Source organism: Lygodium microphyllum, chromosome 7 (assembly GCF_053477565.2).
Source record: "Lygodium microphyllum isolate KBCC chromosome 7, Lygodium_microphyllum_v1.1.10, whole genome shotgun sequence".
NCBI classification, from domain to species: Eukaryota; Viridiplantae; Streptophyta; class Polypodiopsida; order Schizaeales; family Lygodiaceae; genus Lygodium; species Lygodium microphyllum.
In genome coordinates, this window is record NC_141141.1 from 32,077,953 (window position 1) to 32,150,041 (window position 72,089).

At 43.2% G+C, this 72,089-nt stretch overlaps 1 protein-coding gene across 1 annotated transcript; it reads left to right on the forward strand.

Annotated features, from left to right (window-relative positions):
• Positions 1 to 9,411: 9,411 nt before the first annotated feature.
• On the forward strand, positions 9,412 to 55,484 carry PBRP (plant-specific TFIIB-related protein). Its single transcript, XM_087681233.1, has 4 exons — positions 9,412 to 10,539; positions 53,396 to 53,554; positions 53,635 to 53,793; positions 53,868 to 55,484. Exons 1-4 carry the CDS (start codon positions 9,895 to 9,897, stop codon positions 55,320 to 55,322), a joined length of 2,418 nt encoding a protein of 805 aa, XP_087537359.1. The 5' UTR covers positions 9,412 to 9,894; the 3' UTR covers positions 55,323 to 55,484.
• The last annotated feature ends 16,605 nt before the right edge of the window (positions 55,485 to 72,089 follow it).

The following is a 72,089-nucleotide window of genomic DNA, read 5'->3' on the forward strand; positions in this document are numbered from 1 at the left end:
AATGGCACCCACAACAAACCTTTTCGATTGATGACTCTAAAGTGACAATAGATGAAACCTTTGGCACGTGTTCATAAGCATGTTCGTAATGATGACTCTCGTAAAGTTATGCAAGAATATTAGATAGGTGGCATCATGGTTTAGCCAAGCTCATAAAAGATATTTGCAAAGTAAATTATGTTTTTGTAAAAATCTAAGTACATTCTATTTGCTTGATAAGTTTTGACATATTGTAGTTAGTTTTCATTAAAGCTATTTTAACTTTACAATTCATAGCTATGGATAGAATAAAGTTATTGAACAATAAACCTATTTGTCCATTTACATATTGTAAATTATGGATAATTTTTATGCATAATGTGGAGCTCGATGGATTCTCAAGAGAGCACTCCCATGGAGGAGTTTCAACAGTTCATGTCTCAAATGAGCCAGGATGCAATATGCAATATGCAATAAAGACTTTATGTACTTTTCGAGCCAAATTTTGGGTGTTCCAAGCCACCTTCCAAGCCATAGTGTGGTTGGCAGTATTCCGGTAAATGTGTTTCCAAACTACCCTCCTTTGATCGATCCTCGTCCTCCTCATTTCGCACTGTTCCAACGACCAAGACATTCAGGTGTAGAGGGACCCACAACAATACACAATCATGTAATTCGTCGTCCAATCGCACATAGTCCTCAACATGGCCCCTCGGCACCACCACAACAAGAACCACAAGCAATAAGTTCAAGTGATGCAATCCAGGACACATGTGACGAGGTTGACTTGGTTCAGACTCAAGAACCAATGGCGCCATCTTCCGAGAATGCCAACAAGCAGCGTTGACAGCAAACCTCATCTGAGTTTGATGCGCCAAAACCTCCTAAAGCAAAGAGGGTGCGAAAAGGAAAGAATCAGGATGACGACCGGACCTGAGACACAAGATCATTCAACAACCACAAAAAAACCGTTTTGCGCAGTGGAAGGACGCATGGACAGTACAACTCATTCACATTCGAGGATCCATGAGTGCGGAGTTCTCAAAGCCATCGAAGCAAGGAGTGGATATATGGTCGGAGGTAGCCACACAGCTAGCATCACTATTTCCAAAGTTCGACAAAGATGGTGAGGCATGCAGAAAATGCTGGGGACGCGTTTATGAGTCATATAGAAAGGATAAGGCCCACAATGCCATATCAGGTAATGATCGCAAGATCATTTGTCAATGGTATGATCTTGTGGATGAATATACGTGGAATCATGCAAATGTTATTAGCGATGCACATGCCTCATCTGTTGGTGGTTTGTCTTCTCCAGAAGCCAACACTACATCTATCTCCAATGATCCATGTGACCACACCCAAGAGTCTTCGAAGATTGGGCAAGATCAAGCAACTAGCCAAGGAGCATGCAATAAGAAGGGTAGAAAGATAGAGGAGTCTCTTAGTAACATAGCTAGCACCGCTCGATCTATGTTAGCCAACCAGAAATCAAACCTAGAGGAAAAGAAAGCATTTGAAGAGCGTAAGCTCATTATCATGGATACACTTGCCTCCTCTGTATCTGGTTTGTTAGATGTAATCAAAAGTCTTAAAAAGGAATGATGGTTTGAACTTTAGATGAATTTGGAACTTTTAAAAAAAATGTTTTTTACTCTACCTAAACATCTCTATTCAATTCTCATAGAGTTTCATCAAATCTTTTGACAGGTGAATGGATGATGAAAGTCTTTGATAATGTGTGTCATCAGTGTTACAGTTGTTGTCATAGCAAAGTTTCAGCTATTGTTAAGTGATTTGGATGAGGGGACGATGATAGTATGCAATTGCATACTTTGATGGAGTGCATGGCTCATGGTTATGTTGTATGTTGAGCTAGGATAGGTCAGTGAAGGCACGATCGACAATCATGCTTGGCCTATCCAAGACCACAAACTTCTATGGAGTAGGGGCTTTTGGGGAGTTATTCAAACCGAATGTTCAAAAGCAGGTTACAAGTTAGCAGGAGTACATTTGAATATCTTGTCGCAAAGTTAGTACCACAAATGCGACGCAAGAACACGAACTATCGAAGAGCAATACCTGTGGAGAAGCGGGTTTGTGTGGCTCTACATCGCTTGGCGAGTGGCTCAAATTTGGGACTCATAGCTGATGTGTACAGAGTCTCAACTTCTTTTACACAAATGGCTTTTCTGGACTTTTGCAATGCACTGGCCGCATGTGGATTGCATGGTATGTACATAAAGTGGCCACCATCACAACAAATGCAAAAAACTGCAGATGCATTTCAGGTCCTTTGAGGTATACCCTATGTTGTTGGTGCAGTAGATGGAAGTCATATTCCCATCATTGCCCCAAGAGAGAACCATGAAGATTATTTTAATAGGAAGGGCTTCCACTCAGTTATTCTACAGATAAGTGTGGCAGCCAATTGTGTTGTTTGGGACTTTGACGTTGGCTGGGCAGGTTCTATGCACGACTAGAATGTTTTTTAACATTCAGACCTAGAAAAACGATGCTTAAACAAAGCTTTGGGACTATACTGTCTACTAGGTGATTGTGCTTATCCTGCACGCTTTTGGATGCTTTTTCCTTTCAAGGGTGGTGTAACATGTCCACCTGTTCACTTGTAGGATACGTCTTAGCAGCCCATCAGGAAGAGAGTCTAGAAAGCGTCGCCCGACACTCCCACGGAATGTCACAGGGTTTGCGATCTAGGTCTTCCCGAGCCTGCCAACAAAGCGGAAGCATTTCGGCCGTTCCCACTTAGGACCGACTTGAATCAGGGTTTTCCTAGTGGTCAAATTCCTAGAACGGTAGCTAGTGTCGAACCTCGGGCGAACTACTTTACGCAGAAATGTCAGGATCGAAGCGGATTCATGCTACACTTGGTTCAAGGAGAATGGGAAATGAGAGGGATGCAAAGCTCGACCTCTATGCCCGTAAGGCATAGTCCCATTCCGTTTCCCTGAAACAACATAAATTGCGATTCTAGTATCCTAGATTCTAAGTCATCGTTACCTTGTTGTCAACTTCTTTGAGAAAAGTTCCCGACCAACCGGGACCACCATCCGTAGGACGGGCCCATGGCCACATCCTCCGCACTTTCCTCGGGGTTGCTTTAGTTGTCTAATTACCTACTACATTTAGTTTGACACGCAAAAACCAGCTTCTTTAATTAGCCAATTAATCACCAGTTCCTTCATGTAATCTTAGCATTGACATAGAAAAACTATGTCAAACAAGTTCATTTTCAACATTTGATCTTATTTATCAGTCTTTGGAATACATCATAATAATCTAGCCCGAAGGCTATCCATAATCCGCCCGAATGCAATCCAACAAACCTCAGGGATTGCTAATTCAAGTTTCCGCCCGTAGACTAGTATGTGGGCCTCGAGATCCAATCCCGAGTCACGTCGGCCTCTTGTGCAGAACGCGGAGGCAAGGGATTTACGGCCAGAGCCCCCCTTGGCACCCAAGCGTCCTCCTACTTCAAGTAGCACCCACAGAGAGACCTCTCGCGGTGGGTTCGGTCCACGTACCCGGCGTGGCTAAGAACCCCCTTGGAAAGGGTCAGGTAGACAGTCGGGGGTAACTGATGCTACCTCTCCCTCCAGGCCTTCAACCTGAAGCATTAATTATTTTTCAATCTTTAGTTTATTGAGTAAAGCAATACAAACAGTGCTCCTAAACTGTACAAACACAATCAATCCAGTGGTCGTTTGTTTGGCTAGCTGCTTAAGGTGTGAATCCTTTCTCCAAATGCATCCAGCATCATTCGATTCAGGATCAATTGCGACTTGGCAAGATCCCCAAGGGTTTGTGTTATTTACCCTTTTATCCTTGGGTTAGGGTTTATACCCTGTCAACCCAAATTAGCAAACACCTTAGGTTTCTTAAGTTAAGACAGTACACAACTCTATAGAAACTGAATTTGTATCCTTTTTCATTAATTTGTCTATATAATGATTTATTAAATTTATTTCCTTTGTACTAATTAGATATAAAGAAAAGTTCATTGGAGCTGGCCACTGATGAGTGGTCACAGATTATGGTGGACCCACACGGTGGGTTAGAGAAAAGATAGTTCACACTTCCACCTATATGGCCCGATTGGGCGCCTGTGACTAGAACTCACGCATATCAGGGTTAGACTTGCACACAAAAAGGATTGATGCCTTGAAGTGTGGGCTAGATCCACCATAACAGACAGTTACAATCAACAAGATGGCATGATCATGAAATGCTTGTATAATGTGCATGTGTGGGCTGAAAGCTTGAAATGCACATTTCTTTGCATAGGAAAGTCACATGAAGATTCGGATACCATTTTTGCGATGTACACGAAAAAAGCTTTCATATGACACCCATATTGGGGGGTCCCTAAATTTTAGGAGTCACAACTCTATAGAAACATAATTTGTATTCTTTTTCATTAATTTGTCTATATAATTATTAATTAAATTTATTTCCTTTGTACTAATTAGATATAAAGAAAACTGCATTGGAACTGGCCACTGATGAGTGGTCACAGGTTATGGTGGACCCACGCGGTGGATTAGAGAAAAGATAGTTCACACTTCCACCTATATGGCCCGATTGGGCGCCTGTGACTAGAACTCACACATATCAGGGTTAGACTCGCACACAGAAAGGATTGATGCCTTGAAGTGTGGGCTAGATCCACCAGAACAGACTGTTACAATCAACAAGATGGCATGATCATGAAATGCTTGTATAATGTGCATGTGTGGGCTGAAAGCTTGAAATGCACATTTCTTTGCATAGGAAAGTCACATGAAGATTCGGATACCATTTTTGCGATGTACACGAAAAAAGCTTTCATATGACACCCATATTGGGGGGTCCCTAAATTTTAGGAGATCCCTAAAATTTGGGAGGTCCCTAAATTTTAGGAGCCTCGAATTAGCCTAAAAATGCTAGTCCTAAAAAATAGGGATGTCATTCTAAAAATAGTAAGTTCTGTACTCTGGCTGTGCTTACTAAATTTGGTTGTTTCTATTCTTGACAGTATTCAACCCAAAAAGGAAGGCCATAGAGAAGAGACAAGTGTCAAGACACTTGTCACACAAGTTTCCAAGTGTCCCACCACTTGTCACATCTCATGACATGTGGCTGGACACTTGTCTTGTGCTACTCCACTTTTCCCTTTTGTACTAGCTCTCCTCTCTCCTATAAATAAGAGCTCGTTTTTCTTCATTCAACATCATTTTTCTTTGCTGTAAACTCATGTACAGCACCCACAGATAGCCAGAAACTGGTCCCATCCATCCCCATCATCATCCCCCACTTCTCCATTATCAAATTCCTCCATATTCCCTCTTCTATCATTGCTGTTTTACAGGACAGAAAGCCTATAAATTCATTACAACACCTCCTTCTCGAGCTCTATCTTCCATTTTAGCAACAAGAAGCAAGCCCTATCCATGTACTGCTGATCAACGATGGAGAAAGGCTGATTTTCCCTTTTTCTTCTCTCATACTGTAAAGAAATCAGTTCTTATCATTGCATAATAGATAATGCATGTGTGTTTGTACATCTTTGCATGATCTTATGAGAGTGAGAATTACTTCTTCTCACTCTCAGGTTGATTGTAACTGAGCTCTTCCCTAAGGGACTTGGGTTGAGCAGAAATACATTCCTGAGAGGGGGGGGGGGGGGGGGGGGGTTTGCCCATCTTCAACCCTCAATCTTGTCTCCATTACTTTTACATTTTCATGGCTATAATTTTGTGAGTAATTTTCATTTTCAGCTTTAAGTGTTCATTCTCTTTTATATTAAATCTCGAAAACAAGCGAATATCATAAATGTTAAGCATACTACGTTGTTCGGGGCGTTTACACAGTAAATCATGGCAACCTCGTCGCTCTAACTTGATTTGTCAATTGCTTGCTAGGCAATTCATAGTTACCCTAACTTGGCAACTTAGCCTTACAGAAGGGTAATGTAACAGGATGACTACTCATCCTTTCACAAATTATACTTGTACTTAGAACCTGCAAACCTTGTTCCAAGGAGTGGCAAATCTATCTTGTGATTTAAGCACAAAGCCATGCGACGTTGCAACTTGTTGCATGAGACAAGTGTCGCATCTAACTTGTGAGATGTTTCTTCCATCAAACGATGTTCCTTGGTTAAGAAGTACGTTTGGTCAAGATGTAGGGTTTGGGAGTCCTCTTGACCCAACCCAACCCTAACCTTACTAGGCCGACACCGTTTGGCTTTAGGGTTTCTAAACTCAATCGGAAGTCTAGTCTTAGGCCAATTTATCCTAGGGTAAAAACCCTAGATCGTTATTGTACGGGCGTCCAATTAACCAAAACATTGCATGAATGTGGGTAGGACCTTTGGGATCGAAAGTCTTGACTTGGCATCCCATGTGTGATACTAGGCAGAATTTTTAACATGACTAAACCCTAGCTAGCACTTTGAGGTATTTGTTGTACTAACTACTTATGCTTTTAAGAATCCCATGTGGGTTATGTCATTACAAGTGATTTAGCTAAATCGGTCTACTTGTCTTGCCATAAGAAACGATATTTTCTTAGAGACGCTAATATTTGTCCTAAAAGGTGTAAATAGTTGCAAGACATCTCATTACGTGCAAATATGCGATTCATTGACTTTTTCCTTCTATGCAACTATAAAACGTAAAATGGGCATCTCTTTTCCTTGCCTGATCTATAATGATAGATAATTCATGGCTAACTCATATAAAAGCCTACGTTGAATTGCATCAAGAACTGTACCTATAAACCCTTTGTCCGATGCATTGAATTCATGATTTAATATGAAATGCATCTTTTTCTAAAACAACTTCGATAAAGAAGTTCATGAATATCACGAGACCATTAATGATTTTAATTTGTCATTCGACACTTAACGAACCTAGGATGCACTTAACATCACATACAATATGCATGGTACATAAATCCCTTCCATGTAATGCAATTACTTGGACAACATTTTTATGGACATTGACGATTATTTCCTACGAATCACATCTAGGGAATCATTGCCTAAATGCATTAAGTGCTTGTTCTTTCTTGCAACCAATCAAGGATGTATTTAAACAATTCCATCTTTTTTAAACCTATGCAATATGCGCTTAGGATTTGCAACTTGGAAATGCAAGCAAACCCAAATGCACGGCATGCACTAAAACTTGTAAGACGAATGAATAATTGCAGTCATAACTTCCTCATGAAATTTAAACGTGCCTAATGCATTCCTTTTATGTGGAATGAAACTTCTAAGAACCTGGGTATGAAGACTCGCAGCGATGTCCACGTGTAAACTTGGGTTGGAGGCTCCCACGTGTGCACCTTGCATCTTTTGTTTAGGGGCCATTGATGACGTAGACTCTTGACTCCGCAACTTGTCCTTGCCTTTATCCGATCTACGAACTTCCTCCAGCCTTTGGCAAATCAGTCTCGAAATTTGCCTACTCGCTCCCTTGCGTAGAAATTAACCTTACAAGGCGTGGTTATAAAAACCCGAGGATAAGCCGTGTGTACAAGGCTTATGGAAGCTTTGTCTTTAGAAGCTTCTAAAGAAGCTTCCAGGAAGCTTCTGTGTGAAACAGAATGACTTGGAGGGGAAATGATTAGGGAGGAGGGATGAAGGCGATGATTGAGGGAGATGGAGATGATGATAACGATGATGGCGATGGAGATAACGCAAGCAGCAGCAGGCCAGCGTGGTGTAGCGTGGCGGCTGATGGCGACGGCCTGGCAGCAGGGCGGCTTCACGTCTGTCCTCTCTCTCTCCTTTCCTTCCTCCCCCCAAGCTTAAGGGAGAGGTTATATAGCCTTTAAGGGGGGGAAATAGCCACCCCCGTGGCATACTTTGCATGCCTTCTCTCTCCCCCATGCTCTCCACCTCACAAGGAGTTCTCACACTCCCTCTCACACTCCTCTCCCCTGCCATGCATCAGTTGAGGGGAGGGGGTAAATAATAAAAAAAATTGCCTTAATTTTTACCATTATCCATTTGCCCCTTTTTCCGAGAAGGGTGCTCTTGTGCGGCTTGCGGGTTTTAGCCTCGGCCTTATTTGCACAACGCGGTTGGGGTTTATTATCACGCGTGCGGGGTAAGGTATTTGCCACTAATATTATTCCGTTACGGGAGATGACTTAGCATAGCTTTTGCGCAGGGCATATAGTGATCAAAGTGCTTTAATATTTCGTGCGGAAATATTATAGGTGGTAAGAATAGACTATCTTCAAAACTCTATCATTGTAATTACATACAATCGAGTACTCATATGCCAGTTGAAAGGGCATTTGGCATCCTTAAAGCACGATTTCGTCGTATTTTGTTGAAGAGATGTGATATGCTTTTACAAAATGTCCCAAAGATGGTGGCAGCATACCTTGTTCTACATAATATATGCATTGTGTATGGAGATAGTTTTGATGATGCATGGATACGTGAAGCGATAGTGGAACTTGAGAGAGAAAGTAATGCACCTCGTCAAGATATGGACTAGCAAAATAGTTTGAGGAATGGATTAGTAGAGGTTGCTACGGTAACTAACATAGGTACCACGCAAAGCAATACAAAGAGCTCAAGCAGCGGAGCCAACACTAAAGGCAAGCCATCCTGGGGGGCATCTCGAAGAGACAACATTGCTCGAGCCATGTTTCGAGAGACGGAGAACGCAAATGTGAGAACAATCTTTTGTGATTCTGACTCTGCGAAGGAAATCGATAACGAAGACAACGGTGAATAAACTTTAGTAGCGTCTACAGTGCAGGTGGAAAAGTGGAAAGAGGAGTGGTGTGCTAAAAAAATTTCCCTCTTTCCACCTTTCCACAGAGAGCTGGGTAGAGCTATGCCTCAATAGCATGGTGAAGGGGTTCAACTTCCTTGCTCTCTTTTTCATTACTAATTTGCGTTAGTGTTATAAACCGTTTTTAAAAAGTTTGTAAAGCTTTTAATTCTATTAGTCACTTTTTATAGTTTTGTAACACTTTTAGTTTTATGAATCACTTTTTTTCAAATTTAATAGTCATTTTTAAAAATCTAGCATCAATGATTGTGTTTAAATAGGTATTCAAATAGTAGTTATTATATCAATAACTATCAACATCCATAGCATTCTTTCATTCACACGTGTCGAGAAGTGTCCGGTGCATAGGTGGTGGCCGGTGTGTAAACAATTAGGGACAGATACTTAATGACCACGAGAAGTGTCCGCTGCCTAATGTTTAAGCAGATGACAGTGACCGCCCACGTCAACTTTTCCTGTGCCCACCAACTGAGCGCAGATTGGGCAGGCAATGGCGGTGTATAACAGGCCTTAGCTTGGGCGCGGATGTGTGGAAAAGTCGCAGCTGACACATAGGATGACGTGGGACGTGAGGAACGGCTTGGCCAAAACCCAAAGATCTTCGCGTTCACGGGAAATTTCTTGTCTGCCATGGGTAGACCGTACCATAGCTTTATAAGTTACAGCCATGGCTATTAGTGCTCGCACTGGCTTCCCCTTCGTCTTCAAGGAGCTCTTTGCTTCGGCGTTCGGATCCGATGGTTCATCCTATACTCATAAAGCTGCGGTGCCTAGACTCTACAACATCATTTCAAGCCTTCTTGTTATTGAATCCCTCTAGGGTTTCATCCTCAGTCGTTTTACAGAAGTTGCTGCGCGCTGTGACGAAACGTTCCGGACTCTCGTTTGTCTCTAGCTGCAGCTAATTATTAGGTTTTTGGCTGTGGATGCTCCTCGAGACATTTTTTCCTTGCGTCTATGATGCTTACAATCTTGTCTTATCAGCTTCGATGTGTCTATTGTGGAGGCACTCTATGGCGTCGTAATGGAGCATTGGATTGGGAACGTTGGCTATAGAGAGCTTTGCCCTATGACGCAGACGTAAGCCTTTACAATCATGTCTCATCAGCTTCGATGTGTCTATTGTGGAGGCACAGATGGACGCCGATGCACTACCACCTCACCGTCGGCCGCTGGGCGGTATGTAACAGAGTGCAAATCGTGTGGTCGCATCTTGGAGGAGCACCATTGTGATGTGCAGGAGCTATTTGTGGAGAGAGCACAGGATATCCCCTTTTGTGTGGTCACCCCCGATTTCAGTGACAATAACGAGCATTATCGCACTCCCCCACTTGAGGACGATCCATTTGAGAGCATAGGCTTTATTACAGCCTTCAGCACCTGGTCCTTGGAGCTCTCCCCTCTCTTTGCGACCACCACTTCAAGCTTCTCTGGCTATCTTGCAGAGCTTGAGCGTGCTCTCTTGGATCCACTGTACACAACATCAGACCCTGTGGCCGCTACAAGCACTGAGCCTCCCCAAGGTGGGAGTGCAAGTTTGGTAGACAACTTGAGGGCCTATTTTCAAATTGTCGAAGTGGCTTCCTTGCTTGGACTTGATCGTGATATCATTGACCATGCTGTGCAACTCTTCCGGGACTGTTCATCAGTTGCTTACATGAGAAACAGGAACATTGAAGCACTTGCAACTGCCACACTGGTGCAGGCCAGTCGTGAAGTGAAAGAGGTTCGGACCTTGCAGGTTAGTGCAGGAAATTTGGGTGCTTTTCTAAAATCTATTCTCCAGTTGGTCTTTCTTTTTGTTTCCTGAAGTGGCATGCTACAATATGTTCTGGATCAGTTATGGCCACTGCAAGATTCTCATATTCACCCTTGGTGCTAATAAATGCCTTGCAAACATTCAGCAGATGATGAATGATCTAATGAAGATTTCAGAGGATTGCATCACCTATCTGAAAATGTTGGGAAACTTGGAACAATGGCAGTTGTATAAGAATATCAATTGATGTATTTTACTTGTTAGAGCTCATGGAATTTGGAACATGAAATTTCTATGAATAGTACAAGTACTGATTGAGAGTGTTGTGCTACAGTGTAGTAAATTCAATGTTTCTTGGGGCTTATTGGCTTCCTTCAAAATCCGACAAAGAATTTTGGCACTCATCATACTTGTGATAAATCTTTTGAAGGCATGGGGTATTTTGGCACTCACTATTTTGTAAAATTACATGGGACTTTGAATAGAATTTGAGCAAAGAATAGAGAGTATGCACTAAATCAGAGAAGATCCGAGATATCTTTATTTGCAAACAAATTGATACCATGATGGCTGTGTTTCTTTAGTGAAGCTTAGATGGTGATCTAGATAAATTCTAGGTGAAGAGTATAAAGCTTGTTGAATGAACTTTGGTTGGGGAAATGGATGGATTATAGTTTTAAGAGTGTTTTCTTTTTTGAGCCCGCGAAGGAGGTAGGTCAACATGACCGACATACCATATTATTAACATTCTTTAATCAGTTAAGGAATATTTCCTTTACCATTTGGTTAGGGGCATTGCTTTCGAACCTTGCCAAGGGGACTGCTAGCCCCCAAGTATCCCATCTAGGGTTGTAGAGATGGTCCTTGGGAAACAAAATACCTTTGGTTGGGGGCATCGTTTTCAAACCTTGCCAAGGGGATTGCCGACCTTTTTGAAACCCCCTACAGAGGTGGTCCTTCGGACTCAAAACGGGGTTCTGTGATGACTCCCATACCTTGCAATTCAATGCACTATGCCTCGAGTTACTGCCAACTTAACTACTGCATCTAACACGTAAGATGAATCTACACATGTTATCTTTTTTACCATTTGGTCTCATAGATTTAATTCAACAAACAATTGAAGACTCGATCAATGATCATCTCACACACAGCTTCTTCTCATAATGGGGGCCTTACAAAATATTGCACCACTTGAGGATTGTGATGTTTGCTTGGTATGTCTTGGTGTCATCGTGTGCATGTAGTCATTGACTCCTATGACAAAGTAATCACCATTCAACACAAGGACAAGGCTGATACTCTTATGTAAAGCTTAAAGGGGAATCCATCTTAGTTATATTTGCCTTTGATGTTTCAAAAATAATGAAAAATCTTCTTTCAATGTACACTGTCTTTGTTAAGTATAAAGATGATATGACTGAAGGAAATGTGTCCAAGTTGGAGGATCACATAATATTTTTGGAAATGTATGCTGATTGCTTTTCTTAGTCACTTTTGAGGTAGCTACTACCTGAAAGGCTAGAGGGTCATGGCATAGATTTGATCCTTGGCAGCAGTTCTCCAAATAAGCCACCATATAGAGTGAGTATAGCCTAGCAAGAAGAGATAATGAACAAGTTAGTGAGCTGTCTAAAAAAAGGGATGATTTACTCTAGCTCATCTTTTTTTTGTTGTTGCTCTCTCAATGCTTTTAGTGCAAAAAAAGATGGTTCATGGTGTATGCGCATTGATTATCATGCTTTGAATAAAATCGCAAGAAAAAACCGGTATTTGTTCCCACGAATCGATAATGTTTTGGATAGATTATAGGGAAAAACTATGTTTAGCTACATTGATTTAAAAGGTGGGAAACATTAGATATGTTCTAGATGTACCTAAGTCAGCTTTCAAGATATCTTTTAGATGTATAGTTCTTGTTATACCATTTGGGCTTATGAATGCTCCTACCATGTTTAATCGGATAATGGATGGCCTCTTTAGACAACATGAGCATTTGTGGGAATGTTCTTTTATGACATGGTTGTCTTTTAAAGAGGCAGAGCATAGGAAACACTTGGTGATAGTGTTTAATAAGTGTATAAGCATGAATTGGTCATTAGTGGTAAGAAAAGTGAGTTTTTTTTGCATGAAATCTACTTTTTGAGGCACATTGTGTTAGCTAATGGGGTATGAATCAATTGCGAAATGTTGAGACAATACCTTATGGACATATCTTAAAAATGTGCATGAGATCCATAGTTTCATGGGTCTATGTTTCTATTACAAGAAGTACGTGTGTAGCTTTATTGAACTTGTATCTTCATGTATGCTTTGCACAAGAAGGTTGTGTCATTTAAGTAGAAGTATTGGAAGTTTCAGCTTTTGATAAGTTAAAAGAAAAGATAAGTTTAGATCTTGTGCTTGTATTCCTCGATCTAAGGAAGCCATTTGTTGCTCAATGTGATGTATGTGGATATAACAGTGGAGCTGTTGTAATACAAGATGGTTGAGTGGTAGTATATGAGAGTCATGTTCTCCATGCTATAGGGTGAATTTTGTCTCTATGTTTCACTTTCAAATTGTACACATAGATGGGAAAAATAATGTAGTGGCTAATGAATTGACTTATAAGCCTAAGATATTAGCTATCAATATTGTTTATCACATTGAGTAGGATGCCATGATTTTGCTAATGTTTTTGATAAGCTCAGCAGTGGCCAAAGGCATGAGCACTATGTGCTTAGAGATGGCTTTTTGATGATGCATGGGCGATTGTGTGTCACTAAAACTAATTAAGGCCAAAGGTGATAATTGAGAGTCATGCTTTTCCTTATGTAGGGTATAGGGGTATAGATGCTATATTACAGTGGAGCACTTTTTTTATTGGTATTTTTTAAGACACGATGTTGAGTAGTTTGTTCGTGCATGCATTGTATATCAGAAGGTTAAGTATAATAGACAAAAGATGCTAGGTTTATTCTAGCCTTTGCTTGTACTTGATAGGCATTAGAAGAGTACCGCAATAGATTTTATCTTCGATCTTCTTAGGACACCTACCGAGAATGATGGAATATGGAATATCATTTGCAGGTTCGGTAATCAGGCCCATTTCGTTCTGGTGAGGAAGAGGATAAATGCTGATCATATGGTATGATTATTTTTATAATATGTGTCATGGTATTGCTAGAGTTGATTATTAGTGATTAAGATTCTCGGATCACTAATATATTTTAGAACGGACTATTTGAAAACATGGGTACCACATTGAAATTTTCTTTGTTCTTCCATCTGTAGAGAGATGGTCAGTTCAAAGAGGCAAACTCCACAGTTTTAGATCATCTTGAGGTGCTATATATCCTCACATAAGACATAGTGAGAGTAGAACTTACATTTGGTAGAGTTCGCATACAATAATATAGTGCATAGTTCCATTGGTAAGGCTCCATTTGCAGTTATGGAGGGAAGAAAGTGCCTTCTATTTTGCACATCAAGGATAAGATTGTTGAGGCTGATCGTTATGTAGAGAACATGTATGTAGGCTATCAGAAGGTTAAGTATGCACTATAGAGATTGCAATAAAAGCAAAAGAGGGCAGCTGATTGCCATAGATATGGTTTGCAATTTGCAAAAGTTGTTTATGTATTGTTATGTTTTGAAAAGGCAAGGTTGATAAAGATGAATGGCAAAGAGTGATCGTATCCAAAGCTGAGTATGTGTTAGTATGGGCCCTTCCTGCCTCGAGGTTTTGGAGAAGTTCGGTGATGTTGCATATAGGCTGGAATTGCCTTTGTTGAGCCTAAAATTCATTACTAATTGATTAGCTCTTTAAAACAGCCCCAAAACAGTAAATTACCAAAAGTTCATTAAACGGGAGTAGTTCTAGAGAGTTCTGTTCATATACAAAACTTTAATTTGGGAGGATCATGCCTCCCACTATTCAGCTCCACAAGGAATGGCTATTTTCTAGCTTCTTGTTCCAATCCCATCCCGTCCCCACCACAGTCTTGTCCCCATCTTAGAGCCCTCTCTCATGGTAATAAGGGATGGCAATTTGTGCTCTCATCCCCATTCTTGTTCATGTCCCCAAAACCCTCCCATGTTCCCATGAGCCTCATCCTTGTGTGTAGGTTTCTATGGCAACAAGGGATGGCAATTCTTGCCTCCGTTCCCGTTCTTGTTCGTGTGCCCAAAACCCTCCCATGTTCCTATGAATCCCATCCTTGTGTGCAGGTTTCTCGTGTCTGTAAAATATTACACGGCGCAGCGAACAGAATCTGAGAAAGAGATAGAGAGTACACAACAGATAAGAGGAGAATCAGTAAATTCTTTAACTCCAAACAACTGATACAAAGATGGCTCTGTCCACCCGTGCGCTTCCACTGTGTGAAGCTTAGATGGCGATCTAGACAGAAGATAGGTGAAGAGCTTAAGGCTAGTTGGAACAACTCTGACTGGGTGAAAGATGAGTGTGTGATGGCTGTGAAGGGGTTTAGCTTTTATAGCCTGCGAAGGTCGTTAGGTCGGCCTGCTGACCGACCTACCATATGAGCCTCCACTAGTCGGCTAGGGAATATTCCCTTTACCATCGGGCCGGGGGCGCTGCCCCTAGACCCCCGCCAGGGGGGCCGCTGGCCCCCCTGGGACCCCCCAGCCAGGGGCTGCTTCCGCGGCCCCCGGACCCCACAATAGGGGCCCCTTTTAACTCCCTTACACCGCAACTCAATGCAATGTGCCTCGAGTTGCTACCAGCTTAACCACTCCTGCAATGTGCCTCGAGTTGCTACCAGCTTAACCACTCCGTCTAACCCAAAGATTAGACCCACAACAGTCACCTTTTTGCCATCCGGTCACATAGACCTCATCTGATATACAAGTCAGGACTCAACCAATGTCCGGGCTCACATTTGGCTTCTTCTCATAATGGGGGCCTTACAACTTTGAGCACCATGGATCATTGGTAGCACCTAATGAGGGTGGGGCATTGATCATATCTAACACCCCCCCTCAATGTCCACCCATAGGTGAACTATCTCCTCGGCCCAATGCCGAGTCTCTGAAGATGAACTTGAAGCAGATCCTTCGTAAGTGCTTTGGTGAAGATGTCTGCTCCATTTTCCTCTGTTGGACAGTAGACCAGTTCCACTATCCCATCCTCCATCAAATCACGCACATAGTGATACTGGATCTCTATATGTTTGGTGCGTGCATGAAACACTGGATTTTTGGCAATGGCGATGCAACTTTGATTGTCACATCTCAGCACAATTGGTTTTTCATCCTGCACTCCCATATGCCATAGAATTCTTCTCAACCATACGGCCTCACATGCAGCAAAACAAGCTGCCTTGTACTCTGCTTTGGTAGAAGACAATGCCACTGTTGGTTGCTTCTTACTAATCCAAGAGAAAATTCCTGAACCCAAAGAGAAACAATAACCAGAAACTGACTTCCTGGAATCAATGTCTCCTGCCCAATCTGAGTCACAGTTTCCCACAAGAGAAGTTCTGAAACTGTATGTGATACCATAGTCAAGAGTTTTCTTCAAGTATCTGAGCACCCGCATCCCAGCCTTCCAATGACTCTCATGAGGTTTGTTTGAGAACCTGCTCAAAACACCAACAGCAAAACTGATATTTGGTCTGGTGTTACACAAGTAGATCAGACTGCCGACCAATCTCCTATACCTCCCAATGTCTGCTAGTGCTGATGTATCCTCGACGGATAACTTTGCATTTACCTCCATAGGTGTAGCTATCTCCTTGCACTCGGTCATGCCAAATGCCTTCAAGATCTCCCATGCATACTTCTTCTGAGAGATGAAGATCTTTCCTGGCTCTTGCCAGACTTCAATCCCCAAATAGTAGTGCAGCAAGCCCAAGTCTGTCATTTTAAACTCAGAACTCAAAGCCTTTCGAGTTTGGTTGATCATATCTTCATAGTCACCTGTAATAAGAAGGTCGTTCACATATAGGACAATCACTACAGACTTTTTACCATCCCTGTAAACATACAAGTTAGCATCTGAGGCACATCTTTTGAAGTTTAGGTTTAAAAAGAACCTATCTATCCGCTGGTACCATGCTCTGGGGGCTTGTTTCAGCCCATACAATGCCTTCTTCAGTTTACACACTTTGTTCTCAGAATGGGGGGCCTCAAACCCTGGTGGCTGAGCCACGTACACCTCCTCCTTGAGGTCACCATTTAAGAACGCTGACTTAACATCCATTTGGTACACTGGCCACTTCTTGTGGGCAGCCACTGCAAGTACTGTGCGAATAGTGGTCATTCTGGCAGTTGGGGCAAATGACTCTTGAAAATCAAACCCTTCAACTTGTGAAAATCCTTGGGCAACCAGTCTAGCTTTGTACTTTTCTAAGGTACCATCAGCCTTGTACTTTACCTTCCAGATCCACTTGGTGCCAATAACCTTCCGCTTTGCTGGTCGATCCACTAGCTCCCAAGTGTCATTCTTCATTATGCTGTCATACTCCGCTTGCATAGCAGCCTTCCATGATGGATCTGCAAGTGCTTCTTCTAAGTCAGTTGGCTCCTTTACTTCTCTCATAATCTCAACTATCAAGGCCATATTGACTATGTGAGCAGAAGCCCTCCTTTGCTCCTCTATTCTCTGAGACCTCCTTGGTCTGTCTGCCTTCTCCTCAACAGATGCAGGCATAGGATTATTGTGGTCATAGAGCTGCTTCACCCAGCGCGGCAATGGCTTTTCCGGTGGGGTGATGTCAGGTTGGTGAACTTTTTCCTCATCATCTGAAGATGATGCTTCCTCCTCCTTAAGGATAGGGATAGCTCTCGGGACAGGTTCATAGTGGACTACTTCTTCGCTTGATGATAAAGTGAAAGAACTTGTCTTCTCCTCCTCCACTGTATGCGGCTCCTCCTTGAACACCACATCACGGCTCGCGATGATCTTCTTTGCCTCTTGGTCATATAATTTGTAAGCCTTCTGCTCATCACTATAACCCAAGAAGATACATTTTGTGCTTTTTGGTTGTAACTTGTTTCTCTTCTCATCTGGAACATGTGCATAACATTCACATCCAAAAATTCTGAAATGTGAGACAGATGGTTTCTTACCAGTGTAAGCCTCATGAGGTGTTTTTCCCTTGAGAGCCTTTGTATAGCTCCGATTTAGAATGTAGACTGCAGTATTAACAGCTTCAGCCCAAAAATGGTTAGGCAATCCCTTGCCCTTTAGCATGCATCTTGCCATCTCCACAATGGTGCGATTCTTGCGTTCCACAACACCGTTCTGCTGAGGTGTGTGAGGCGTCGTCAATTGACGCTTGATACCTTTGCTCTTGCAAAAGCCTTCAAACTCCTTTGAGTTGAACTCACTACCACCATCTGTTCTAAATTTCTTCACACTTTTCCCTGTTTCATTCTCAACAAGTATTAGCCATTCTTTAAACTTACCAAAAGCTTGAGCCTTATCACGAAGGAAGTACACCCACATCTTCCTATTGTAGTCGTCGACAATCAACATAAAATAAGAAGATTCCCCCAAGGCCTGTGTAGGCATCTTACCACACAAGTCAGCATGCACCAACTCTAGAGGAGCCTGTGCTCTATTCTTGCTTTCTTGTGGAAATGCCTTTCTCTGTTGCTTGCCCATCATACAAGCTTCACATGGTTCCTTCAATTCAGTTATTGTAGGCAGGTGAGCAACCATACCTTGCTTTTGCATCTCCTTCAATACTGCAAATCCGATGTGTCCAAACCTTTCATGCCAAAGCTTACTTGTGCCCACTCCAGCGGTGGCTGTAAGAGCACTTAGCTCATACAGGTTGTTCCTTCTTTCTCCTTTGCCAACAATTGTGCCAGCACTATCAATAATTTTTGCACCTGTCTTCTTGAACCTCACTTCATGACCAAGATCAGTTATAGCAGCAACTGATAAGAGATTTCTCCTGATTTCGGAAATATACAACACATTTGAAAGCTTTTTGACTTCACCATTTGCAGCAACAAAAGAGATAGTACCTGTGCCCGCAGCAGGGCATTTAGCATCATTTCCAACCGTCACAGTGATGGATTCTTGTAGAGGCTGCATAGAATTGTATAGACCTTTCTTGTTGGTCATGTGACGGGAGGCCCCACTATCCAACACCCATGAGTCAGTGGTAGATTCTTCTTGCGCTGAGGAGCACACTTCCTCAATGGTCGCCGTGAATAATTCCAACTCTGCTTTAGTCGTATTGGCTATCTCTTTCCCTTTACTTTTAAGGGTACCATTCTTTTCATCAGCCTTCTTGACACGACAATTTGCAATTGCATGTCCTTTTTTCTTACAGTAGAAGCACTCTCCTTGAAACTTCTTCTTGCCGCCCTTCTTCTTTTTGTCACCATCATTTTTGGTGGAGGAAACACCTTTGCCTTTTGCATTGGCAGAGAATGCAGCATCTCCATTGTTGCTTCCTTCTCGGGCTTTCAGCCTCAACTCCTCCTCCATTAATAATGCACAAAACTCCTCAAAAGTCAAAGCTTGAGGTCTCACCTGAGTATTAAGGGCAGTTACTAGTCCATCAAACTTTTGTGGACAAATCCGAAGACACCTCCGAGCTAGTCTTTTGTATCCCAGCACCAGCCATCTGGTCGCGCAGATTCTTAATCCGAGTGATGAATGCTTCAACCGTCTCTCCTTCAGCAAACTTCTCCGCTGCTAGTTGATTCTCCAAGTTTTGAATCCTTGTTTGGTTTCGTGTTTGATACTGAGTCCTTAGTACATTCCAAGCTTCTGACGCTTTGGTTGTATGCTGAATCAAAGTCAAAACACTGTCAGAACAGCTTGTAACTAAGGCACACAATGCATCTGCATTCCTTCGTTTTCAAGCTCGTAGAAGATCTGCATTCGGAGGAATCATCACACTAGGATTTGATGGGTTGGGGATAGGCTGTGGTTCTGCGTCAGTCCCCAGCACAGTCTCCAAAAGCTCATAAGAATCAAGGATAGTTGTAATTTTGAACTTCCACAAGGTGTATTTTGTACCATCTAACTTGCCTTCGCTGAAGGTTGGTGGACGAATCCTCAGTGTTTGAATAGCTGGTACAGTAGCACCACTTCCTGCACCGCTTCCTGATGTGCCAGAACCGCTTCCCGGAGTCGACATAGTTTCTCTTTGCTGTTGAAGCCTTTGCCTCTTGCACACTCTCCGATCTCTAGAGCCCCCTGGGCTCTGATACCATGTAAAATATTACACGGCGCAGCGAACAGAATCTGAGAAAGAGATAGAGAGTACACAACAGATAAGAGGAGAATCAGTAAATTCTTTAACTCCAAACAACTGATACAAAGATGGCTCTGTCCACCCGTGCGCTTCCACTGTGTGAAGCTTAGATGGCGATCTAGACAGAAGATAGGTGAAGAGCTTAAGGCTAGCTAGAACAACAACTCTGACTGGGTGAAAGATGAGTGTGTGATGGCTGCGAAGGGGTTTAGCTTTTATAGCCTGCGAAGGTCGTTAGGTCGGCCTGCTGACCGACCTACCATATGAGCCTCCACTAGTCGGCCAGGGAATATTTCCTTTACCATCGGGCCGGGGGCGCTGCCCCCAGACCCCCGCCAGGGGGGCCGCTGGCCCCCCTGGGACCCCACAGCCAGGGGCTGCTTCCGCGGCCCCCGGACCCCACAATAGGGGCCCCTTTTAACTCCCTTACACCGCAACTCAATGCAATGTGCCTGGAGTTGCTACCAGCTTAACCACTCCTGCAATGTGCCTCGAGTTGCTACCAGCTTAACCACTCCGTCTAACCCAAAGGTTAGACCCACAACAGTCACCTTTTTGCCATCCGGTCACATAGACCTCATCTGATATACAAGGCAGGACTCAACCAATGTCCGGGCTCACATTTGGCTTCTCCTCATAATGGGGGCCTTACAACTTTGAGCACCATGGATCATTGGTAGCACCTAATGAGGGTGGGGCATTGATCATATCTAACAGTGTCTACATGCAGATTTCGGTCATCAATCTCCTTTTCATGGCTGTCCAGCCCCTCCAGACTATTGCCACGCCATCATTCTCCCTTGGTGACCTATCCGCTGCTACCTCCCATTACTCTAGTTGCTAGCAGCACCATTCAGTCCCTCTAGACTGTTGCATTTTGCTGATCAAAGAGAGCCACCTTTCTGTCTAGGCATTTGCTTGGCATCAAACAGACCGCTTTTGTAGTGGAGGCCTCGATATACTATTTGACACTCCAACAAATGTTTCTTTTTGTAAGTTTGCTGTTTCCTTTGTCATTCGACACCTCCTCTTAATGTTGCTTGGCTTTGTACAACTACAACCCCTTCGTGTCATATGAATCAAAATCCTTTCTTGTTTCTTTTTTTGGTGTGTAGGATCTAGATGATTTTTAGTATGTAAACTTCAATAGAGGGGGCTCTCGAAGTAGACATCCTTCATTAGGTATACGTATATCTATAAAGGACAAATGTAAGGGTGCATTCACACCTAAACACCGTAAAAGGCATGGTGAGCCTTTATTCCCATCAACCTCCCACCTAAAGGCGACGCGCTTGAAGGTAGAGGAAAGAATCAACTAAGTCTATGTATGTACAAAGTTGAAATATATGTATACTATCCAACCCCCATCATTTGGTAGCAATGAGCAAACCGCTCTGTTGGAAGACCCTTCGTAAGGTTTGTAGGATTATTATCTGTATGGATCTTGACAAGCTCAATGCTCTTGTTGTCAAGTAAATTCCTAATAAAATGATACCTCACTTGTATGTGCTTTGTCTTTGTGTGAAAGACAAGATTCCGTGCTAGCATGATAGCACTCTTATTGCCACAATTGAGGATAGGAACCTTTGTAATACCAAGCTCTCTTATCAGACGTGAATGCCATAAAGCTTCTTTGTGTGCCTTAGTGGCAGCCACATGCTCTGTCTCTGTAGTAGACAATGCAACACACTTGTAACTTGGATATCCAAGAGATTGCTCCCCTTGTGAACTTGAACACATATCTTGAAGTAGACTTCTTGTAGTCAGGATGACCACATAGTCTGTATCCGTGAAGCCAACAACAGATGACTTTTGCTTACCAAAGCAGATACACAAATTCTTTGTGCCCTTAAGGTATCTCTTGATACCCTTTGTTGCTTTCCAATGCTTTTTGCTAGGATATGCCATGCACCTGCTAACCACTCCCACCGCAAATGCAATGTCAAGACGTGTAGTAACCATAGCATACATTAAGCTACCAATAATTGAAGCGTAAGGAATCTTGGCCATCTCAGTCTTTTCATAATCCGATATAGGGCTGTCATCTGCACTAAGTTTCAAATATGGAGGCAACGATACACAAATGGCTTTCCCCCCTCCATATTGAAACATTGCAAAACCTTAATAACATACTCTTGCTGTGATAGATAGAGAAGACCCTTTGATTTGTTGCTGAGTATACACATGCCAAGAATATGATTGGCCTCACCAAGATCCTTCATATCAAAGCTATTGTATAAGCTTTGCTTCATGGAGTCCAAGACGTGAACATCCCTGCTTGCAATCAGCATGTTATCCATATATAAAACCAAAAGAATAAGGTTGCCATCTGTTGCCTTCTTGGTGTACAAGCAATGATCAACTTGAGAGCGATGGAATCCCTGAGATTGCATGAATGTATGAAATTTATGATACCATTTGCGAGGTGCTTGTTTCAGCCCATACAAACTCTTGTTAAGTTTACGTACCATGTGCTCTTTTACCTTTGCAACAAAACCCTTAGGCTGCTGCATATAGATCTTCTCATGCAGATCACTGTGTAAGAAGGTTGTCTTGACATCCATCTGTTTGAGTGTCATGTTTTTAGATGCAACCAAGCCCAAAAGGGTTCGCAAAGTAGTCAATTTGACTACAGGAGAAAAGATTTCATCAAAACCAATTCCATGTTCTTGCTTGTACCCTTTAGCAACTAGCCGTGCCTTGTACTTTGGCAAAGAACCAGAAGTGACTTTCATTTTGTAAAACCATTTGCATGGTAGCACTTTCTGCCCTTTAGGCAAATGCACCGAATCCCAAGTGCCATTTTTCATGAGAGATTCCATTTTTGATAGCATAGCCTTGTGTCATTTCTTGTTGTCTTTTATATCCATTGCTTCCTGGAAGTGTGGCAACTCACCACAATCTGTCAACATGATGTAATCAGCCACATAATTTACACCAGGAACAAACCTGCTTGGCTGTCTTTGCACTTTCGTTGACCTATGGACCCAATGGTCAAGATTTGCTATTTGTCGGAACACAACCCTTTTGACCTTCTCTGTCTTTTTGGGCTATTTGTGTATGCGATCTTCCTGGAAGATAACATCATTGCTATGTACTACTTTTCTTTTCTTGGGATTCCATAATCGATATTCCATTTCACCTTCATCACCATATTTTAGGAAAATACATTTACAAGACCTTGGCTTGAGTTTGTTGCGTTCTTTCTTATGAATGTGCTCAAATGTCTCGCAGCCAAACACTCTCAAGTAAGCATACAAAGATGGCTTGCCTCCTCTCATCTCCCCCCCCCCAAAGACTTGTTTGGTGATCGATTAATCAAGTGTACGGCTGTCATAACAGTCTCTACCCAAAATCCATGAGGTAAAGCAGCATGTGACAGCATTGTACGGACCTTGTCTTGAATGGTCTTGTTCATACACTCCGAAATATAATTTTGGGGTGGATTGTGAGGGGCGGTGAGCTCCCTTTATCCTTTGTTGTCACAAAAGTCTTGAAAGGCTTTGGATACATATTCCCCACCATTGTCAGAGCAAAGACACTTTAATGTCTTGTTGGTTTGATTTTCAATAAGTTCCAAGAAATTTTTAAATTTATCCAAGCCCTCATCTTCTCGACGGATTGGATAAACCCATACTTTGCGTGCGGCATCATCAACAAAGGTAATGAAATACTTCTTTCCCCCTAGAGATAACCCTGGCATTTGACATACATTTGAATGTACGGCTTACCATAAATACGATGATCACACTGTTTAAAATCAGCATATCTCAAAGACGATAAATAACTCAAGCGAGAAAGCACTTTCATTCGAGTTTGACTCATGTGTCTTAACCAGCTATGCTACAAAGAAACACTTGGTTGCTCGGTTATGGCGACTATATGGTCATGCACGCTAGATATATGCAAAGGATACAAAGTAACACTTTTGGAGCCCTTGGCAACAATGTGAGAGCCCTTACAAATTTTTCATCTGCTATCCCCAAAGGTGGTGTGATAGCCTTCATCATCTAGCTGCTCTGCGCTTATCAAGCTCTTCTTGAGTTGAGGTACATGCCTCACATTATGCAAAACAAACATGAAGCCATGCTGAAATTCCAATTTTGCACTGCCAATGCCTGCAATTTTACATTCATAATTATCCCTCAAGTGGACAACACCACCATGTGTACCACCATTGTAGTAAAAAAACCACTCATGATGTGGTGTAACATAAGAAGACGCACTTGAATCAAGTATCCAAGTGTGCATGTCATCCTCAAAATCTGCAATTAATGCATATGTATTCAAAGAAGAAGCAAGAAGTATATCACCGTCATTGTGATTTTCATGAGTGACTACATTTAGCTCTTCTATCTTCCCATTACTCTTCTTTGTAGGGTGGCTGTCCTTTTTCTTAGCCTTGTTGTCTTTAGTGTTTTTTGTTTTTGCCTTTCTCTTTCTTCAATTGAAAACAGTCCCGTTTGTAGTGCCCTTTCTTGCCACAATGATGACACTCAACATTTTTACCATGAGACTTGTTGCATGCTCTATTCTCAGAACTGCTCTTTTGCTGAAATCTACCCCTAGTGTGCAATGCATTAGAAGACTTGTTTGTTGAATTATTTTACCTGTTGAGTTCTTCCATCAGCAAAGAACTCTCCACATCAGAATATAGCAGCTAAGCATTTGAGTTACTCAAGGCTGTCCTAAAAGTATCCCAACTTTCAGGCAAAGTGCATAGCAAGAAAGTAGGTTTGAACTCATCATCAATATGGAAATCCAAAGCAATCAGCTGACTAAAAATTGAGTTGAACTCATTCAAATGTATAGACATGACTGCACCTTCCTTCATGCGAAAGTCCATAAACTTTTTCAGCTAATAAACCTTGCTAGTTGCACTTTTTTGAGCATACAATTCTTCAAGTCTTTGCCACATTCCATATGTTGAATTTAGCTTCTCAATGTTAAAGAGCAAGTTGTCTGACATTGAGAGCTCAATGGTAGAGTGTGCAAGCTCATCCAAATCATCCCACTCTTCTTGTTCCATACTTGTTGGTTTTATTTCCTTTGCTTTGATGGGATTCACCTATTTCTTCTGCACCAAGACATTGTAGCACTGTTTTTGCCATATTGCAAAATTATGTGCACCCTCAAGCTTCTTGATGTGCAAAAGATTGTTGCTATCACTGTTTCCAGCCATAATTTGCAGCACTAAATTGACTCAAAAGTCACCAAATGTAAGCCCAAATGTCACACAAGTGACCACGGTACATTGCAATTACCAACCAGTTGTAAAAATAAAAAAATTGCAGAAATTTCAGATCTGCAAATAGATTTTCAGAATTAGAGAGTGTTTGCTATTGCACTCCACAAGCAATTACAGCCACATTCAAAAGCTAAGGCACCAATTACATGTGAAATCCCCAAATTTCGATTGCAAATTTTGCACCAAAAGCATTCATGGACACAAATTTGACAATTTGGAGTCAAAAGCCCTAAATTTTCAAAAGGAGATCCATCCAGATTGCATCAATACATGTACTCAAGTGCATATACCAGACAATTCTTGTACATTTTGATTAAAATTCTGCAAAAGCCCCAATTTTCTTGGATTTGGTGTGTACAAATTTCAGTTAAATTAAAGAGAGTTCACTAAAATGTAAAAAGCCCTAGAATTTCCCGGGTAAATGTGCATCGATTTTGCAATTTCTGAGTTAGATTATCCTGTTCTGCATCACAATCCCCAAATTTGGGGAAAGCCCCAATTTGTTGGGCCAAGATTGCATGTTCCGCATGGGCATGCGAACGCCCATCAGTGGGAGGGATCAAATTGCAAAAAATAATTAAAAAAAAGACAAAAAAGTGGTTGCCGAATTTGAATGCTAGATGCTTTTGACCTATCGCTTGCTCTCATATTTGTTAGGCCATCGCATGTGGTGGCTTGTCACGCATGTAGCCCGCTTGCTAGTAGTCAGTGATCTCATGCCGTCCACTTGTCAGGGCCGTTGTCTGCTGGTAGTTGGAGTAGCCCGTCACCTTACTGCTGATTGGTGTCGATGAGATGTGTACACTCTAACTAGCCCGTTAGCTGGATCTGCACCTGCTTAGCTCTGCTAGCTCTTCTCTTGACAGTCGCCTATCTCTCTCGCCTCGCTGGTTTAGTCGCCGCTTGACCTGCCTTGAGTAGCATGCACTCTTTGTGCTTTGATTCCAATTTGATGGCAGATGTGCGAGGATCGAGACGGTGTAGATCAGATTGAGTGCAAAGTTCAAAGTAGAGAGAGTGATTAGAAAGAGTGAGAGCACGACACACAATGTTTGGTACAATGACTATATACATATAAAGTACAAGTGTAAGGGTGCGTGCACACCCGAACACCGTAAAAGGCACAGCAAGCTCTTATTCCCAACACTCCTCACATGATCTCGTAGGATTGAGTCCCTTGTAGGTAACATAAAATGTGCAAGGCAGCTCGCCAGTGAGCCTAAGTAGGAGTCTTCATGAAAGAAGACAATAAAGCCACCACAAAGAGATGTCCGACCCGGTATGGATCAGCCAGATCTAAGAGGGAACGAGGCACCTGTAACGGGTGGCATCACAAAGGGGATCTCTTGCTACCAAAAGCTTGGACTTTGGGTCCATGGGTTATGAAATAAGCTGACAATTGACCATACCAAACTCCAAAAGAAGCTTGGAGATGTACTTGTGCTATGAGATAAAAATGCCTTGTGCTATTTGATAGATCTCCAATTCAAGGAAGAAGTGTGCAATCCCAAGATGCTATTTGCGGATATGTCAGCTCATGTGTGAGTTTGAGCCGGAGAGGCTTGGGCACATTATTTAGGCTATTCAGGTGTTTTTTTTTTTGTGTCATTTTATGGTCATATTGGGCATTTATTGCTGGCCGACCTGACATATTTTATGGCATTATTCATGTCTATTTATTATGGGCTCCTCCTAAGTTGGTTAGTTTACCACTTGAAGTTCCGTGGAGAGAGGAGCCGGTGCTAGTGCCCACGCAGCCAATGACTCACTGTTGTATGCGACAGTCTCGTGTTTGATATATGGATTCCATTTCCCAAGTATACATTTGAGTTCTCATCTGTATCATGCCCTTTCTTTCTCTTTCTCTTTTGTCTTGTGTTTTAGTAGTTTATTATAGCTTATGTTTACGCTTCCATTGCTGCACCACTTTTGAAATGGTATGAGATTTCAGGATTTGTGTTCTTACTGTGTTTTCTTGTTGATTTCAGGACTGTTTTCACCCTTGCTGATTAGATGACTGTTGCTCCATACAGGCGACCTGTTTTACCTGCGTTTTCTGCAGATTTGCCATTGCTTAACCCCTTTGCTGCTTGTGTTTTCAGTTTTCAGGCTGCTGTGACAGTTTTTCAGCCTATTTGTGGCAATACTCAGCCTGTGTTTTGGTGTTCTTGACTCCTTGGTTGGGCCACTGTACTTTCAAGCCGTTTTTGCTGGTTTTTGGCAGTTTTTGATTGATTTTTTGACTTTTTGCAGCAGCTTTTGTCTTCTTTTAGTCAGATTTTGGGTTATACTGTATGTGAACTCTTGTTTTTTGCAGTGTGTGCTCGTGTTTTGGCTGTGTTCCCTCTCCAAATACCTTATTTTCTCTACTTCTCTTCTAAATCCCCTACAAATGGCTGCTCCATGCACATCCATTGATGACAAGCTCCATGGACCTGATTATTACATGTGGAGTGTGGTGATGAAGGCTTGGTTTATCTAGAAGTGGTTATGGTACGTGGTTGGCGGAGCGCTGCATGCCCTCAACAGCCTTTTTCTGTTCCAGCTGATTTTGATGAAGACAACCATGAGGAAGTAATACTTACATGGGATTTGGATGATGCTCGTGCTTACTCGGCCTTACTTTGGTGTATTTCCAAAGAAGTCCTACCGGCGGTTACCTCCTGCAGGACAGCTTCAGACGTATGATCGAAGTTGCAATTGATGTATGAGGCTCCTTCCACCATGAGGGCCGTTACTTTCTATGGCTAGCTCCAACAACTGAAGTTTGAAACCAAAGATACGATTCAATCCTTCCTACTTCGAGTTACCCAAATCGAGGACTAGCTTTGCACTATGCAGTTTGCCTTATCAGAGGCACATCTTGTTGGTACGGTCCTCTACAAGCTTCTTCAGGAGTTTAATGGAGTGGCGAATGCTTTACGGGCGTAGACATCTATGACTCCTGTTAGTTTTCTTTATATGTTCTTGATGCTGCTTAAGCATGAGGCGACTTTGCGACTACAGGGGCGGCTTCCGTCACATTATGGAGGCTCAGGTGAGGCTCTTGCAACTTCAGAGGGGGGTTAGAAGATGAAGAAATCGAAGGTCTAGTGTTACCATTGTGGCAAGAAGGGCCATTTACAGAAGGACTGCAAAGAGTTAGCAGCTTCCAGGAAGAAAAAGGAGCAGAAGACGAAGCGGGATGCAGACTTCTTTGATGAGTCATCATCTGCCTTAGATTTCGTCTTTGATTCTCCGACCAAGGCGAAGTCCAAGGTGTGGAAGGGATTCTTTTCTTCGGATCATAGGAAGGGCTTGGTAGTCCCTTCCTCAGTGCTTTCTAGTGGTGGTGATGAGGTCATTCCTCACGACTCTCTCGTGCCAGAGAGAGTGTGAGCGGGTGGTGAGATGGGGCAGTCGTGCCTTATCTATATCTCTATACAGATTCACAGGATTCAGAGAGGGACATCCCTGACGCATCGACCAAAGTCTGGTAGGTATAAATCTTGGAGCTAGGATTGATATCCAGGTTCATGATGAGGTGGTTATTTGATAGAGAGTGGGTGGCTTTTGTCTAGAGCTCACATGAGGGGACACTTCGGTAGTCTAGCCAAAGGCAGGGAATTCATAGTTACGTATGTTCTCGAGGTATTTTTGACAAGATGGTCATGTATGCTACTGAGAGACATTGGGACAGACAGAGAGATATTCTATGATCTTTTCTATTTTGAGGAGCTAGTACGATTGACATCGACATCGACATCAGGTTCTCTTCGAGGCACCTTGGTAGTTGCTTAATCATCTATTGCTTGGGTATTCATGGTTCTACTTGGTGGTTCTATGTTGTATGGTTTCTAGTTCATTCTTATCGTACCATTGTATTGTATCAGATCACCCATTATTTGAGAGAGGGTGATTGCAGATATATCAGCTCATGTGTGAGTTTGAGCCGGAGAGGCTTGGGCATATTATTTAGGCTATTTAGGTATTTTTTATTGTGTCATTTTATGGTCATATTGGGCATTAATTGTTGGCCGACCTGACATATTTTGTGGCATTATTCATGTCTATTTATTTTGGGTTCCTCCTCCGCAATTGGTTAGTTTACCACTTGGAGTTCCGTGGAGAGAGGAGCCAGTGCCAGTGCGCACACAGCCAATGACTCACTGTTGTATGGGACAGTCTTGTGTCTGATATATGGATTCCATTTCCCAAGCATACATTTAAGTTCTCATCTGTATCATGCTCTTTCTTTCCCTTTCCCTTTTGTCTTGTGTTTTAGCAGTTTATTATAGCTTATGTTTACGCTTCCATTGCTGCACCACTTCAGACGGATCCATCATGTTGAACTCTTGGCCCAATATCTATCGAGTATGATCAACCTTCTACGTGTCGCTTCTTGTAATAATGAGATCATCAATACACAATATGACTAAGATGCAACTATCCTGTGCAATCTTGTAAATAAGATTGGGTCATTGTTTGATTGATGGAAGCATTGTCCAAGAATAATCAATTCATCAGTTGTACTAAGTCTTAGGAGTTTGCTTCAGGCCATAAAGGGCCTTCCACAACTTGTAAACATGGTCCTTCTTTCCTTGCACAAGAAAACCACAAGGTTGTGAGACATAAATCTCCTCCTCCAAGACACCATTTAGAAAGGCCCGCTTCATGTCCACTTGATAAATGGGCCAACGGTGATGGGCAGCCAAAGCTAGAATAGCTTGAATAGTGGATATCTGAGGTGTTGGTACAAAAGTCTCACTTGTAGTTGAAGCACTATCAATCGGATCCTTGGAGGTCGCAGTCTCATCAAAGATCATATCTCTACTCACCTTGATTTTATGAGTTGATGGGTCATAGAGCCTATAGCCCTTCATGGTTGTACTGTAACCAACAAAGACAAGCTTCTTTGACTTGGAATCAAGTCTGCTCTGCCTTTTCTTCTTGTCCACATGGACATATGCCTCGCATTCAAAGATGCGAAAGTGGAAAACCGAAGGCTTCTTTCCAAAGAAAGTTTGGTAGGGAGTCATATCTTGCAATGCCAAAGTAGGTGACTGATTGTGGATATGAACCGCAGTAGCCATAGTGAGGCCCCATAAGAAATGGGGAAGACCTTGCGCTCCAACATCAAGTGGGTCATCTTAAGTATGGTCGGATTGGCACACTCCACCAGACCATTTTCAGATGGTGTGTTTAGATGGGAATATTTCACCCAAATACCTTGATCCTTGCAAAACTCACAAAATAGGTTAGAACAAAACTTGTTGCCGTGATTAGCTCGTATAACGTGAACTTTGAAGGAGGTTTACTTTTTTGCAAACACCTTCCATTCGCAAAAATAGGAGTACGCCTCGCTCATGTACTTCAAGAAATAGGGCCGTACAACTAAAGTTGTCAACAATCAACATAAGGTACTTGGCCTTCCCAAGGGAGGCCATTGGGATTAAAAAGAATAATTTACATATGCTTTGAGCAATGGAGTTTACTTTATTTTTTTGATTCAATGGTTACTTATTATATTTGTTTCGTTGAAAAAGTTGAATCAACTGATTATAGATATAATTTAGTTTTTAAAAATAAAAATCCTAATATAATCCTAAATGCGAGTGAGTATTTGGATCTCATATTGCATGAGTATGTTGACATCTTGTAGTTTAGGCTACTTGAGGACTTTTGTCTTCTCATGGAGCCTTAGACCATAGGATTGAAACTTTACCCTGTGGCCATCTCGTCTCTTGGCAACCTTATAAGCTTAGCTCGAAAGAGGAGGATGAGATAGCTATGCAACTCTAGGTCTATTTGGCTAAATGTTATATTGAGCCGAGTAAATCCCAGGGCCGCACCTGTACTTCTCATTAAAAAAAGGATGGCATGATGCACTTCTGTATTAATTACAAAGGTCTCAATAAGGTGACCATCAAGAATAAATATTGGTTATCGAGGATGGATTACTTTATAGATCAGCTTTGTGGTGCATGCTATTTCATCAAAATCGATCTAAGGTCTAGATACTATCAGATATTGATAGCTTTGGAGGATGTTTCGAAACTTGTATTTTGAACGTAGTATCAATATTATCAGCTTTTGGTTCTACCTTTTGGATTGGTCAATGCTGCAACTTTCCAGCAAATAATAAATGATTTATTTCGTCCGCATCTTGGAAAGTGGGCAGTTGTTTTCCTTGAGAATATCCTTATTTATGGTAAGTTGTTGGAGGAGTATGTGAATAACTTGTGCATCTTCTTATATCTTTTAAGACGAGAGCACTTGTTTGCCAAACTATCCAAGTTCGAATTCTTTTACACGGAGTTGTTATACTTGCTATGTCATCTCGATTGATGGCATTTAGATTGATGTCGAAAATGTATAAGAACCACAAGGCAAGTACAATCTTTTTTAGGTTTTATAGGTTTTTTTCGAAAATTCATTAAGGACTATATTCATATTGTTAAACCCTTGACATGTTTGCTTAAGGGTATATGAAGCAAGAAGAAACATGTTAGTCCATTGATTGTTTGGACTAGTGAGCTCGATCAATGTTTCCAAACATTGAAACGGTTTGTTATCACTACTTTGATGTTGTAGATTATTGATCCAAATAAACCTTTTGAGGTTCATACGGATGTGAGTAATTATGCTTTAGGTGCTATCCTTTATCGGGATGACCAACTGATTGCATTTGAGAGTAGTAAGCACGTTGATGCCTGAATGCATTTGCGGTCATCCATGCACTAAAAGTATGGCGTCATTATTTATACGGCCCCCAGTTTATCATTTGGATGGGCCACCTCTCATTGAAGTATCTATGTGATTAGTCTGATCTCCGTGGTTACAAGGTGAGATGGACGGAGTTTTTGCAAGAGCTTGACTTCAAAATTCGTTATAAGAAGGATGCAACTAATATGGTCGCAGATGCTATTAGTGGAATTCTTGAAGTCATGCCTTGTTCTTCGAAATTTTGATTGCTTTGTATCGTTCTCTCAAAGGGTGTTGCTAAAATGATTATCACTTTGGTAAGATCTCGCAACAAGTTTAAGAGGGATCTAGTAGCCTAGGAAGCTTAGGCGGTTTGGATGCCTAAAAGCTGGCTATTGAGAGAAAGATGACGGAAAAGTATTTCATTCGGATTGGATTCCTTTTTAAATAAGACAAAACATGTATGCCCGATGATCAGTATATCCATAAGAAAATTTGATATGAGAGTTATGATGCACTGAGCACAAGACACCTTGATAGACATCAAACTTTGGCCTTGGTCACTCGTTATTTTATTGGCCACATATTAAGACTGTGGTTGAGTCTTATGTGCGTGAGTGTACACAATGTTAGCTTTATTAAGCTGAATGACACAGATAGGTGGGAAAGTTGCATCCTTTACAAATCCTTGATAGGAAATGGAGTAGCATTTCTATGGATTTTGTAGTAGGATTGCCTTTCATGGATCGAGGTCATGGCTCAACTTGGATTGTGGTAGATTGATTGGCAAAAATGGCTTGATTCATTTCTACAAAGGCGATTGTGAAAAGCCATGAGTTGGCTGGTCTCTTTGTCAAACACCTTCATAGACTTTATGATTTACCCAATGAAATAGTTAGTGATCGGGTTCCTAAGTTTATTGGCCATTTTTGCTAATGGTTTTCTAGTATGGCTTTGGTACCATTGTCAGATTAGGGTTCAACAGCATGTGCACACTTACACACACTCACAGTGAACAACTGAACAACAAGAGAGGAGAGTATTGGAAGGTCATATCCATTATGTGAGAATGAATATGAAAGCACAATCCCTAAGGGGAAAACCCTTCTCTTACTAGAAGGTAAAAAGCGCCTATGGATAAGGGAGCATTCACATTAGAACTTAGGAGGAACACAATAAGTATAAGAAGAGAGTGGGGGTAGGTTGTGTATGCGCTAGAGAGAGAGAGAGAGAGAGAGAGAGAGAGAGAGAGAGAGAGAGCTTAACATCTACAAAAGGCCAAGTTGGCCTATGAGACCAAAAGGTTACATACAAAATGTTTAGAAAGTTTTCTAAGTCCCAGTAAAGCTACTATCTGGTGTTATGGTGAACTAGGTGAGTAGGTACAAAATGATATACAGACTCGATACAATCTAGATGCACTTCAAGTGCAGTATGGAACTGCACACACACACACACACACACACACACACACACACAGAGGGGGGGGGGAGAGGGAGGTTCATGAAGTTGGGAAAAAATGGTCGGAAAAGGGGCATTAAATGGCCATTTTTGACCTTGGGCAACTAGGGCCATTGGATAACTAGGGCCATTGGATGAGTGTGGATGGGACGAGCAGGATCAAACAAACAACCTTGCTCTTGGTGTTTGTAGTCTTGGATTTGGACTTTAAGCTTGTTGATGTAAGGTACAACAGCCTTCACAATGTCATAAGCATGCGTATTCAAAGCTTGCTAAACTTTTGGGTTAACTAAACTTTGGAGACTTTAAGAGCCTCCATATCTCACTCTTAAAGCCAAGCTCCTTAGTAAACTGCAATGAAATGAAGTTTTCATTAGCCTTGGGTTCTATTAGGAACAATATTTGGTCACCTTGTAATAGTTCGCAATCCTTGTTTGTGCCATAGTTAGAAGTGATGCAAGACGGGATGGGGACTTGGGGAGGAATTGTCGTCACTTGTGGCTATATAGTCACATGGAATGGGATGTGGGATGGAAAGATACGATTGCTCTTGGAAATCTGCAAGTCCAAAAATGACCATCACTCGTGACTATGGAGCTTTACACATCTTTGGAGTTTGATTGCCATAGTCACAAGCATAGTTGCATGAAATGGCGTTTCAGTCTGCCCAAAATGCGTATTGGGACAGCCCGTTTTGGACAGGCAGGGCAAAACCTTCAGTTTTGTGATGTGATGCTCATTTTGCCTATTTGTGCTCAGTTTTTGGCCTGTTTCGTCTACTTTTCACCCTCTTTCTCAGCTGATCACTCCCCCTACCTGTTTTTTGCTTCCTTCCTTTCACATCTACTATTGTTTACAGCCTTGAAACCCTACATCCCTCATTTCTCAGTTGCCCAATACCTTTTCTTTTCTGTCCACACTATTTGCAGCACTTCTCCCTCAGTTTTCCAGCAAGCAATCCCTCTCCTCTCTTCGTTCTTTGCTGTCCATGCTGTTTGAGCAGGTTTTTCCCAACTTTGCTTCTGGTTCCCTCTATTTCCAGCAAGCAGTAGCTATCATGGGGACATGAAATTTTGAGATGCTTTAATCTTGCTGATAACATTTGATTAAGTTATTAATCAAATGTGCAAGGTGGTTTAAGCACATGTGATGCACATGGTAGATATTTTATAGAAATAGGCCAAGGGCCCCAAGGATGTAGTGGGTATCAAAGGAAAAAGTCCTAATAAGTTATGTCGAGTGGATTTTGTTGGTCAGTTGGAATCAAATTTGACCCTAGGACAATTGTTTGGCCAATAAGTGTCTGTGTTGACACTAGGGACTAGCATTAATTGATTAAGTAATGCCAGTTTAAGGGTTAATAGAGGCTCGGAACCACTCTAGGTTGCAAATGGCCTACCTGATTTAATTATGGATAGGTAGATTTAATTTTGGGAAGGGTCAAAAGGGCTGAATTTAATTTTTAGAATTATTTAGTTTTGAAAATTAATTAAATGGTTGGATAATGCTGGAAAATGGGTTTAGAAGGTTGTCATTTGGTAAAAATGCCTATGCAAGACTGAAAAACGTTTTTGGAAGCTCTAGAGAGAAAGTTAGTTTATTCATGCGGAGGAAAAGAGAGAGAAGAAGTTGCTGGTTTGATTTTCTTGGAGTGGGGGACCTTTTGGAGGTTGGAGCAGCATAAATCAAACCATTTGATGCAGGTCATAATAATTCTTGGGTCTATAGGAGATGGCAACAGCAGGTTGGGGTAGGCAACCACAATTTGAGGCCTCTTGGCAGCTAGTGATAGCATTAAATGTTGTCTGGTACACGCAACAATCAGATTTCAGGCCTTTCTCGTGTGGAAATCAGGAATTTCTCTCTTTTGGTATTCTCTCACCTTCTCTGGGTTGTGCTTAGTCATTCTCAGGGTTTCTCAGCCTTTTGGATTAGATTTCATTCCAAATAGCTGGATAGTAGAAAGATCTTTGTTGTAAACCCTAAATTTTTGCAGAGATTAGGGTTTCACATCCACCTTCGGACCCATGCCAATCGATGAAGGTATCGTACACTAAATTAAGCATCTAAAATTTGTTTAATTATCAGGGAATTTAGATGTCGGCCCCTCCATTGTAAATTAGATAGCATTTGACTAGTTGGTGGTTCCATTGGAGCAAGTCTTAGGTAAAAATCAAGGGCAATTGGCCCAAATTGATTGCTTATAGGAAGGGGCTTTTGGAACAGCAAAGGAGATTGTGAATCTTAGCTTGTACTAATTTCATTAGCAATTAAAGTAAAAGAAATACCGAAAGGGATGCTAGTTTCGGGGCTAATAGGGTGTCCAATGTCTATGATTATTAAGGTAAATTATGCTTTTTAATTTATGTTTATTTGTTGATTACTATAATTAAGTGTATAGTTGGGAAATTGCCACCCTTTCCAAGAGAGAAGGTTGGTTGCATGGTTCCATTGTTGGGATACCACTCAATCTCTTTATTTGGTGGGTCTGAGGTGCTTGATTGCAAGCCAAAGCTTTGTGCTAGCGTTGATTTTTGCTATCAGTTGAGAAATTACAGCAATATATCTTCATATAGTGAGATCCAATCAAATAGTAATGATGCCTCTCAGTATAAACATTCACATGGGAATGAAGGAAATGCAATGCTTGATCTTGGACAAGGCTCAAACCATGGACAACAAGCTAAAAATGTTGTTGTTGGGCAAGATACATGAACTTCAAGGCATAATGAGGCTAATGACCAGCAAAGTGAAGAGAAATTTGATGACCCGCTCAAGAATTAGATGAGGACAACCACAAATCTCTTTGCTGAATTGGCAAAGGATCCTCAGTTTATCTAATTTTTGAATGCCCCGAAGGACAACAAGGGTAAGAAGAAGAAGAAATCTTCTATACCCTTGGGGCAACATCGAAGGTAATACCAAAGCTTTTACTTGAAGCTTCCAAAGATGTTAATGAAGTAAAATAGTTGGTACCTACGGGGCAAGGAATACAAATGCAAGGCCATCATGGAAATGCCAATCCAATGGAATTTGGATAGCTAGGTATGCATACTATGATGGGGCAGCTAAGATACTTTGGTGGAATTATGGTTTTTCATGCTATGGTTGGGCAGGGACTGTCAGAGTGCAGCGATGCAGAAGCGTAGGACATAGATTGAGAGAGAGTGAACACATAGAGAAGAGAGAGAGAGAGAAAAGGAGACAGTGTAAACGCAGAAAATCTGCAGTGTAGTATGCTGTATAAGAGTGAAGAAATATACATGGGGACAGAGGAAATATCTGCGTGTGTCTCTGACTTGATGACCTCGATCTTTGTCAGCTTGAGCACAGTCTGTCTCAGCCAACAGATCTCAAGACCAGAATTTGAAAAATGAATGAATGACTGAGTGTGCCACCAATTGGCTATTTAGAGCCAGAAAATAGAAAATACCAGCACTAGGTTGGCTGCATTAAATGCAGCTGATTGCAGAAAAAAACAATAAAAAAATAGTCGACTACAGTTGCTGACGTGGCATCCGTACTGTGCTGACGTGGCATCTTGTTGCTGATGTGTCCTTTGTCGTATGCTGTATACTGTTGTATTGTGCAAAAACCCTAACACAACTTGTCCAGGGGACGACTCTACCTCTGACACCCCCCTCTCAGATCTTGGACGAGGCATCAGATTGAGGGATCTGGAATGTTGACGAAGTAAAGCTTGGGGAAGCGCCCTCGTGAACAAATCTGCAAGATTATCCTCAGTCTTGTAGTACTCCATATCAATGGTCCCATCCAGAAGCTTCTCTCGAATGAAGTGATATTGGATCTCAATGTGCTTCGTCCGGGCATGAAATACAGTATTCTGCACCAAGGCAATGCAACTCTCATTGTCGCATCGCAGAAGAGTAGGACGAGTTTGGGGGCAGCCAAGCTCCTCCAATAATCTTCGAAGCCCACACAACCTCACATGTGGTGGAAGATGTAGCCCGATACTCCGCCTCAATAGAAGAAAGGGCTACTGTGGGGTGCTTCTTGCTACTCCAAGAGATAACACCTGTACCCAAGGTAAAACAATAGCCTGTAGTAGACCGTCGATGGTTCACATCACCAGCCTAATCCGAGTCACTCCAACCAGCAAGAACCAGATTAGAAGCATCTGTACCTGCGGGATAAGAAATCCCCAAGTCAAAAGTCCCCCTCAAATACCGAAGAATCCTCAAGGCAGCCTGCCAATGCACCTGTTTGGGTTCAGTCATGAACCTTGCCAAAAGACCCACAGCAAAACAAAGATCAATACGAGTGTTGAGAAGCTAAATCAAGGATCCAATGAACTGACGGTAGCGTGAAGCATCCATCAGGGAGAATCTGAGTGTGAAGTGGCCTTCCAATTCGGATCCATAGGGGTAGTAATGGGCCAACAAGTCTCCATCTCAAAAGTCACCAAGAGCTCCTGTATGTACCTCTGCTGAGAGATGAAAATCCCCCTCCGAGACAGATAAATCTCGTGACCTAAGAGGAAATGAAGAAGCCCCAAATCCATCATCTCGAATGCGTGATGTAAAGCTGTCTTAGTCTCTCAGACCTTTTGTGCATGATTCCATGTCAGAATCAAATCATCAACATACAACACAAACAATACACGAACAATCTCGGAAGTGTGCACATAAATCTGTGGAACAGCCTTGGAGTGCCGTTATTCCAACTTCAACTGAAGAAACGAGTCAATCTTCTTGTTTCATGCACACGGAGTTTGCTTGAGGCCATACAAGGTCTTCTTCAACTTGTAAACTTTCCCATCCGAGGACCCAAAGCTAGGAGACTGCTCAACATAGATCTCCTCTTGCAAGTCATCGTTGAGAAAGGCCGACTTCACATCCAACTGATAAACAGGCCATCTTCTATGGCCAGCCAAGGCAAGAACAGCTCGAATAGTCGCCATACGAGTAGTGGGGGCTAAAGTATCATGGAAATCAATGTTTGAGCATTGAGCAAAGCCTTTAGCAACAAGGCGAACCTTGTGCTTGTCCAAAGAACCATCGCTAAGGTACTTGGTCTTGAAGACCCACTTGACACTAATCACCTTCTTGTGAGAGGGACGAGGCACAAGAGACCAAGTGCCATTCCTCTCAATAGCCTTCAACTTGGCTTCCATGGCCTTCCGTCAAACTGCAAAGCCTCCTTTACAAAAGTGGGCTTACGATCTTGCATAACACGGGTCAGCAAACAATAGTTGGAGCAAACAAGCTCCGAAGAATGTGTTTGGTTGCTCCGTGACCTCTGCGGTCCATTCTGCCGTTCCCACTCCTTAGGGATCCCCTAAATCCCTGAATCTCGGAGTGTGTCATAGGCCCATCGCTCTCCATCTATTGAAGACTTGGGAATATCTACCGGCGAAAGCTCCTCAGGGGTGGCCGGTGGAAGTGAAGACTCGGAATCAGAAGAAGAATCTCCATCAAAAGACTCTGGCTCCAAAGAAACTGTCTCGGGAGTCCAACTCTCCCCTCGATCTCCAAGAACGGGGTGCTTCTCACCCCCCTCTATGGCCGGAACTTCCACGAACCGCACATCTCAGCTCGTGTAGACATCCCGCTTGACGGGATCAAACAGACGATAGCCTTGGGACTGGGAGCTGTAACCAACAAAAACTTGTCGTCGGGAAGCCGCCTCGAACTTGTCATGCTGCATCTTCAGAATGTGCACATAAGCGTCACACCCAAAGATCCTGAAATAAGAGACATCAGGCTCAGTCCCGAAGTAAACCTCAAAAGGTGTCATCCTGTCAACGGCCGAAGTGGGAGATCGATTGAGGATGTGAACTGTTGTAGCCACTGCCTTGGCCCATAGAAACTGAGGTGTCTGTCGGTGCTCCATCATGGTGCACGCCATCTCGATCACACTTCGGTTCTTTTGCTCCAAAATGCCATTCTCTTGGGGAGTGTTGGTATTAGCAAACTCCTGGTGAATGCCCCTATCTGCACAAAAATGAGCAAACTCATTAGACATAAATTCACCTCCCTTGTCTGAACGCAAGGTCTTCAGTCGTCGGCCAGAATGGTTCTCTTCAAAGAGAAGCCAATCCTTGAAGTGAGAGAAAGCCTCTGACTTCAAAGTCAAGAAATAGGCCCAAGTCATCTTGTTGTAGTCATCTACGATCAACATGAAGTACAAGCTCCCCTTTAGGGACTCGGTCCTCATCGGGCCACAAAGATCCGTAGATACAAGCTCCATGGGTGAAATAGACCGCTTAGAAGCTTTGTTGGAAATCGCGTCCGGATACAGTTTCCCATGAATGTAGGAGACACATGGCTGATGGCTCACCACTATGTCCGGCAATCCTCGGACAAACGACCCTCGCGACGCCTTTCGAAGGTACTCGTAGTTCAAGTGACCAAACCTAGCATGCTATAGCTCAGACTGTGTCTGAGAAGTAAGAAGAAGAGAAGTAAGAGCTGAAGAAGACTTCAATTTGTAGACGCCGTTCTTCTCATACCCTGCAAAGAGAACCTTCCTTGATCCAAGATCAAGGACTCCAACAATATCACTGTCAAACTCCACCAAGAGGCCAAGAGCACAAATCTTATGGACACAGAAGAGCTGTCTCCAATGAGAATCTGCCCACGCGAAGGTCGCAAATGGGCAACACCAACGGGAGAAGTCATGTATCGGGAGGCACCATTGTCCACGATCCACTCACGAGCTTGGGAAGCTGCCATTGCAGCTTCAGAAGTCTTCGGTGTAGAGTCCTCAATGATGGCTAAGTGTAGAAAAGCAGCTGATGAGGGTATATCCACCGCTCTAGAATCCTTTGTGTTCTTCTTCTTGGTGTCCTTCTTGTCTTTGTCGGGGCAATCCTTCTTCCAATGACCGGTCTTTCCACAAATATGGCAAGTCGATTCCTTCTCCTTGTCCTTCTTGGATTTGTTATCCTCCTTTGTTTGGTCCTTCCCCTTCTTCTGAGAGGCTTGACCAACCAAAGCCTCCGATTTGGAAGCATTTTGTCCCTTCAACTGTTCCTCCTAGTTTAAGACCATAGGAACCAACTCTTCCCACTGAAGAGTCAACTCCCGCCCTGATGCAATAAGAGCGGAATAAAAGGTACCAAATCGTGGCGGCAACTGGGACAGTAAAGTGGTCGCCATGTCTTCGGAGAAAATAGGCTTCCCCGGATTTTGAACCTGCATCTGAAACTGTTGAGGCTTGTTGATGTGTTTTCAAAGTGAAGAAGACTTATTCACAGACAAGGTTCGCATTTGCATCTCCAAAGAAACCCTCTTCATCAGGGTCATCCGATTGTACATCTGGTCAAGCTCCAGCCATATCTCTCGAGCACCGTCAAGTGCTCGATGTGAGCTATCACGGCTGTAGTGCAAGACAGAAACAAAAAAGATTGAATCCTAGCATTCAGTTTGTCCCAATGAGATTGGGCCTTGGTCAACTCTGCACGAGCATTGGAAGAGAGTTTGGACTCATCCCTTATCGAGGGCCTGTTAATCTCCTCCATCGCCAGTTCCGCCAAATCATAAGACTCCAAAATGGCGAACATCATCACCCGCCAGATGCGGTAATTGTCACCATCAAGCTTTTGATCTGATGGAAGAGCTGGTAGGACAGGCACCTTCTTGTCCATTATCGCTTGGAACTCCAAATCAGTCTCTGTAGACATGTTAACGTGCAATACCTGCACAAAAGCAAAATTAGCCCCCTTTGATTGTGTAAATGCAGCCTTCTAGGGCTGGTTCCTCTGCTGCCCAAACCTTCTTCACCCGTCGGAGGTGATGAAAAAGTAAAATCTGCAATGGAAGGCCTCAAACTCAGCCTTCTTCCCCTTCGAACAGCAATAACCTGCAGCAAATTCACCAATTAGACTCCTTTCCCGCACACCCACGCTCGCTTTAGCCTTGATCCGATGCGCAGCCCTCCTGTTTGCCTTCGAATGCTGGAAATGCAGCCTTGTGTCACGCTGAAATCTCCTCTTCAGATAGGTTCAGCCATCAGTCAGTCCATCTTCACCGCTATGATACCATGTCAGAGTGCAGCGATGCGGAAGTGTAGGACATAGACTGAGAGAGAGTGAACATAGAGAGGAGAGAGAGAGAGAGAAAAAGAGTGTAAATGCAGAAAATCTGCAGTGTAGTATGTTGTATAAGAGTGCAGAATTGTACACGGGTGCAGAGGAAATATCTGCGTGTGTCTCCAACTTGATGACCTTGATCTCCGTCAGCCCGAGCACAGTCTGTCTCAGCCAACAGATCTCAAGACCAGAATCTGAAAAATGAATGAATGACCGAGTGTGCCACTAACTGGCTATTTATAGCTAGAAAATAGGAAATACTAGCACCAGGTCGGCTCCATTAAATGCAGCCGACTGCTGTAAAATAATTAGAAAAACTGTCTGACTGTGCAGAATTGCTGATCGATTGTACTGCTGACGTGGTGCCTGCTGATGTGTCTTCTACCGTACTGTGCTGATGTGGCACTACCGTACCCTACTGACATGTTCGACTGCCTGTCTAGGGGATGACTCTATTGCGAACATTAATCTCGTTGATAACATTTGGTGAAGTTATTAATCAAATGTGCAAGGTTGTTTAGGCACAGGTGATTCACATAGTAGATATTTTATAAACACAGGCAAAGGACCCCGCAGATGTAGTGGGTATCAAAGGCAAAAGTCTTGATAAGTTATGCCAAGTGGGTTTTGCTGGTCAGTTGGAATCAGACTTGACCCTAGGATAATTGTTTGGCCAATAAGTGTCAATGTAGTCTAAGGGTCAACAGAGGTTTGGAACTACTCTAGGTTGCAAATGGTCTTGCTGGTTTAATTGTGGATAGGCAGATTTAATTTTGGTTAGGGTCAGAAGGGCTGAATTTTATTTTTAGAATTATTTAGTTTTTAAAATTAATTAAATAGTTGGATAATACTAGAAAATGAGTTAAGTTGGATAATGCAAGATTGAAAAACATTTTTGGAGGCTAGAGAGAGGAAATCAGATCATTCAGGTTGAGGAAAAGAGAGAGAACAGGTTGTTGGTTTGATTTTTTTATAGTGGGGGACCTTCTGGAGGTTGGATCGGCAGGAATCAAGCCATTTGATGCAGGCGACATCAATTCTTGGGCCTATAAGAGTTGGTGACAGCAATTTGAGGCCTCCTGGCAGCTCATGATAGCATTAAATGCTGTTTGGTACAGGTAGCAATCAGATTTCCGGTCTTTCTTGCGTGGAAATTAGGAATCTCTCTCTCTTTTGGCATTCTCTCACCTTCTCTAGCTTTTAGTCATTCTTAGTATTTCTTAGCCTTTTGAATCATATTTCAGTCAAATTAGTTGGACAGCAGAAAGATCTCTGTTGTAAACCCTAAATTTTTGCAAAGATCAAGGTTTTACAGCTTTCTCAAGACCCGTGCCAATCGGTGAAGGCATTGTACACTGAATTCAATGCCTGAAATTTGTGTAATTGTTAGGAAATTCCGATGCCAGCCATCCATTGTAAATTGGGCAGCATTTGGCAAGCTGGTGGTTCCATTGGAGCAAGTCCTAAGTGAAAAATCAAGGGACAATTGGCCCAAATTGATTGTTGATTGTTATTATAGCAAGAGGCTTTTGGAACAACAAAGGAGATTGTGAATCTCAGTTGTACTCATTCCGTTAGTAATTAAAGTTAAAGAAATACCGAATTCATTCCATTAGCAATTAAAGTTGAAGAAATACCGAAAGGGTCTAGTTTTGACACCAACAAGGTGTCCAATGTCCAAGATTATTAAGGTAAATTATGTATTGCAATTTATGTTTTTTGTTGATTGCTGTAATTAAGTGTATAATCAGGGAATTACTATTCTTTACAAGAAGGAAGGTTGGTTGCAACAACCATGGTGAAGGATACATTTTGGAGCTACATGTGCATCATTAGTAACTAGGAAGCTAGGGGTGGCTGGAAGTAGTGGAAATGCAACTATTGCCATGTTATATGCATGGGGAGTGTTACATGAGTAATGGATTATCTTGCTTGTATTAGTGGTAAGAATATTGATAATTGCCTTGATGTGCTTGATGATGTGTTCGCTAGTTTACAGCATTGAAGGCGGCAATGCTTAGTGATCACTGTGGCAAATGAGGGTGATACTCCATGACAAAGTGTAGGTCCTATGGTTCCATGTCACAAGACTGTGACAACTATTACCTTTTTGTTGATTTCTTTATTACATATTTTATTTGGTTTTTCTTTTTGGAAGGATCCCTCTTGAAATCTAAACGCCTGAGTTGCATGGCCAGTTTGTGAAACGAACAGGAATGTGTAGTGAGTCAAGACTGGACAGTTAAGGTTCAGTATAAGTCTGGAAGAGACTGATGGCACTGTAGATTGACAAGCTTGGAAGAGACTTGTGAAAGTGTATATGGACAAGTGTGTTGAAGAACTAGCCTGGAAGAGACTAGTTCAAAGTGAAGATGGACAAATCTTTAAGAGATTAGTCCATGTGGGGTCATCAGTGGAAATTCACTTTCAGTTGAGCTACATTAGAGATTTGGATGTAGCCATAGTTTGCAAAGATGGTCAGAAGACTAGTGGGGATGCAATGGAAGCAAATCCTAAAATTTAGGGAGTTACTATTTTTGGAACCCAGAATCTGTTCGTGTCATTATCTTCATTTTTGTAATCTTTGGTTGTGCCGAGGTTAAATTTTGAACCGAGGATGGAGAATTTTAGACCGAAAGGTTTAAACAGGAAAATTGCTACATGTATGCTATGTGCCACAATTTGGGCATAAATTCCCAAAAGAGAGACAGAGGGCAGCTCAAAAACGAGTTTCAATGCATGGGGGGCTCATTTTTGTGAAAGGGAGATGGATTGCTGCATATGGAGAGCTCTTGAGAGCTGGTCTACCTTGTCTATGATGCACAGAGGCTTGGGCTTGCTTCCTACTCTCTCTCTCTCTCCCCCTGATAGTATGGTTATGCTGCAGAATCAAGGGCTTTTCTTCTGATTCAGGTACAGTTGTGTGGAATATGCTGTTTTTGCATGAGGCAAGAGCCTCCTTTCTCCAGGAAGAGGAGCAGTTGTATGCTGTCCCAGCAGGGACAGGTGAGGGTGGTAATCTCACCAAGTAAGTGTCTGAAACAGCACTGAATCAGTACTGTGTTTGGACTGTTCAGAAGAAGCTATTTCAGAGCCCAATTGATGCCAGAACCAAGGGGCATTTGGCCCAGATGATGCAGGACAGTGCAGGGAGCAGTATGAACTGAAAACAGGTTTCAGAACAGGTCTGAACCAGTAATTACAGAGGGCTGAATAGTACAGGGAACAGTAAGAGTTGTAATCAGGTTTCAGAACAGGTCTGAACCAGTAATTACAGCAGAATTGCAGGTCAGAACCAGTGATTACAGCAGAGTTGCAGGTCTGAACCAGTAATTTCAGCAGGCTGAAATGGTCAATTCTGCACTCCAATCAGAAGTTTCAGACTTGGGCAGAGTTTTCCCTCTTGGTCAACTTGTTTTGGGTCAATAATTGTACTGTTATGGATAATTGCCGAGGTAAGAGCCTCTTGAACAGGTATAGGGTTTGCTAATTGCATTCCCAAGCAGATACTTGTGTGGAAAACGCTGTTTCCCTGAGATTTCTGGCGTGAAATCTCGCAGGATTCAAAGGGCAAGTGGCCCATAAGGTGCGGGAGCCTGCTGGCTACGGATACAAGTGATTGGCAGGTAAAACAGGGCCCAAAACAGGAAATTACAGCCTGCTGTATATTTTTGCAGGTTTGGGTTTTTGGACATTTTTGGTGTCTATTTGCTCCAGAAGCTTCAAGGAAGCTCCAGGGACACTGTACATGTATTTTGGAGCAGTTTAAAGACAAAAACCAGAAAATGCAGCGTGCTGAATTTCTTACCAGGCACTTCATTGAGTGTGTTTAGGTGTATGGAGGCACCAATTGAGTAGGGATAATGACCAGGTCAAGTTGTACTGCTGTTATGGTGTCAAAATCGGGTTGGAACTGTGTTTCCTTCTCCACTTTGTACAGGGACAGCTTGTAGGCAGGTTATTGTGGGATTATCCCTTTGCTAATGAATAAAGAAATACCGCAAGGGGCGCCTGACTTAGGGGCCAACAGGGTGTCTGTGATGCAACAGGAGCATTCTAGCTTCTTGTATTTCTTCTTGCTTCTGTGTCTTTAAGTTTAGGTAAAATGGACGACTGTTAATTGGGTGAAAGCATTTATATATTTTGGTTGTGCACTACCGCCCTTTCCAGTGAACAGGCCGGTTTCATTCCACCTCCTACCATAGATGGTAGTGCCCCAAAGAGGGGTAGAGTGTGCATAGATGCTGGTGCTTTTGTTAATGTTAAATCTCTATGGGTGGAGATACAGAGGTGACTCAAGTAAGTGCAGGTGTATCTATTGAGGGTTTAGTTGCTTCGTGGACCCCTTTGCCACATCCTAGGGGTGCATAGGGTGAAAGTAGCTCATCAACAAGTGCACATACGAGTGGGGCAGCAAGGGGATCATTGGAGAGGGAAAATATTATAGTAGCCCTTTAAAAGCAATAATAGCAAGCAAAGGCAAAGGCTACTTTTGAGATCATGAGATTATTTATACAGTGTGCCATTCCTTTCCGTGTTGCATGCACAAAGAGGTGGAAAAGGAACATCACGACCATTAGTCCGATTGGATGTGAGTGGGACGGTCATACCTATGAGACTTTGTGCACACTTGAGCTTGTTAAAGAAACAAGTTGTATAGCAAGAGATGTAACATTTGAAGACTACTTGGCAAAATATGGCTGGACTATCTTATGTGATGCAAGGAAATATGTGAAGAGGAATATTTAGAACATCTTGGTGTCCTCTTGCAAAGGGACGATGTTTTTGTGTGCCATAGATGCATCGGCAACATACATAGTGATGCTAGGTGATTACATCTATAGGCACATGATGGTTGCCATTTTAAAGATTGGTGCAAAAAACATAGTGCAAGTTATCACTGATAATGGCAGTAACTCTGTGGCTATGGGTGCTTTGTTAGAGAGAGTTCTGTAAGATCATGTGGATCCCATGTGCATCACATTGTTTGGATCTACTTATGGAGGATTTGAAAAAGGTTGGATAGATAGATGAATTCTTTAAGAGGGACATAAGCATGGTAAAATTTGCCACAAAGTGGCCTAGAGTGCATGCTATATTTAGGGTAAACAGTGATTTGGATCTTTTGAGGCCATTAGGCACTCATGATCTCCTCAAGTTTCATTTGCACGCCCCATGGCACAATTGTGTGAGATAGAGCTTTAGCTTGTCTTGATATCACATGTGCATCGGATATTGTCTAGCTATCCATCATCTAGAGCGAAGGAAGCTCGACTTTGATATGCAACTGATTCTACCTCCACAGCTCTAGTGTTGGATGATGATGATGATGATACCTCCTCTTCCTCTAGCAGTAGTACGAGTGCTCTTGCAACTAGCCTTGAGAAGGACAAGGTAGAGGACATGCCTTTAGATGATGCTGAGTGACTCTTATTAGTGTTAGCGATCAGATCTTGTCCAGGCAGCTAGTTGGACTGGCCAGTTGGACTGCCACGTGGCAGTCTGACCTGTTCCTGGACAGTCCGTTGCATTTAATGCAGTCGACCTGCCTATTTTTGGCACCCATTTTCTGGCTATTTATAGCCGATCTTTTGTAGTCTCTCCCATCTTTGATCACAGGGTTTCAGGCTGGAGACTCGTGCAGATTTCGTCTCTGTTTGCAGATTTCAAGTTGGAGATCGTGCAGATTGCAACGGACTTCGGGGTGAACAGTAGGTTGCATCGTCGAGGTGGAGACACGCAGTCCCGCGTACTGCGCCCATGTACATATCTGTATATCTTTGTATACAACACACTTTATACAGCAGATCTTCATCTTCCACTGTCTCTTTCTCTCTCCTCTCTGCGTTCTCTCTCTCTCAATCTTGGTCCCACGCTTCCGCATCGCTGTACTCTGACATGGTATCAGAGCAGTGTAGAAGGGCTGACTGAGTGAAGAACCAACCTGAAGAGGAGTTTCCATCGCGACACAAGGCTGCGTTTCCAATGTTTGAGGACAAGCGGGAGGGTTGCGCCTCGAAACAAGGCTGAAGTGAGTGTGGGCGCGCGGGAAAGGAGTCCAGTTGGTGAATTTGCTGCTGTTTGCTGTTGTTTGAAGAGGAGGAAGGCTGAGTTTTCATCTTTCAAGTGCAGACTTTGCTTTTTTCGCCTCCAGCGGGTGAAGAAGGTTCGGGACGCAGAAGAAAGAGTCTAGCAGGCTGCGTTTTCACAGTTAGAGGGGGCTGCTTTTGCATTTGTGAAGGCATTACAGGTGAAGATGTGTACAGAGATTGACTTGGAGTTCCAGACGATCATGGACCGGAAGGTGCCTGTCTTACTGGCTCCTCCCGCAGATCAAAAGCTCGATGGCGATAATTATCGCATCTGGCGCGTGATGATGTTGGCCATCCTTTAGTCCTACGATTTGGTGGAGCTTGTACAGGAGGAGATCGACCGGCCCTCGGTGAGAGACGAGTCCAAACTCTCTTCCGATGCTCGTGCGGAGTTGGCCAAGGCACAGTCTCACTGGGACAAACTGAATGCCCGGATTCGTTCTTTTCTTTTTCTGTCTTGTACTACAGCCGTGATAGCCCACATCGAGCACTTGACGGTGGCTTGGGAGATATGGTTGGAGCTTGATCAAATGTATAACCGGATGGCCCTTATGAAGCGGGTTTCTTTGGAGATGCAGATACGGACCTTGTTCGTGAACAAGTCTTCTTCGTTGCGGGAGTACATCAACAAGCTTAGACAGCTTCAGATGCAGGTTCAGAATGCAGGGAAGCCGATTTCCTCCGAAGACATGGCGATCACACTTTTGTCCCTGTTGCTGTCACGATTCAATGCTTTCTACTCCGTCCTTATTGCCCTCAGGGCGTGAGTCTACTCTTTGTTGGGAAGAGTTGGTTCCTATGGTCTTGGACCAAGAGGAATAACTGAAGGGACAACATGCTTCCAAGTCAGAAGCCTTGACAGGTCCAGCCTCTCAGAAGAAGGGGAAGGACCAAAAGGAGGAGGATAACAAGTCAAAGAAGGACAAGGACAAAGAATCCACATGCTATATTTGTGGTAAGACAGGCCATTGGAAAAAGGATTTCCCTGACAAAGACAAGAAGGACACCAACAAGGACACGAAGGATTCTAGAGCGGTGGTTGCTGCACCCTCATCAGCTGTGTTTCTTCATCTCGCTGTCATTGAGGATTCTACACCGAATGCTTCTGATGCTGCGATGACAGCTCCCCAAGCTCGAGAGTGGATCGATGACAGTGGTGCCTCCTAGCACATGACTTCTTCATCAGTTGGTGTTGCCTAGTTGCGACCTTCGCGTGGGCAGATTCTCATTGGAAATAGCTCTTCGGTGTCTATTGCAGGACGGGGTGAGATGCAACTTATTCCAGATGGACGTGGTGGTACCCTTACCTCAGAGGTGTTGCATGTGCCAGGTTTAGGGTATCATCTACTTTCGGTTCATAAGATTTGTTCACTTGGACTTTTGGTGGAGTTTGACAGTGATTCGGTGTGAGTTCTTGATCGTGGGTCAAGGAAGGTTCTCTCATCAGGATATGAGGAGAATGGCATCTACAAATTGATGTATTCTACCGCTCTCCCTACTCTTCTTCTTACCTCTCAAACATAGTCAGAGCTATGGCATGCTCGGTTTGGTCACCTTAACTATGATTATCTTCGAAGGGCATCACGTGGACAGCTTGTTCGAGGGTTGTCGGACATAGTGGTGAGCCAGCAGCTATGCGTCTCCTGCATTCGTGAGAAACAGCATAGGGATGCGATTTCCCACAAAGCTTCGCGGCGGTCTACTTCATCGATGGAGCTTGTCTCTACGGATCTTTGTGGCCCTACAAGGAACGAGTCCTTGAGAGGAAGCTCGTACTTCATGTTGATCGTAGATGAATACAGTAGGATGACTTGGGCCTACTTCTTGGCGTTGAAGTCAGAAGCTTTCTCCCACTTCAAGGATTGGCTTCTCTTTGAGGAGAACCAATCAGGCCGGCGATTGAAGACCTTGCGATCCGACAAGGGTAGTGAATTTGTTTCTAATGAGTTTACTCGTCTTTGTGTAGATAAAGGTATTCACCAGGAGTTTGCTAACACCAACACTCCTCAAGAAAATGGCATTCTTGAACGGAAGAACCGAAGTGTGATCGAGATGGCACGCACCATGATGGAGCACCGACAGACACCTCAGTTTCTGTGGGCCGAGGTTGTGGCTATTGCAGTCCACATCCTTAACCGGTCCCCTACTTCGGCCGTTGTTGGGATGACACCTTTTGAGGCTTACTTTGGGACTCAGCCCAATGTTTCTTATTTTCGGGTTTTTGGGTGTGATGCCTATGTTCATATTTCCAAGGCTCATCGTGATAAATTTGAAGTAGCTTCCCGAAGACAGGTGTTTGTTGGCTACAGCTCTCAGTCCCAAGGCTATCGTTTGTATGATCCCGTCAAGCGGGATGTGTAAAGCGGGATGTGTACACCAGTCGAGATGTGCGGTTTGTGGAGGTTCCGGCCATAGCAGTGGGTGAGGAGCATCTCGTTCTTGGAGATCCAGGGGAGAGTTGGGCTCCCGAGACAGTTCTTTTGGAGCCCGCGCCTTTTGATTTCGATTTTGTTTCCGATACAGAGTCTACTGCTCCACTGGTCACGCCCGAGGAGTTACCACCGGTGGATATCCTAGAGTCTTCAGCTGATGGAGAGAGATGAGGAGAGGTCCGTGACACACTCTGTGATTCAGGGATCGAGGGGGTCCTTGAGGAGTGGGGACTGCAGGATGGTCTGCGGCGGTCACGGAGGCACCAGGCACATTCCACGGAGCTTGTTTGCTCTAACTATTGTTTGATGACCCGTGTTATGTAGGATCGAGAGCCCACCTCCGTGCAGGAGGCTTTACAGTCCGCACCATGGAAGAAAGCTATGGAAGCCGAGTTGGAGGCTATTGAGAGGAATGGCACTTGGTATCTCGTGCCTCGCCCCCCGAGTAAGAAGGTGATTGGGGTCAAATGGGTCTTCAAGACCAAGTACCTTAGCGATGGTTCTTTGGACAAGCACAAGGCTCGCCTTGTTGCTAAAGGTTTTGCACAGCGCCCAGGGATTGATTGTCATGACACATTTGCCCCCACTGCTCGTATGGCGACTATTTGAGCTGTTCTTGCCTTGGCTGGCCATAGGAGATGGCCTGTCTACCAGTTGGATGTGAAGTCGGCCTTTCTCAATGGTGATTTGAAGGAGGAGATCTATGTAGAGCAGTCTCCTGGCTTTGGATCTTTAGATGGGAAAGTCTACAGGTTGAAGAAGGCCTTGTATGGCCTCAAGCAGGCTCCGTGTGCATGGAACGAGAAGATTGATTCATTCCTTCAGTCACAGTTGGGATATCGGCGTTCCAAGGCTGATCCACAGCTTTATGTACACACTTCCGAGGCTGGTTGTGTGCTTTTTGTGTTGTATGTTGACGATTTGATTGTCACAGGTGATCATGCGCAGAAGGTCAAAGAGACAAAGGCAGCTTTACATCAGGCGTTCGAGATGACGGACTTGGGTCTACTCCACTTCTTGTTGGGCCATGAGATTTATCAGTCTCAGAGGGGGATTTTCATCTCTCAGCAGAGATATGTACAGGAGCTCTTGGTTTCTTTTGCAATGGAGGATTGCCGGACCATTTCTACTCCTATGGATCCGAACTGGAAGGCCACTTCACATTCAGCTTCTCCCATGGCGGATGCTTTCCGCTATCGTCAATTGATTGGATCATTGATTTGGCTCCTCAACACTCGTGTTGATCTTTGTTTTGCTGTTGGTCTCTTGGCGGGGTTCATGAGTGAACCTCAGATGGTGCATTGGCAGGCTGCCCAGAGGATACTTCGGTATTTGAGGGGGACATCTGATTTAGGGATTCATTATCCAGCAGGCACAGGTGGTTCAGATCTTGTACTTGCAGGTTGGAGCGACTCGGATTGGGCTGGCGATGTGGACCATAGGCGGTCTACTACAGGTTACTGTTTTACCTTGGGTGCAGGTGTTATCTCTTGGAGTAGCAAGAAGCAGCCCATGGTAGCCCTTTCGTCTACCCAGGCGGAGTATCGGGCCGCGTCTTCCACCACATGTGAGGTTGTGTGGCTTCGGAGATTGTTGGAGGAGCTTGGCTGCCCCTAGACTCGTCCTACTTTGCTGCAATGCGACAATGAGAGTTGCATTGCCTTGGCACGGAATCCTGTTTTCCATGCCCAGACAAAGCACATAGAGATCCAGTACCACTTCATCAGAGAGAAGCTTCTGGATGAGACCATTGCTGTGGAGTACTGCAAGACAGAGGACAATCTTGCCGATTTGTTTACGAGGGCCCTTCCCCAGGCTCTACTTCGGAGACATGCCAGATCCCTCAGGCTTCTGTCTCGTCCAGGCTCTGAGAGGGGGTGTTAGCGATCAGATCCTGTCCAGGCAGTTAGTCGGACTGCCACGTGGCAGTCCGACCTGTTCCTGGACAGTCGGCTGCATTTAATGCAGCCGACCTTTTAAATGCAGCCGACCTGCCTATTTTTGGCGCCCATTTTCTGGCTATTTATAGCCGATCTTCTGTAGTCTCTCCCATCTCTGATCACAGGTTTCAGGCTGGAGGCTCGCGCAGATTTCGTCTCTGTTTGCAGATTTCAGGTTGGAGATCGTGCAGACTGCAGCAGACTTGGAGGTGAACAGCAGGTTGCATCGTCGAGGTGGAGACCTGCAGTCTCGCGCACTGTGCCTGTGTACATATCTGCATATCTTTGTATACAGCACACTTTATACAGCAGATCTTCATCTTCCACCATCTCTTTCTCTCTCTTCTCTTTGCGTTCTCTCTCTCTCTCTCTTTCAGTCTTGGTCCCACGCTTCTGCATCACTGCACTCTGACAATTAGATGGTGGATCATGGTTCATAGACGTGTACTTTGTAGGCTTGTTGTTAGTTGATCATGTTTATGGATCATTGGCATTTTGGTGAGATACTCTGATCACTTGAATCTTGACACTAGTCATTGGTGATTGATACATGATATATCGTAGTTGCATTTATTTTTCATGCACTATAGTCTGTTTACCTAGTACTTTGTTTTTGAGGTTATATGACATAATATGTCTCAAGTCTTTTATATTAGATTCTAAGTTCCAACTTCTAAAGCTTGATCTTGAGAGTTTCTTAAACTCATGGATGATAATTTTACAGTCTTACAGTCTTAAATCTTTGGTAGCGTCACGTATAATTATCACGTCTCTTCTAAAGTTACATGTATACGCTATATTGTTGAGGAATTGAAGTGTTTTGGTGTGGATGTTCAACATATAAATGGTATCACCCATTTATATATTTCTAGTATTAAAATATTCCTAGAAATAGACGTAAAATCCATTTCACCATTTCAGCCTCCGGCAGAAACTCCGTTTCACAACTCCAAAATGTTGTTCTGTTCTGTTGTTTCTGAAACTCCATGGGACTACTCACACGTGATGCAAGATGGGATGATATAGTCACATGGAATGGGACATGGGACTTAAAGAAGCTACCGCCCTGCAACCCTAAAGTCCAAAAATAACCGTCACTGACTATGAAATTGTGTGCATTTTTGCAGCCTGATGTGTGTCTGTTCCATTCATTGCAATGTTGATTGCAATGAGTGATTTTGATTTGTTTTTAGGGACTGTGTTTTGTCCTTTGCTTGGACATTGCTTTGCTACATAGCTGGTTTGCCCACTTGTAAAACTCTTCCCTTACTTCATGTAGAGTTTCTTTTCTTCTTTGGAAAATTGCTCTGCTGTTGGGTATAGATTGGGGAGCAGAATTTAAGAGCATTAGGAGGTGCATAATGTCTAAGCATGGTCAAGTGTTCCTCGAGATTAGAATAGTGATAATGATTAAGAGTAGTAGGGAAGTTCAAACACAAACCTCCTTGGAACATAGTTCATCAGAGTTGATATAATTCTTGAATTGTCAGTCCTTCAAAGTGGCTTTCAAAGTCTGTTTGTGTAGTCATCAAATGACTCATTCTCTTATTTGCCAGAGCCTATACATCTATTTAAATAGATTCCTTTCACTTGTCTCCCACACCTCAAGCATACATTGTACTCACTGGCAACTTCAATCAATCTATTCTGAACTGTTTCTGTTGTATTTTCACATCGTTGAATATTCCTCATGTATTGCAGGAAATATCTGTGGCAGCTGGTGTTCCTCAAAAGGAGATCCACAGATACATGAAGATTCTTACTGATTCTCTGAAGCTTAGTCAACCCATCAACAGCAATTCTATCTCAGTCTACATGCCTCGATTTTGTAGTGTTCTTGAGTTGGAAAAGTCAACACAGGTAGGAAGTTCAGCTTTTTTTGTTGGTATTTCCATCCTCAATTACAAGCTGAAGCATTGGTGCTCAAATAAATTCCAAAGGATCTTGCTACCCACATTGGAGAGGTTGTGATGGACAAAAGCTTTTGCACTCGACGAAATCCAATCAGCATATCTGCAGCTGCAATTTATTTGTCATGCCAACTTGAAGACAAACGAAAGACACAGACAGAAATCTGCAAAGCTACAGCACTCACTGAGGTGAGGTTTCGAACTGCGTTTCTTATTAGGATTTCAGCTTGGCTAGCTGCATTCAGATGGGTTCTACTTTACAGGTGACTTTGAGGAAAGTGTACAAGGAGCTTTTGGAGAATCTCAATGACCTTCTTCCTGCAAATTATACCCCGGCTGTTCCTCCAGACAAGGCTTTCCCAGGCGTTGGATTAGGTCTGAATCGTGGTTGTGCTATTAGAGCTTCTGCTCCAAGTGGATTGGCCTCACACATGCCTGTACACACCGAAACTAGCACTCCTGAAGCTGGCATGACCTCGGGAGGAACCTCCTCTGCGATGACACCATCCTCAGGAAACTTAATACGTGGATCAGCATCATCTGTGCCTGCACATATTATGCCATCTTCAGGAAACTTAATACATGGATCAGCATCATCTGTGCCTGCATGTATTATGCCCTCCTCTTTTGCAAGGAAGATTTCATCTTCCACTATTGGAGCTGGTACTAGTAGTACAGGTGCAGACAGTAGATCCATAGGAGTGAAGGAACAAATCCAGAAGACACTTAAAGAGGAAGGAGAAAAGGCCTTCCTTGAGGCTAACTCCGTTGTATCAGCAAAACTTGGTCCTTCTAAAGGGGTTCCTTATGGTGACCCATTTAATCCTTTTCGGCTGTATTACTCGGATGTAGCCCATAGTCTACCTCGAGCTTTGTATGGAGCTTCAGTGCAACTAGACGAAACCATGTCTTTGACTAGAGAAGATCAAGCTACACAAGGTGTGCAGTCAGAAGACAAATTGTCTCTAATTGATTCCAACCCAGTGGAAGCAGCATCTGTGACAGTGACGAATCCATTTCAACCGATGATTTCATTATCTGTAGACAGGGATTTGCATAATACTCAGGATTGGAACAAGGCAAAATTACAGGAGAGTCTAGGGTTTGATAGGCAAAATAATGTGTCAAAACCAGCCTCATCCCAATGTGGTCCGTTTGGGAATGTGTATGGTACTGCCACCACCATGCCAAGTTCAATATCTGCCTCCTCAGCTTTGCCACAAAAAATGTGGGACTTCAGCTTATCGCAACGACTGCTAGCACAATGTGCAGGTTTATTTCAGGGCTTGCAAGAAACGGAATCCAGGACGGGGTCCAAAAGGGAAGTGCAAGGTGGCTTGAAAACAGATGATATCTTGCATCAGTACCATCGAGATGCCAGTATGGAGCCTGAAGGTCAGTTGCCTACTGGCCTAGGAACTTCATCATGGGCAAGTCAGCCAACCATCTTGCAAGAAGCAAGCTGGCAACCTGCATTTCTTCCTACCAACCTCTGTTCATCAGAGCCAGGTGATACCTCAGTTAGGATGCTGGATGGGGCTGATGGAAATGGCAGTGGAAGCCTGCTTGTAAAATACCTACATAGTGGATTGTGTACAAATCTGTTACCTACACAGAATGCAGGACTGATGTCAAATCTTAATGTAGGATTGAACAGTGAAATGCAGTCATCACTTTCGGTCAATAATAGACACGTGTCAAAGAAATATGAGAAATGATTACAAAAATCATCATATGAAATGCATCTTTTTTTCATCATCGTCTTACAGAACTGGTTATAGATTTCTTAAAATCTGATGGATCTCATGCCTCAGGCTGCCTACATTCTGCGGTGAGTTAAAAATGGTGTTGTTTACCTAGGTGACGGGATTTGTCCATTCACCAGGCTTGGTTAATGTTACATACACATTGAAGCTTTCTCCATGAAGTTTCAGTATTATCCTTGTATTCAGAAAAGCTCACGAATCCTTACTGTTCATTCTATGCTAGTCAATATCTGCCTCGTTACTGGCCTGCATATGACTTCCCTACTTGATTTTCTGTAAGAGGGCAAAATCTTCAGGTAAAGTTCCAGAAATTGGAGAAATTAGATTGTTGCAAAAAGTGGAAGAGATTGGGTGGGGTCTTTCTGAAAATCACTGTGGGACCAAAGAGAGAGAAGCCAATGTCTAAGTGAGGTATGGAAGAGGGAAACTCCAGCACAACTCAGCTCAGTCACAACATCGACCATTTTCACTAGTGCGCTGTGCTTAGATTCACCATGCTTTGCCTAGCTTATCTCAATGCAACCTACTATTGCACACTAGGGTAAAGGGGCCAACACAATGTCATTGTTCAGCGCAGCGCTATAGTGAGATGCAAGAGATCTAACCTACTCTAGAAATTGAAAAAGGAAAAGTTTTATGCCACTTGCCCATGTGCACATAGTTGTACAAGATGGAAGCACCATATGTGGAAACAAGGGATATAATTGTGATGAAAAAGCGAAGTAAATTTTAGTAGTGGCACCATATCCTTTTTTGAGTTGCAAGGATGGAATAATTGCTTTCACCTAGCCTAGATATTGGTCCTTGGTCCTTAGGCCTTTTCACTTGTTATTTTTGAGGAGTGCACTCCACGTCTCTTAGAAAAATTACGGGGACTCTTGTTTCATATCTCTTGGCTCCCTTGGACCTTGTCTTAATAGATGAACACATTGATGGACACTTCTCATAGCCTTATACATTTTCTTTAAAGAGGTTTTTGTGATATTGTATTAGTAAATATAATGTCAAATTGGATGTTAAATATTTGATATTCTATTTTATCTTTGTATTGTTATGGTCGGATATGCTAGTCTATTTGAATTTAGGTGGAGACATGTTTAGAGTGGATATATTGTTTGTTAGTGTTGCTCATTAGGGTATATGCTATTAAAATGGTGTGATGACAAAGTGGTGCTTGCCTTCAAAAAAAATTACCAACTAGTTAGCTTGAGTTAAGTGGCCCACTTTTAGACTTGTTAGAAGTCAGCTCATTGGAGATGTAGTTCGGTTTTTTCTTCCTAAATTTTCTCTTTCTTTTTCCTCTTGCTTCTAGTTTTCATAGCCAAGAGAAGGTTGGGGAGGGAGCCTTGGAATGGTATGCATTGCCCGAGCAATTAGGTTGTGAGCAGGTGCTTCCCATTCATCGTAAGAAGGGCGAAAAGAACATTCAAAGGTGCTTGACTAGCATAGGGATGTCCTTAGGTATATGATGATAGTAGTGTAGGCCTAGGCCTTTATCATAGCTAGATGACTCTTAAAAGAAGCTTTAGGAGGACGACATGGCGTGGTGGTTGATGTATGAGCACATGAGCTGTTTCATAATATTCATAGTGTATTGCTTTACCTTATTTTCGTCTAATGTGATGCAAAAATATTAGATTTTTTCACCTGATGTGATGTAAGAGTAACATTAGACTTCTTTATCAAATTCAATGCCTAAGGATGAGTGTCAACTACTAACTTAAAATGCAACCTTTTAGAATAGTAGTGGATACCAACCTAATCTATTAGATGTGCAAGCTAACCTTTCATGCAAGAAGGATCAAGTTATGGATTAATAAAGGAACATAGGTTTGCACGACAGGGGTTGGAGTGTCATTTCTGCTCACATTTCTAATTGCAACTTCCATGGCTTTTGCATTCACAACTTTTGAACTTACTTGTAACAAGTGCGATACACACCGATTAGGGTTTAGACACCCAGTCACATTGATTGGGGTATATAAGGTGTTTGAGTCCCAGATTAGGGCAACAAGTTATTATCAAGAACATACTCTTCACCTTCATCTCTAGCTTCAATGGCTTCCTCCATTCTCTCTTCTTTTCTATCTTTCTCTCTCCTCTTCTAGTCTTCTTTTCTCTTTTTCTTGCTCTCTTTCTCTCTCTTCAGTTCTTCTCTCTCCTCTCAATCTCATTCATTACAAGTGGTATTAGAGCTTCAGGATTTGGTCCTTTTCTCCTTTTTTCCTTCCCCTTTCTTCCTTTTCAATCCCAAAAATCCTAGTTACGCAGTTTACATGTACATGTACAACAAGGACTGCAGTTAACCTCAGCTTTTTGGAGCAAGCAAGAACTATGTTTGGAGACTCAAACATATCTAGAGGTAAAATGATTAAAATAGTAGGTCCACTTCTTTTCATGCAAAATTTAGGGGTTCTAGACCAAGTTTAGAGTTCCAGGAGTTGGAAGAGGGCAAAACCCGAGTTACTTTTTGCTCCAGCCCTTCTTCTCTCTCTTCTCTTGCAAGCTGCCATGGCTGGCCACCCCAAAAACCTCCAAGATCTAGCCTGAGGTTGCTTTCCGTCATCAACCAGTATGGGGACATTGTTTCCGACCTCACCAGTCACAGATCAAGTAGTGGAGTGGGGGGGTTGCTGCCCAAAAGGCCTACAGGGCAGCCCCCGTAATTTGCGAGATCTAGCCTGAGGTTGCTTCCCAACATCAACCAGCCTGGGGACATTGTTCCTGACCTCACAAGCCACAGATTAAGTAGTGGAGTGGGGGGGGGGGGGGGTGGGGGTTTATTGCCCAGAAGGCCTACAAGGTAGCCCTCGCAATTCATGGCGCATTTTGTGCTGGCTACCTTGCTTGCTCCAGCCCTCCAGCCCTTTCTCTCCTGCTGCCCTTAGCAATCCCTATTACTCCTAGGCATTGATCCAACATACCTCTCTCTTCCCCCTTGGCACTCTTGACCCCAAGAATCAACCTCCAAGATGGACATCAGCTGGATAGTTTGGGCAGCCATGGATTCTTCAATTGAAGCTATCTCTGATCTTGAGAGCTCAACCCCACAAGCCCTTCAGCTCGTGAATGACTTTTTTTACCGAGATTGAAGACATGGAGCTCAGTATGTATGGGAGTTTTGTGGGCAGCCATGAAAGCTTCACTTGAAGCTTCCCTTCTTTGAAGCTCAAGAAAATGCAGAAGTCTTCTTCCATGGAAATGCCCCAACCAGCCAAGCTTCATTGATGGAGCAAATGGGCATCATGATGAGCTATGATTCAACGGTCTCATTAAGCATTGCAGAGGTATGTCAATTTGATCTTAATCTCTCAAATTTAGCCACTTGCTGAGCTTAATCCCTTGTTGGAGAGATTAAAGATTGCATAGGCTCAATAACTCACTCCCCTTTGCATGCATGCATCATATCTAATCCTTAAAATTCTTTGTATTGGCTGACATTAACCCCCATTTTGTCTTGTGACTTGGGGGATAAGCCTCAAAGTAAATAATAGCCATTGTAAATTAGATAAGTAGTAGCCAGTGAGTCATTGGACTGCCAAGGTAACCTCTACCCCAACCCTTGTCCATTCCTTGCATCTCATGAGAAGGCACAATGTCTCCTTTCCAATGCATCTCATGCTGTTTGCTTAATAAAAATATTTTCCATGTATACTCCAATCGAGGAAAAAGGCCGATGCCAAGTGAGGTGGTAAGAAGAAAGAGAGGTGACCCCTCCTTACCACTTAAGACCTTGAAGGGGCGCACAACCCGTCCCGAGGGAAACTTTGTTCACCTCCTGGTGATTCGGAGCCCGATACTTGTATGTAGGTGCAAGTAGTTCCCCATGATCTCCACTTTCCCTGATGCAATGATCCCCTTTGGACACCTCCTCAATGCTAATGGCACCCCATATATGACACTTGAAATGCATGCATTTTGAAGAGATGTATGGTAGTGAATTTTCTTATGCATTGATGACAAAGAACATGGGTATGCAATGGTGCTTGGGATAATGCTAAGTATGCTTAGGATGCTATTTATGTTGATGATCAAGCCTCTTTAACTATGCTCCATCCATATAAGACTTGTGCAATAAGGGACATGTAGTGTTTTTGGTCACAGTCTTATAGGACCAGTCAAGAAGATCCTATTGCAGAAATTTTTGTTTTGAATCTAGCAGTGCACCCTATAGCTCACCTCGAAGAGGGCTTTGTACCCTCTGGTTTGAATAAAAAATCTCCCCAATCGGAGCTATGCTTCGCAAGTTATGCCCATTTTTGTGCACTAGGGTCACTGTGGACAAGGTGCAAAGACCGATGCAGGGCACGCACAATAATTCAATTGTAGAGAATTATAATAATTTTCTATCACAAAGATTAATAGCTCATCTCAAAGAGGACTTTGTCCTCTCTGACCTAAGCCAAAAATCTCATCAATCATAGTTTCCTACAAAAAGTTACACCCTTTTTATAGGTCTTGTGGACTGTATCTAGATGGTTGTGAAAGGTGAGAAGGATCGAAGCTTGCACGCAAGCTATGGCGGGAGAGCAAGAGCAAGAAAAGAGAGAGACAAGAAATGGGAACTCCAACAGTCACAATGTGTGACCGGGCCTTCCTTTATTCAAACTGTCACTAAAAGAATAAAGAATAAAGTGACGTGACGGGCGAACGCCACGTGCAGTGTGCAGTGGCGGGTACTGTCAGTGTAGTAATACACGGGGCGGCACGACGGAGGTGCCTTTACCCCCAACAACCTCCCACTTAAAGGCGAATCTGCCCTAGTGAGAGAGAAAAGAAAAAAGAAAAGACAATACAAATGTACATAGGTACAAGGGATGAGGAAAGGCGACATCTTATCCAACGCCCATCAACCTCCTGAGGAAGGCAAAGCGCTCAATAGTGAGGCTCTTCGTGAGTAGATCTGCAGGATTCTCGTCAGTGGAGATCTTGACAAGGTCAACAGACTTGTCCTCCATGACACCACGTATGAAGTGATACCTCACCTCAATGCGTTTCGTCTTCGCATGGAAGACCGGATTCTTAGCCAACTGAATGGCACTCATAGAATCCGAATGCAATGTAGGTGTAGCATCAATCCCAAGGTCAGCAACTAGACGGCCTAACCATATGGCCTCCTTGCAAGCCTCAGTGGCTGCAACATACTCGGCCTCAGTGGTAGACAAAGCCGTACACTTCTGAACCCTGGACATCCAAGAGACAGCCCCTCCAGCATAGGTGAATACATAGCCAGAAGTGGACTTCCTACTATCTGCATGTCCTGCATAATCGGAGTCAGTGTACCCCACGACCCCTGTATCCTGGTTGCCATAGCAAATACACATATCTGCTGTGCCCTTCAGGTACCTCATGATACCCTTCACGGCATCCCAATGTCTGCTGCCAGGTGTAGCCATATAGCGTGCCACAACACCAACTGCATGCGCAATATCTGGACCAGTGGCTATCATGGCATACATCAAATTGCCCACGGCTGAAGCATAAGGGATATTGGCCATCTCGGCCCTCTGCTCATCTATCTGCGGACAATCGGCCTGTGATACCTTCACATAAGAAGGTAATGGACAGCCAATAGGCTTTACGTCCTGCATGCGGAAGCGCTCAAGGACTTTATGAATGTACTCCCGCTGTGAGAGATACAAAAGCCCCTGATGCCTATCGCGCTTAATGCGCATCCCAAGTATATGTGAGGCCTGTCCCAAATCCTTCATCTCAAAGCTCTTCTTCAGCTGAGATTTAAGAGCATCTAGCTCATCATGAGCTTTCCCTGCTATCAGCATATCATCAACATAGAGTACCAAGATAAGCAAACTGCCATCACGGGCTTTCTTCGTGTAAAGACACGGATCCATAGCACTCCTGCTATAGCCCTGTGACTGCATAAAGGCATCAAACTTATGATACCATTCCCTAGGTGCCTGCTTCAACCCATACAAGCTCTTCTTCAACTTGCACACTAGGTGCTCCCTGCCAGGTTCTGCAAAGCCCTTAGGCTGATCCATATAGATCTCATCATGCAAGTCCCCATGTAGAAAAGCCGTCTTGACATCCATCTGATATAGATCTAAGTCAAGCTGTGCAACCAAAGCCAAGACTAAGCGTAGGGTGGTCATCTTAACCACACGAGATAAGACCTCATCAAAGTCCACACCATGTTCCTGCTTAAAACCCTTTGCTACCAATCTAGCCTTGTATGCCGGCTTGGGGTGTCCAGGGGTACTTTTCAGCTTGTACACCCACTTGCATGGCAAAGCCTTCTTGCCCTTAGGCAAGGCAACCAAATCCCAAGTCTCATTCTTATGCAGGGAGTCTATCTCAGACTGCATAGCCCTCTCCCAGGAGTGACTGTCACCCCTGCGCATAGCCTCATTATAAGTGAAAGGCTCTCCTGCATCTGTAACCAAAACATAATGCATAGAGGGCTGAAATCTGTCAGGTGGACGTCTGTCTCTAGCAGACCGTCTCACCGCAGCCTCTGCTGCCTGTCTAACTGCTTGTCCAACACCCTGGCCCTGTGGAGGAACTGCTGTAGGCTGTACTACTAGCTGTGCTGGAGCTCTAGGCTCCTCCTGAAAGATCACTCTGTGGATCTCAACCACCTTCTCAGGCTGCCTGTGCATCTTGTCTTCATGGAAGATGACATCATGGCTGCGTACTATTTTCCGCGCCTGCGGATCCCATAGGCGATAGCCCATCTCTCCTGACTCACTATAGCCAAGGAATATGCATTTAATGCTCTTTGGATCCAATTTACTCTTGTCCTTGGGCACATGGTAGAATGCCTCACATCCAAAGACACGGAGATCCGCATAAGAGGGTGGCTTATCAGCCCAAACTTCCTCTGCAACCTAGAAATCCAATCCACTGGAAGGCGATCGGTTTATGACATGCACTGCCATACTAACTGCCTCAGCCCAAAAACTCTGGGGTAGGCTTGCATGGCTAAGCATAGAGCACACACGCTCCTGAATAGTCCTGTTCATGCGCTCAGCCAAACCATTCTAGGGTGGGGTGTAAGGGGCGGTCAACTGACGCTTAATACCCCTGTCATCACAAAATTGCTCAAAAGCACGTGAGACATATTCTCCCCCATTGTCAGTCCCAAGGCATTTCAGCCTATACCCAGTCTGGTTCTCAACAAGAGCAAGCCATCTCTGAAAAACTGCCAAGACATCGGACTTCTGCTTTATGGGATAAGCCCACACTTTCCTAGAAAAATCATCAATGAAGGTAACGAAGTACTTCGCGCCACCCATAGACATGCAAGGCATAGGCCCACAAACATCGGAATGCACCAATGCCAAGGGCTCACTCATGCGTGGCCTACCCGATTTCTTATGCGTAGACCTATTCTGCTTACCATAAAGACAATGATCACACGAGTCAAAACATGCATAATCCAAAGGCAAAAGATACTGCAAACTAGATAGCATTTTCATTCCCTTCAAAGACATGTGCCCTAAACGAGCATGCCAAAGTGATACATGTGGGATAGAACCCACTGCCAAAACATGGTCAACTGAGGACCCAGATACAACAAGAGGATAGAGGCTGCCAGACTTGGCGCCTCTAGCAAGCACAAGTCTGCCACGAGTAATCTTCCAAGCAGAATCCCCAAAACATACATGAAATCCTGCATCATCCAGCTGTCCTGCAGACATAAGACTGTGCGTAAGCGCAGATACATGACGTACATCCCTGAGCAAAAAGGAACTGCCAGTGGAAAACTGCAACTGAATATCTCCACAGCCCACAATATCAAGAGACCTGTCATCTCCAAGTCTGACTGATCCAGATACAGTACGGTAAGAGTGAAACCACTCACGATAAGGCGTCACATGGAAGGATGCACCTGAATCCAATAACCAGCACTGTGCATACATACTAGGTGTCTCAGTCAAGTGTGAAGCATCAGAAGAACTAGCTGCAAGTATAAACTCATCACCACCATCGGACTCCTCAGTCTGCGTGACATTAATTTCCTCAATCTTGACGCTGGACTTCGTAGGTACTATGCTGCGATCAGAGGACTTCTCCTGCACTTTATCTTTCCCCTTATCCTTGCGCTTCTCATTGCGCAACTCATGACACTGTGGTCTAATATGGCCCTTTTTCCCACAATGATGACAAGTGACATTTGCATTGCGCCCACGCGACTTACTACGCGACTTGCCACCACGAGATTTAGACCGACCCTTCTGCGAGTCACGGCCTCGGCCATTACCACGGTCATACCTGTCATTCCTGCCTCTAACTGTCAAAGCATGACTACCACGAGAGGCATCCAAGTTTTTGCGATTCACCTCTTCCTGAAGAAGAGCACTCTCAACATCTGCCAATTTTAGAGTAGCACTAGAGGCACATAGGGCAATGCGGAATACATCCCATGACTCATTCAGAGTCCCAAGCAAGAAAAGAGGAGTTACTTCCTCTCCAAAGGTGATATCCTGCAAAGTCAGGTTCTTCAATATAGCATGGAACTGGCTCAAGTGAGCAGACATAGTCGCATTATCCTTCATGCATAGATCCATAAGCTGCTTCAACCAGTACATCTGACTTGCCAGACTTTTCTTATCATAAAGATTTTTTATCTTATTCCATAGATCCCATGCACTCTGTGCTTCCTCAAATACATTATAATGTACCTGTTCAGTGAGAGACAATACAATCGTGGACTTGCATAGCTCATCAAGTTCAAGCCAGTCGTCATTGTCCATAGTTTCAGGCTGCTCCCCACTCAATCGAAGTGGCTTAATCTGAGATTTCTACACTAAGACCTGCCAAATTTGACTCTTCCAATAAGAGTAGTTGGTACCATCCAACTTTGTAATGTTAAAGATGGCACTATCATGCGAAGATGACACCATTATGCAGGCTGGAAATGCCTAAACAATCCAAAACTGCTTGCTGTTTTACTGCAGAAACTGTCCAAAAATGACCAAAATGGGGTCCAAAGGGCGAGCAAAGTGTGCCAAAAGTTGCTGCCCACTTAGTACTAGGTGCGATACACCAAATCAGGATATTTCAGCATGAAAAGTACACCTCAGTCCACCAATAACTGCTTGCTGTAATAAATTGCAGGTATGCAGTCTAGAGAGCAAACTGTCCCAAAATAGGATTCAATGTCAAGCAAACAATGCTAGGTCGAAAGCCGGCATGAAACGGACATAAGCAAGGCCAATGACAGTGAAAAGAACATGAGCTCAACACTGAATCATGTCAAAATAACATCTGCCAGTGAAAGGCACACCCCCAGACACTCTAGGCAAAGTGTTCCTGTAACTGCCAAAACCTGACACAAATAGGTGTCTGCTCAAAGAGAAAGATCCAAATATGAGACTCAGCTCATAAGCATCCTGTGAACCAAGAGTACATCAATGCATATCCATAAAGATCGGAGTATGATCCCAAAGTCTCAATGCGTATGTAGCTGCTCAAGACATAAACTGCTCCAAATACATGTAAGTGCTCCAATAGCATGCAATTGTCAAAGGTCAAGCAAGCATGTAAAATGCTCCCACTGGCACAAAAGGCGTACAAAGCGAGCTCAGAAGCTCAAACAACCCAAGAGAAAGCACCAGTGATAAGTGACCCTGTCAATGCATCAAGCGCATCCAAGAGAGCATGACATACATGAAGCACGAGTCGTATTAACCATGAAGCAATACATAAGCCCAAATAAGCTCTCGGTCAACTCAATGACATCCAAATAGCAACCAAGATCAGTGATCAAGTAAGCCGGGAATGCTCAAATACATCCAAATCCAAGCTCCAAATGTCGGTATGGCATACACGAACCAAATAGCATATGTCACGAACCAAAGCATGTAATGCAAAAGCCTAACTGTCAAGCAGAGACATGAGGCATAGGCGGTCCACGAGCATGCCAAGTCAGTCCAAATGCCAGTGAAGACGGAGCTAATGCGAAGCTCAAAAGCATCCCATAATCTCATACATATGCTCCAAGCCGTCCCCGAATGTAAGAGACATCATGCCAAAGCTCAAAGCATACATCCGGTATCGGTAGGTAAGTGCCAAAGCCTGTAAAGTACCTTCAGCCCACTATTATTCCAGCATGTATTTACTGTTCTAAACAGTAGATTTCAGCCCCGAATTCAAGCCAAAATTATGGTCAAACCAAATGCATACATCCCCAATACATCCGGGTAGGAAGTAGACCGCATACGGGCATCAAATAAGGTAACCGGAGTAGAGTATAAGCATCAAATGACAAAGCCAAGTGTGGCTGCCCTGTTTCCAGCACTGTATAATAGTAAATAACAGTCCCAAATCAGCCAATATTTCAGGCCAAAATCATGGCATAATCATGTGCATACATTCCCAAGGCACTAGGCATCATGTAGACCGCATACGGGCATCAAATAGCACAACCGGAATGGAGTATAAGCAACAAATGCTAATGCCAATGGTGCTGCCCTGTTTTCAGCCTGTTATGACAGTTTATGACAGTCCCAAATCTGAAGAAATCAGCCCCGAATGATCAAGACCAATGCCCAAAGCTTGAATGACATCAAACATAAAGTCTATAGCCCTCTTGATCAAGGTAGAGAGCAAGAAGCAATGGCCAAGTGTGGAGCTGAAGTAGATGAGTGCTCACAGCCTAGAAAAAAATGATGCAATCTACCCTGTTGGTGCTGAACTTGCTGCTGTTCCACATGGGCTGAAAAGGGGGTAATGGGGGGCTCAAGAAGGGCCTATCAAAGGCCTATGACAAGCCTCTTTGAGCCTTGATAGGTGTAAGGCACAATATGAGGGGAATAAGCTTCAAGGGTTTGAAGCCATGGCTGCCCTTGCTGTTTGTAACTTGTAGACTGAAATAAACCCTGAAAGAATGATCAAATACCTCAGTATCAATGCCTCGAAGGTGCCTCAATAGGCTGGGAAGGTGCTTGGGAAGCTGGGGAGTGACGGGAGCTCGGGGAGATCAGATATGGCTGCTGGAATGGAGACCCAATGCGTGAAGTGAGTCGATGCGAAGATTGGGAAGCATCGAGTCGAGATCGAGCAAGAGAATGCCAAGCTCTGATACCAGTTGAAAGGTGAGAAGGATCGAAGCTTGCACGCGAGCTATGGCGGGAGAGCAAGAGCAAGAAAAGAGAGAGACAAGAAATGGGAACTCCAACAGTCACAATGTGTGACTGAGCCTTCCTTTATTCAAACTGTCACTAAAAGAATAAAGAATAAAGTGACGTGACAGGCGCCCGCCACCTGCAGTGTGCAGTGGCTAGTACTGTCAGTGTAGTAATACACGGGGTGGCACGGCGGAGGCGCCTTTACCCCCAACAGGCTGGCTAGAAGGGAAAAAGCAAGGCCCAAGAGGAACTCCAGAGGGAGATTAGAGACTCCTGGACCTCCATGAATGAGGAACCAAGCTCGGCACATGATTACCATGGTGACATATATGAGGAATTGCCTGAAATGGACCCATATACCCTGCTCAATCACACCTTCTGTTAGCATGAGCTTCGTCACATGGATTGACATAATGATATGGTTACGAACATCGCCAAATGATGTCCAAGTTTGATGAAGCGATCGAGCACATGGCTCTCTCGAACTCAAAGACTTAATAGACCATGGAGTACCTCACTACTCTTGTTGCTCAATTAGCTACTGCTTTATCTTAAGAGAAGGCCAAGGACTCTAGGCATGAGCCTAGATGTCCTCCACATTAGGAACCATTGCATGGTCCATAGGGTATATTTGGTGCTAAGGGAATTCCCCCTTCTACCTACAAGATTGGTGAACCCTTTCATGTGCATGATGAGCCCCTGTTGAATTCCCCTGTCAACCATGTAGCCAACATCCCATTGAGGCCTTCTCCCACCCTTGATCAAACTTCCCCCGCTCTCCCTAGGAGCCCCTATGCACCCTATATGAATTAGCCCCATCATGGACAATATGGTACCAATGGCCAACATGGCAATCATGGACAACCTGGTTATAATGGACAACATGGAGTAAACGCACCACATGGGATGTATGGATAGCAAGGCATGTATGGCCACCATGGGATGTATGGGCAGCACGAGTTTCATAGGCAGCATGGCCCTAATGAATTGCGTGACAAGATCATCCTCACAAAGTACAATGGGCAATCCCCCTCACCATCTGACTTAGAGAAACAGACGTCCAAGGTGGAGTCATACTTTAATATCTACCCTTGCATTGATGATCAAAAAATACTTTTTGCTTCTCTCCACTTGGAAGGATTTGCCCACACATGATGGCGTTATATCAATCAAGAGAATCATCAATTCATTGACTAGGAAGATTTTAAAATGCATATGGTTCAAGTTTTTGTGTTTCCTGTGGAAAAAGAGTGGTTGGTGAGACGATGGTACACTCTTGACCAACGTAACCTCACGGTATGTGAGTACACAAATCAGTTCATGAACTTGAACATGTATGTGGAGAACATTAGTGATGATGCTAACAAGTATATCTATGGGTTGGAACCAAGCCTATGGGGCATATGTTATGGCCCAAAAGCCTACGACACTGTTTGATGCAATTGAACTAGTTGAGAGATGCAAGAAAGTACCACACTGTTTGATACAATTGAACTAGCTGAGAGAGATGCAAGAAATACCGTAAGAATGAACATTTTCAACAAGGTTCCGGAAAACCCCGAATTCCTTCACAATCAACCCCATACAAAGGAGGTTTCTTCTATGCCTAATAACAGCCCAAAGGTCCCCACTTACCCCTCCTTCCATGCTGAAAGAAAAAACGACACTTTTGGAACATCATTTGGCTCTAATGCTGCAAATAAGTATGTTGAAAATAACCAGTCCACTGCATCACCTTCCCATGGATCCAATAGCCAACGCTTCATTTCTCCGGATGTTGTGAAGGAACGGAAGGAAAAGGGGCATTTCTGTAAATGCAGAGATAAGTAAACTATTGATCATGCCTCCAAATGCCCATACACAATAGCTAAGGTCAAGGTTCATAGCATGTATGTCATGGAAGATTGGCACAATGATGATGATGACATGCCCACCAGCCACGATGAGCCTACGTGTATATTGATTACGAGTAGTTCTATCAGTGGAGGATGGATTTCCCTTTGACCCAGGTAGTAGTGATCCATCACGGATACTTGATTTGACATCCCACCCATCTATCACTTTCCTTTGCTCTATTTCCTTGAATGCTTGGATGGGTTCCCAAAGCCCGAGCACCCTTCGCATTCAAGGAAGTATCCATGGAAAGCATGTCTTCATCCTTGTGGACAGTAGTAGGACTCACAGTTTTTTCAATAAATCAGCCATTGATCGGTTGAAATGCACCCCTATGGTATTACACCACCCCTTGAAGGTCCAAGTAGCAAATGGAGAAGAAAAAATCAGCACACATGTATGTCTTGCAGTTCCCTTATGCTTGGCTGAAAACTATATGACATTGGTTGATCTAATTACCCTAGCTATGGGCCCCATTGATGTTGTCTTAGGCTGTGATTGACTGAAACAATTGGGGAAAATTGCTATGGACTTCTCTTAGCTCTATATGGAGTTTATGGTGCATGGACTCAAGATCATGTTGAGTTTTAGCTCATTATAGCAAAGCAACTCAAAAAGGAGTTTAAGAAATGCTCACAAATCTTTGTTTTGCAATTGAATAAGGACAATTCTGATCATCCCTCTGCAGTATCTAATGATTCAGCTTTGCAGGCCTTACTTGAGGAATACAATGACCTATTTCAAATGCCTACAACCCTTCCTCCTAAGAGACAAGTGGACCACCCACTTGACTTAGAGCCCCATTCCAAGCCAGCAAACAAGCCCCCTTACAGACTCTCCAAGTGTAAGCTTCCCTCTATGCATCCCCTGTCCTGTTCGTCAAGGAGAAAAATGGCTCCTTTCGCATGTGCATTGACTATATAGACTTGAACAAAATCATGATGAAGAACCGCTACCCCATCCCATGGATTGAGGACTTGCTAGATGAGTTGAAAGGGGCATGCTTTTTCACTAAGATTGACTTGCACTCTGGCTACCATCAAATTTGTATGAGGGAGGGAAATGAGGTCAAAACGGCCTTTAGGACCGATCGTGGAATTTATTTTAGTGATGCCTTTTGGGTTGACTAACGCCCTCGCCACATTTCAAAGCCTCATGAACAAAATCCTATAACCCTTTGTGTTCAAGTTTGTGCTTGTTTTCTTTGATGACATCCTCATCTATAGCAAGTCGTCTAAAGAGCACTTGACACATGTTAGAATGGTGTTTGACATATTGAGAGAGCATTGAATCTTTGCTAAGGAGAGTAAATGCACCTTCATGTAGACATCTATGGAGTACTTAGGACACATTGGGAGTAAAAATTGCATACAGGCTGACTTGAAGAAGGTGCAATGTGTTAGAGACTGGCCCACTGCATCCACCACCACTTCTTTGCGTGGATTCCTTAGTCTCTCCTCATTCTATAGACACTTCATTAAGCACTATGCCACCATTGCAACACCTTTGACTAACCGCTTAAAAAAAGGAGTAATTCTTTTAGGATGCCATTGTTGATCATAGCTTCAAAGAGTTAAAGGACATGCTTACTTCAACCCCCATCCTTGTCTACCCTAACTTCTCAAAGCTGTTACCATTCATTGTGATGCCAGCGATAGGGGTATTGGTGCAGTATTGTTGCAAGAGCTGTCGAAATGTGCGGATCTAGAGCATGGCTATGGCAGCTTGTAGGCATAAAGTGAACTCATGATGATAGAAACAAAGACACTGTTTGTTACACATGTGAATTAGGTTCCAAGATGGAATCTTGGACTCATAAACACAATCTTGTGTATGATTGACAATGACAAGACACTTAATTGAAAGTACAAAGCATCATGACATTGTATTCATTCTATATGAAAAGTGGTAGTCAAGTACAATGCTTTATAGTTGTTGGATATGTAGCAATCTTCCCTCTCTGTGCATATGGGATTACTGCAGCCTGCATGTCCTAAGCCCAGACTGCCTCATACAAAGAGGCTACATTAGGTGTGATTGAAAATATCTCAACACCCCTCCTCAATCACAACCAGAAAGTACAAAGTGTATAGAGGCTTTAGTGAAAGTAACACCTGCAAAGTGTGTAGAGGCTTTAGTGAAAGTAACACCTACAAAGTGTGGGCACACCATAAACATGGAAAAACACCAAAGGCTGTTGTAAAAAAGGCTAAGTGTGGGTACCACAAACATGATGGTCATCTAGAGGCTGTAACAAGGGCCTTACAGAGACTGTAGTACAAGGCTACATGAGGAGTTTTACAAGCTTATAATAAAGACATTTGGGCTAGGTAATACAAGGCTAAAAGGACCGGCAGGCCTTGTAATTTTCAGCATTACTTTTGACATAGATATTCAATTCATTGTAGGTCTTCTTGTCTAGCTTCCTGTACTTGTACTTCACTTTGTTTGCCACTTCAAGGTCTTCATGATTTTTCTACTTCTTCTTCTTCTTCTTATTCTTTTGGTCTTCTTGATGTGCTTCTTCATTGACTTTGCTTGCAATAGTTGCATCAATCTTTATGTCCATGTCCCCCTCAAGCAAAGGTATGATTGTCTTTGAGGCAGCGGAAATGACTTCAAAATCTTGCACTATCTTCAAGGTAGGAGGCATTTCTACAAATAATGATAGCACTTGAATGCTCTCAACTCCATCATTCTCTGCAAGTAAGACAAACAAGTCTTCCATATAGTGTTGATAAGCAACATGAGTCATGCTACTCTTTATGAAGTGTATCTTTATGAAAAAATTCATGTTTGTTATTGAAAAACAGCTCCAAATTTTTGATTTTTTGACCAGCAAAAGAGTTGAAACTTAATGTGCCAAAAGACACAAGAGATGTCAGTGCCAAAAAACACTATGTAAGTATTAAGAGATACTAGCAAGTTTAAACTTTTGATGTTTGATGTTGATGTTGATGTTGACTCTTTGCTTGGCTCAAGCAGCTTGATTTCTTTCTTATCTTGCTGATTTGAATGGGGCAGTGAAATAGATTAGAGTGACAAAAGCTTCCAATGGAGTGAGAAGTGTGAGATGGAAGAGGACCTTGATGATGATATTTGATTGAATATTCCAAGTCTTCCAAAAAGCTCCACAAATTTCTTCACCTTGATGTTTATCACTGAGTAAGTTAGTGAATCAAAGTGGTAATGTCTTAGTCCAAGTGATAGGAGAGAGAAAATGAAGAAAATGATGAGTTTTTAAGAGCTTGAATTCAAAAGCTATGGAGGACTGCTAGGGGTTGAGGTGCAGGTGACTAATTTTTCTGATGATTCAGTAGCTACAGTGGATCATTCCATCGTATATTTGATGGAGATGAAGTTTAGGAGTCTTTTTTCAAATGCCCTATGCCCAGAGGCGCAATCACAGCACACAGACAGAGATCAAGTTGTACAAACTGATATAGGTGCAGAATTTCTAGTGAGCTCAAATCCACGCAATGTTGGGCTCAATGATGAGTAATGTTGGACTGTGATGCACCAGGAAGCTTCGCCACAAGTAGAGGAATGTTTCTCTAGAATGAATCATGGGCTAAGATGACTTGTAGAGTAAGATATAGAAGCTCCAAGTGTTCTATGTCCTGTCTGGCTATGGCTGCCAAATAGTGGCTATGGGGTTCAAGTGAGAAATTGGAGTCATACACTCACAGTGAGCTAGATGTGAGCTAGATAGAGGTTGAGAGGAATCAAGAGA

Excerpts from the sequence above, each read along its gene's own strand:
- PBRP (XM_087681233.1), top strand. The coding sequence starts at position 9,895 with ATGTCTCATCAGCTTCGATGTGTCTATTGTGGAGGCACAGATGGACGC. Across the intron at positions 10,540-53,395 it reads AAGAGGTTCGGACCTTGCAG|GAAATATCTGTGGCAGCTGG; the intron begins GTTAGTGCAGGA and ends CATGTATTGCAG. Across the intron at positions 53,794-53,867 it reads AAGCTACAGCACTCACTGAG|GTGACTTTGAGGAAAGTGTA; the intron begins GTGAGGTTTCGA and ends TCTACTTTACAG.